We start from the raw sequence: 72,089 nt of genomic DNA, 5'->3' as shown, positions 1-72,089 counted from the left end.
GGATTAATTTTTTTTTTCTCAGAGCATTAAAAGGTTTGCAAATCACTTGAGAGATAAATAGTCTCTAGGTTGAGCATCCAGGGGAAATGTCCAAAGCCACACCACACAACTGGGCACCCCTGAGAGCAGTTGACTCTGTCATGATAGGAAGTACCATAGTGGCTGCTGGCCACATACCCAGCAACTACTGCCATCACAGCTCGTGCTTCTCTCCCCCACTTCCTTTAGTTCTAAATTCAGTTATCATGAATACATCTCTTTGGTAGAACCTGAATCGTATCCAGAACTCTAACTTCATTGAAGTCTGAAAAGTGCTAGTTTTAGCTTTCTGGGCTCAGCTGTTTAAGAAGCAAGTTGAGATGATCATTGAATAGGTAAAACTATGGGATCAGTCATAATAAGCACAACAAAATGGGCACACATTTCAAATTCATCCAAATCAGCCTATGAAATCCTAGCTTTTGGCCATTCCTAGAATGTCACTCCAATACTACATACACTAAGTTACACATTTGTTGAGGCCTCAATCCCTCTAGACATGCTAAGTTTTTCACCATCCATTTTCCTCACTCTTCCAGACCTATCTTGTACATTTCCTCAGATCCTCCTGGGCTTCATCTGCCCTCAACCCCAGACTGTTGCTTGCCCACTGTCCTGATCAGAGGAGCTCAGCAATAGTTGATTGACTCATGCCATTCCAATGGTCATGAAACTCAGAAGACTCAGCATCTCTCACCCTGGTTTTTGCAGCCTTCCCTGCAAATCCTGGGGAGAAAAAAACAGGATTTGACATGGCCTCCATACCTCTCAACACAGCAGAAACCGCAGCAGCTCCAGTAACTAAGTCGGAGTTAGTTACTAACCAAGCAGCTGTCTAGAGGGAAGATGTGCAAGTTAACACTTTGTTAGGTCAAGTAGGCATATGAAGCAGGAGATGAAAAGAAGCCAGTAGGTAGATTGTTCGCCCTTCTTTCCACCAAAGAATTTTTCTAAGATGCTGTGAATTCATGAATCTCTCTGGAGATGTTCAGTGTAACTGAGTAACCATTTAAATTTCCTATAACCAGAGCTCAATAACATGACCTTTTGTTTCCTGTCCTTCCTTTTTTGTCACACTTGCTTCTCTGGACTTGTACTCCACAATAAAGCTTGTGCTCGTAAGATTAACCTCACACTCTTAGGAATCCAAGCTAAGCTACCACCTTTGCAAAGACCACTCCCTCAATGTGGAGTGACAGTTCCTCTTCATCAGCCCACATCCAACTTCTCTTCAAAAATCTGTCTCAGGATATTCCCTTGCACAGGAGCCCATACTTCACTAACTATTTCATTACTTTCTTATCTTACCTCCTTCACCCTATGTTTTTCTCAATATTTTTGTGATCATATTAACTTGTGCTTTTCTGCACATAGTTAGCACATATTACGCATGATTTTCCCCCATCCTTGAGCTGGTCACAGCATAGGCTATTTTTTTTTTTGTCATCTATTTTCTCAGATGCACTTACGCAAAGGCTCTGCAAGAAGAGAGTGTCCAATGTAGATACAGTTATGGAAACAAGGTATCCACCCACCCTCCAGCTTCTGCCTGACTTCAGTCAGCATTTTTCTCCAAGCATGCTTTGCCTTCCGGATGCAGCTGCAGGCTTTCCAAGACCAGTCTGCTATACCTCCCTCCCAGGGTCCTGTCCCACAATCAGAAATATTCTCCTCATCCTTGTGCATAGTTCTTTTTCCACTGCTCCGCCTAAGGAAATAAGAAAGAAAGAAAGAAAAAGACTTGTTCTGGGTCCTGTTCTTGATTGCCTGGCTGATAAGTGATTTATGCCCAGTTATTAATGACTAAAAGGGTAATTCCTAAGGCAATATTCATATATTTAAGAATATCCTATGAACAGGTGCCTTAAACCAAAGTGAGTTACTCTAAAAAGTGTAATTTAATGGAGTAAAACCTTCTGAGCAAGGTAATTTTAATTAGTAATTGCACCATCAATTGTCAACATTCTAGAACTCTAGTAGATCATACTGCATACTCTTATGTACCCAAACACCAATATTTTGTTAGTGTGATATCATTATTTTAATACTTTTTAAACCTGAGACATGAATTATTTCTGCTTTGAGAAGTACCAGAGAGTTAAACCCAGCATTAAAAGAGAGGCCTTATGATCTCTCACGGCCTCTGAGCTAGAAAGCGAAGACGACTGGGACAGTAACCCAAATTTTCCCAGATTAAATTCACCCTCGTTCTACTTCCTGAAAGAAGATTTAAGAAAGAAAAAGTTTTCCCTCAATATTTAATTAAATAGGCCCTCCCTAAAAGAGAATTATAAGGAAAAAGGAGTCCGTCTTACTCTCAATATAAGACTGCCTCCAATGGTCTCAGATTGATAGCTAAAACAGTCAGTGTTTAGTGGTAGAAGCTCTTGCCTGTCTGATGGATTTGTTTTGTTTTAAGGAAGGCTATTTCACAGCAAAAGCTAAGAACCAGGCATCCAGTAAGCTGACTTCTGGGCCTTAATAACAAAAACTACAGCTGTCAATAAAAATATGGTAGTCTTTAATACAAATAAAAATTTCTAAAAGATCATCTTTGTACTATCACAAAGAGATGGAATTATTTGTAAATAAAAGTTCCAGAGGAAGACATTTGGACTTAGTTGCTTTTTGTCTCTTCACTAGTTTTCTGTCTATTGTAAATTATGGACATTGTTTCTAGTGGCTAGAAGAATTTGCCCCAAAATGAGGCTCATCATCAAAGATAACACCATTGATACACGTTGTTCTTAAGACCATATTTGCCAGTAAATCCAATTTAATTCATTTTCAATTTTCAGGATTCATTTTCTTCATTTTATAAAATGTTTACTTTATTTTATATATTTTTTATTGCTTTTTATCCAGATAATTCAAATGATAATGATAATAGATGGTTAATGTTTACATTTTCAAATTTAAGTTATAGTCAATATATGTAATATTTAGTTTAAATGATTTTTTAAACTTTTCTGAATTCTGAACAGTTTTTAAACAATGGATGTTAATATGAGTATTTATATACATCATGAGATACATATGAAAATACCGATATTGTGATTTTGCTCCAATTTTGTCATCATGACTTTCTATGGATCATCTCAATACTGCTGCATAAATGATCACCACCCTTGGTCAAATGTGTAAATGAATGTTGAGTTCACCACTTCTGGTGTCCTTTTGACTTTCCCAATGCCTTCCTTCTGCACAACAGTACCTTATTCTTCTTAGGGGTCTCTTCTGACTCTGTAACCTTGGAAACAGGACAAGCTTCAGCTATGTGCCTAGCACTGTATGACATGTTTTCTATAATCATCTATTTACTCTTCACAATAACTCAGTGTGGTCCTTGTCAAAATCCCTATTTTACAGGTGAGGAAATAGATGCTGCATGGGGTTGGAAAACGCATAAAATATCACATTACTGGGAGCCCCTCTGGGTCCCCTGGCTCCAAAGCCAGTGTCCTGTTTCTTCTACTTCGCCACATCTAGTCTCCTCTTTGTGTTATTAGCGTGTAGAAATGACTTTGCAAACCAGCACAAGACACTTTGATTTTAATAACAAAGTATTTTTCCAGTAATAAAATAATATTTTATCTTAACCAAATTGGAAACGAGATTAGATGGTTAGATGACCTTTGTAATCTCCTCAATCCCTGGCAGGTAAAGTGCAACTGTCCATAAAAGGTCAAAGAAGGCAAATGCCCAGCGCAGCAAAAGGCATATAGTCAAATAACATAGAAAAACTTTCCTTCATGGGGGAAATGAAGACTTGAAGGCATAATAAGCGTACTATGCTTTATCTAAAGCAAAAATACAAATTGAATATCTTATTCGCTCTTTGATAGAAAAACATATGTAGACATTTTTTGAACATTTATTCTCTCTAGGTGACCAGAATAATATCTATCATTTGCGAGCACTACCTACTTGTCTAAGCACTTTACATTTGTCAGCAACTTATTGAACACTGTGAACTCAGCAGGGTTCAAACCTGAGAAGCTTTTATTTTTCTCCTACTGTGGTTGTAACATGCTCTGTCGAATCTCCCATTCTCAAGACTTCATGGCTTCTCCTGCAAATGCCAATTTTCTGAACTTTTTAGTTTGGAAAATATGCAATCCAGTGCCATCCACTTCAGTTTCTTGTCCAATTCAAATGTCCATCTCCTCCCCAGGACACAGTGCAGGGAGAGGAGGCTACTCTTAACTCTTTCCCCTCCCTCTTGCATTTTCTGAGCCCTTTTCTATGTTGAGGAAGAAGAGAGAATTCTCAAAAGGCAGCAGAAATGTTTTGCTTACCAGTTGCTGTTGTGACCTCTGTCCTCCATGTAACAGGCAGTTTCTTCATTGCACAACCTCCTTTCATAGGAAATCAGCCCCTGTAGACCTCTTCCAGTCTCTCTTAGTTTCCTACATAACTCACCTTACAGGCTTTTGCTGCTGGGGGTCTCTTCTCTTAGTAAGTCACAGTCTAGGATGGACTTGCATCACAATAGTTCAAGCCTGGTACCTTTGTTCTATCTACTTGACCTACGGAAGACTCATGCATCTCTTTTCTTCCAGACAATGGGAGTGTGCCTCATTGCCCTGTTGCTCATTTTCTCTGTCCTGAGTTCTGTCCCTGTATTTTTTTCCTACTGCTGGAGTAAGCAAAAAGAATAGTACAGATCCATGACATGAGTAGGCATCCAACTGAAAAACAAGATTTCAGGCTCAACTATTGCAGGCACCCCCCGATCATTAAAAATATTTTCCTTGGAATACCCCATTGGATTATCCATAAGGAGCACTGAGAAAGAGTAAAAGGAAAAGACACAGAACCCTTTCTGAGACTGAATATTTACAATTCAATAGTCCCCTCAAGATTAGTGAGTACAGTGGTAAGCAGAGTAGCAGAACGAATTTGCCTCTTAATGATCGGTGTTTACCAATCATCTATTTGTCCCCTAATTTTCACCTATTTGTCTCTAACTTTGGAGCCAAGTAGACAACTATGAGACAACAAAAAAATTCCACTTTGTATCCTATTACACACAACTCTGAAAGACAGGCATGGTTATGCCTTAGGGAGGTAGATTGCAAATAATAATTACTGTTACTTTTTGAGGGCAGGAGAATTTCCATCACTTCACAGAGTGCTTGGCCTATATAGGGCTCAATAAATATTTACTAAATGACTACATACAGTGAATGAATAGCTCAAGGTCATGCTTAGGAAATGGTGAACTGGAGTAAAAACACTTTTCTTTTTTACCATCAATATCTCTCTAAGCAAAATGTCATCCTAACACTAATGCTGATTAAAGTCATAGTACAGTATCATATAAGAGTTCCTTCAGTCTAACTCAGTCATACCATTCAGTGAAATACTCTCATTTCTCTCCCCATATTGGAATCCAGCCCTGGTTTGGTTCCACACACATGTGAAACCAATTAGCAGGTCCTAAGCCCAGAATGAGCTTATTGTGCCTGGGTTTGACATTCTATATTTTGTAGTTGCATATGTTTGGTGAAATCTCTCCATGGCAAAATCTCTAACATTTACAAGTATCATTTTCCCCTGAGCCTATTTTCAGTTGCTTAATAAACAATAAGGATCTGTGTGCCATTTATCATCTGTTAATTGCCACAGGTTCTCAAATTCAGTCATATAAAGGATGGTTGGTTATTTTAGGGACTTCAAACAAAAATTATTGGATGGATGGATGGACGGACGGATGGATGGACGGATGGATGGATGGACGGATGGATGGTTGGATGGATGGATGGATGGATGGATGGATGGAATGGACTAAATACCTACATTTCAGGGAATTGATACCTTATGAATGCATCTTGATTAATGGAAATTTCATAAGCCATAAAAAGCATTAGAGTCTCAGAAACTTGGAGAACGATTCAAACAGCTTTAAAACAAAAAAGCTGCACCCTATATAAATACAAGGGATATGTGAACAACTCACTTAAAGTGTTTTATTTAAAAACTGGTCAGGCACAGTGGTTCATGCTTGTAATCCCAGCATTTAGGGAGGCCAACCCAGGTGGATCACCTGAGGTCAGGAGTTCGAGACCAGCCTGGCCAATATGGTGAAACCGTGTCTCTACTAAAAATTCAAAAATTAGCCTGGCATGGTGGCATGCACCTGTAGTCTCAGCTACTCGGGCGGCTGATGCAGGAGGATTGCTTGGACCTGGTAGATGGAGGTTGCAGTGAGCCAAGATCATGCCATTGCACTCCAGCCTGGGTGACAAAAGTGAGACTTTTATTTAAAAACGGATGGTTGATTCTTCCCAGTATTATTATAGAGGAAAAAAACATGGTGAATATTTGATTTTAGAGCTGGGCCAAGTTGAAGACACTAGGATTTAAGAAAACTTTGGGGAAGGGGTTGGAGAGACGTCTTGTACATCAAAGAGAAGAGTCAAGTTTTTTCTCAACATTGCCTGCACTGGCTGAATTTCAAGTAACCTTTGCCATCCTTGCTGAAGCTAAAGCAGAGGGCTAACAAGGAACAGCAGAACTCAGACTCTTCCTGGGTAAATGGACAAATTTGTTGATTATTTTCCTTGGGTTTCACCTAAAAGATCCATGGCCTGAGTCTCTGAGATGCAAAACAAATGCAAGCAGAAGGAAAATATTTTCATTAGGGTTTGGACAACAAGATTACAGGTGCCCAAAGAGGTATAGCGACCTCCAGCAATAATTTTTCAACTGATCAAGAGATTGAGCAGTGCAGGGAAACAGTTTCAGACTTGCTTTAGCAGGCTAGAGGAGCACAAAGGGGCAGTAACAACTCAGCACCACACAGTGTTCCCTTCCGAGACAGGAGAGAGGCCTTGCTTGTCTATTCTTGGCACTGACCAGACTCTCTTATAAGTTTCTGGCAACGTCCCAGAGAGAACGGTGTGTTCCCTGCTGAGTGTATAAAGGGCTTGGAAAACATGTTTGTGTGTGCAACCCTGTGGGCAGGGCCTGGCTTAGTTGCTCTGTGTCATATACTTCCTCTCTGGAATGTCAGGAGGCAGCCTTTGGCTTTTAGACCTGCTGTGCAAGTCCTCAGAAGCTAATATAGTCCCCAGGTCCAGGCTGGGTACGTTGCTGTGTTTCCATCATCATGGAAGAGATGTTTTTAGGGAACCTGTATGTTCCTGTAAACCATGGTTCTTAAAGTATTCTGTTGCAAGGAGTAAATATAGGTTGGATTTCAGCTAAACTCCTATTATGGTCACAAAGCCTTCCTTTGGAAACTTGCACCTGTTTTCCCCGGTGAGATTTGGCCAGGCATGATTACTCACCCTGTGGGAACTAAGATAACACAGATTAACACCAGGGCTCCTTGCTGCCATCTTGGAGCTAGTGACTCACTCCCTGCTCCTCAAACTCCCTTTTCAGAAGAGTGAAATTTGAGCAGAAGGAAGGATTAATCAGCTTGGCCTGAGAAGCCCCTAAGAGAGCGCCTAGGGTTTCTAGTAAACAGAAAAGGGGTCTTTAGAGAAACCGTGAGCTCCTAGAACCTCTAGGCAGGCAACCTAGGTCCACCTATCTTATATTCAAATAACAAACAACAACCAAAATATTGTACAGTTTCTTAAAAATAGACTGTAAGATTTAATCATTACTGACCTGTTCTTGTGAACAAGGTTAAGTCCATTTTAAAAATGGAGTCTCCCATGGAACTTTCTGGAATTGAATCTAGTGAAATTCCTCCATCTTCCAATATTTCAGGCACTTTAACCACTTTCTTAATACGGTCTTGCACTGTAGTTACCAAGTACACTCTCTTTCTATATCCCCATCCTCCTGTAACTCTCTCCTAAGTGTCAGGGATTTACTGGACATCCCCATCCCGCTATCCCATAAGCCCCTCAAAATCAACATGTCCAAAATTAATTTTGTCATAAGAAACAGGATAGTATAATGGTTTAAAAACAAAGCAAAACACACAGGTATTGGTATGGAAGTGACTGAGTTTGAATCCTGCCTCCACCTCTAATTACCTGTGAGATCCTAGGCAATTGCATAACCTGTCTATACTACAGTTTAATCGTCTATAAAATAAAAATAATAGTATTTTCCTCATGATAGGGTTATGGTGAGAATTAAATAAATTAAACATGTAAAGCAATTAGCATCATTATATTTTCCATATCAGGTTTGCTACAAATAAGAGTTAAAAAATGAATGAAGCAACACAGTTAATGCTTAATCTAATACTTAGTCAAGCTAATGGTAACAAAAAACTCAAAACATGAAATACAGATTTGAGAAGTCCAGATTTCAGCAGCAATTTTGATAATTAGTAACTAGACCTTGATTGAGTAACACAACTTTTCCAATCCTCACTTTCTCATAGTCAAAATAGGGATGGCACTAATAGCTACCAGCTGTGGGGTGTTGACTATGTGTTAGGCATCATTGCTGAGTACTTTATAAGCATTAAAAATAATAACACAAAAGTTTAATAATCATTTTGGAATCATCACTGATAGACGATATAACATTCATTCATTCATAAAACGGTATACACTGAGTGACTATTAAATGCTAGTAGTTGAGATACAAAGGGAACAAATGACAAACTCTTCCAACGTACAGTTCACCAAAGAAGATACACAAATAGCAAATAAGCAAGTGAAAAACTGTTTCACATCATTAGCCCTCAGAAAAATGCAAATGAAAAGTACAGAGACTTATCACTATTCACCTATCAGAATGGCTAAAATTAAAAAGACTTACATCACCAACTATTGACAAGAATGACAGCAATCGAAACTCTCATATTGCTGGTAGAAGTGAAAACATGTACATCACTTTGGAAAACAGTTTGGTACTTTCTTGTAATAGTAAAGTGGCTGACCTTGAATTTCACTTCTAGACATTTGCCCAAGGGAAATGGAAACATGCCCACAAAAAAGATTTGAGCAAGAATGTTTACAGCATATTTGTCCATTGTATTACTCAAGGCTCTCCAAAGAAACAGAACCAGTAGGTTATATATACATAGAAAGAGAGAGAAAAAATATGTTAAGAAATTGGTTCAGATGATTATAGGGACTAACAAGTTTGAAATCTGCAGGGAAAGCAGGCTGGAGACTCAGGGAAGAGTTAATGTTTCAGTCATGAATCTGAAGACAATGTGGAGGTAGAATTCCCACTTTCTCAGGGGACCTCAGTCTTTTTCTTTGTAAGGCATTCAACTGATGGGATGAGAACAAACCCCGTATTATGGAGAGTGATCTGCTTTACTCAAAATCTATTAACTTAAATGTTTATTACTTCTAAAAAATATTTCCACAACAACATCTAAACTGATGTTTGACCAAATATCTGGATACACATAGCCTAGCCAAGTTAACACACAAAACTAACCCTCACATCTACTATTACCCTAAGCTAGAAATAACCCAAATCTTCATTGCTAGGAGAATGAATAAATATTCATTTTGGTGTATTCACAGGATAGAACACGATTAAACAATAAAGAAGTATAAACTATGAATATATGCAAAATATGGATGAATCTCCAAAATATTATGTTAAGAGAATGACGCCAAACACATAAGAATATATGCTGTATAATTCTGTTTTTGTGAAGTTCAAAACCAAGTAAACCTAAGCCATGGTGATAGAAACAGTACAGTGGTTGCCTGTGGGAGATAGGAATTTCCTAGAAAGAGACAAAAGAAAACATGAAGATATTCTGGGGTAATAAATGTATTGTTTACCTTGATTAGAGTGTTGATTACAAGGGTATATACACTTGTAAACATTCATATGATTATCCATTTTAAAGTTGTGTATTTCACTATTGGTAAATTTTACCTTAGCCTTTTAAAAAACTGAAGAGATTATAGTTCCTTCTTTTAAGGAAGTTACAGCCTGGTGGTAGAGACTGGCAGACAGGCATTTACAACACAGTATAAGTGAGGTACTTAACCTAATTAGCTTATTAAAGCTTTTAAAAGGGGACGTGGGAAATTGGAGAGGTATTTTTGAAAGCACCCCAGGTATCTTAATGTGCAGACTCATCAGTTTTCCCATGAAGGCCAAGACTTTGCCATTATTCACCTTTGAATCCACAGCAGGTACAGAGTCCAGCTCAATAAATATTTGTTGAATAAATGGCAAAATTCTATGCTTCTCCTGACCAAAGAAAACCAAAAGTGAAATCCTGTGCCAGCAACCCTGCCGTCTAATTCCATTCAGCTTTTTATTTTCATAATTCGAGATCAAGAACCTGTGAGAGGATTGAGAATGAAATCCAGGGATGACAAATGTATTTCACCTTGCCTATCAACTCTAAGCAATTGGAAGTAACAGTCCTTACACTGTACTAAGAAGAACTCTGTGGCTGAGTCTGGGCTCAAAAGGAGAGAATATTTTGGTTGGTTATTATTGTCTGCCATAGGTGTAAAAAATAACACACCCCACTTTTGCCATCCCTGAAGCGCTCAAATTCAAGCACCACATATATCTAAATAAGATACAGACACAGCATATGTTGAGTGAGTCAACCTTGCTCCAGTGCAGAAAAAACAATATTTAAGAATTATTGGAGACCAAATCAAATATCCACACATTGAAAGAGGGCCTGTACTAATTTATTTAGATGCGTCCCATGTCTACAAATGGGCAGATTTCCTTCAGTGGGCTGCAACTGGAATATCACTGAATAACTATTCATACGCTCACATATTTTTGTTAGACATGTGTGTCTAACCATTTCTGGAATGTGCAGGGTCTACAAGTCAGTCACTTACAGAAATCTAGAACTCAAGCAGGGTGGGACTATAATAATAATTACAATTTATTAAAAGTTAACCAGCTGCCTGACATTGTACTAACAATTATTGCTCCTAGTTACAAAGGTGCTAACTGGGCCTCAGAAAATATTAAGTGGCAGGGAGGAATTCCAACTCTGGCGTGTCTGATTCTATGCATTAGTCTGTATGGTTACCTATTCAGCCATATTATCTCAATAATTAATTCTTTTATGATTTTCCAGAAGAGAGTAACTCTGTGACCATACTGGTGGATATGTCTGACTATGCGCAAAAGTGCATTGGACACCTGTAACCCAGATAGCATGATTAGGCTTCTCTGGCATTGCCTGGGATGGGCAGAAACATGCATGTCTCATTTTGGAGGCTTTTCTCCTGTCTCTTTGGTAATTTTTGATCCTAGCTTGGTCCTGATCTCTCACCTGTAATCTATTGCTAGAAAGACAACAAACGCTATTCTCATCAGTTGTTGAAAGTACCCAAGAATATATCAACATGTACTCTACGTAAGTACATGCTCACACTGAGATCCTAGCCACGAAGAGGCAAAACAAAAACAAAAACAAAACCACACCCGGGAATGAGGACAAGAAACAATAAGGGAAGGGAGAAAAGGAGAGAATGTGAAAGAGAGAGAAAGAAAAACAGGGAGGAAGAAAGAAAGAAAGAAGGGAAATTGAATGAATGGAATTACTAATGAAATTGTCGATTTCAGTGCTACACAGAGAGAAACTAACTGCAATGTTGTTTTTTCCTTCTAGATTATGTAACCACAGGACAGAAACCTATGGTTCCAAAATCATTTCCTGATACCCAGATCTCCTTCCAATGAAGGGAAGAGCAAAATTCTTTGAAACTGTAAGCAGGAGATTAAAGAAAAGTGCCATAGAATGCCTATTTACCTTTCTTGATCTTTTGGGTTTAATTTTCTTCAAGATGGCCTTTAGAAATGAAAGCTGTCTGTAATTCCATGGCTGTGATTCACGACAGGGAGAAAATTCTCCTACAGCGCCTCCTTCAGGCCAAACTGCCAGGAGCAATGCACCCTTAACAAAACAGCTTGGGACAGTTTGTTTCAGAGTGAGTCTGTACCACAGGAAAATCACTGCAGTTAAAATACAATAAACAGTAAAAACAAAACAAAACAAAAACAAAACGCTGGGTATTTGGCCTGTCCACATAAATGTCTTAGAAACTCTGCCATATCTGGCTGGGCACAGTGACTCATGCCTGTAATCCCAGCACTTTGGGAGGCCAAGACAGGTGGATCACAGGAGTTTGAGACCAGCCTGCTCAGCGTAGTGAAGCCCCCTGTTTACCAAAAAAATAGGAAAATTAGTTGGGCATGATGACATGTACTTGTAATCCCAGCTACTTGGGAGGCTGAGATGACAGACTCCCTTGAACCGGGGAGACAGAGGTTGCAGTGAGCCGAGATCATGCCACTGCACTCCGGCCTAAGCAACAGAGTGAGACCCCATCTCAAACAAATAAAATAAAATAAATAAAAATAAATAAATTCCCCCAAAGAGTCCTGAATGTCAAGTAGTTAATCACCATTACCTAAATAAAGAAATTGACACTTGAGTTAAGAAACTGACCCAAGTTCACACAGATATTAAATGGAACAATCAAGATTAAAACTCAACCATTGAATTGCAAAGTCCATATATTTTTCTTTGTGCCACACTGCAGTGCTAATTGGAGTAAACAGTTTTCAGTTTCTTTGTATTTTTGTATAGAATTAACCAGACGTTGCTTAGGAACAATTTGCTGTTGCCTGTGTTTTCCTCGATGGATCATCCTGAGACCTTTTGTTGTCCATCTGACTTCAGCAGTATTTGGAGTCCTGGGGTCCTTGAAGGACTGTAATGACATCAGGGCTTTAGTGAATAATTCAGCACTTGAACACTGCCATGTTGAAAAGTATAAGCAGTCCTAGACCTCCAAATTTTGCTCTGTTCTGTCATTTCCTGATGCCCTGGAAGAAACATTTCCTTCTTTTTTTAAGTGCAATTTTAAAAATCTTTAGCTTTTGATAAAAAGAAAAAGTAAGGCTATTGTCCCCTTTTTTGCTCCAGAATAAATTATTCCATATGATTGGAGTGTTTTACATGAGAAGGGAGGGTTAATTAGTGTTATTTTTACATATTTTTTTTTCGGATCTAAAGGATCAGAATTGTATTTGGGGGTGGCATGGAAGAAAAGAGTAATGATAAAGGCAATTATCTGGTCTTAAACATCATGAAGATGCTCTGAAAATGATGAATACCCTGTAAATGTTACACGGTTGTATCATAATTGTTACTGCTATAAAAATGATAGGTTGGAAAAAGTACAATTATGATGATAATAATATTCATTGATTCCCCATGGTGCTTCCCCACTCTTTGAGACATTTCATGATTTCATCCCACTCAGTTCTTCCAACCTCATCCTCTGCTTCCCACACACAACAAATGTTCATCTACGTGCATCAATTTACTCTAACTGACAGTGGTGAAAACTCAGTGTATACTCTAGCTCTCACCCTTTGTCAGGGATACTCACTTTTAAATTCCCCTCCAAACCCCAGGGCCTTACTGTTACCCAAACTATTACCTAAACCCCACCCCTCTTCAGGCCACATATCAAGTCCACCTGCCTTCCCTGGTCCATAGTGGCTTCTATCTGCCCTCAAATCCAATAGAACTTACCATTCCGACCACCGCCCAGGCTGTCACGGACTTGTTGACTTGTTACAGTGCTTTTTGTGTGTGCATCAGTCAGATCCTTAGCGGAAATGGAGGACACAATAGGGGAGACTGAAGAGAATCTAATCAAGGGCTATCTGTGGAAGTGTAGGTAGCTTAGAGGAAGCAAGCAAGGAATGAGGAAGCACCCGGACAGGGGCGCAGGCAACTCAGTGGAAGCTGTGACTACCCCTGGGTCTGAGAAAGCAAGTTGAGGAAGCAGCTACTATAACCCAGGGAGAATAGGAGTTTAAGAGTGGCTGCTGACAGGAGGTGTGGTCTTGGTAAAGGAATTCATCCACCAGCAAGTAGTGACCAAGCAGGGAGGGAGCCAGGAAGGGCCCCAATCTTCTGCTTATCTTCCCGTGGACTGAACCCTCTAGGAAGCCAGGCGACAGGGAGTTAGTTGATACAGTCTGTGAAAGTCATTCTGCCAAGACCCAGAGCAGGGTAGAGAGAGGATCCTTGTTTAGAGAATGGGCAGCTCATTTTGTATGTCTTGCTTCCTGAATCAAATTAATTGCAATCTATATTGGTTCCCACCATTTGTCAGTCAAATACTGACTTTCAGCTTCCACTACATCTGGAACAGGACAAGGAGTGAATATTTGCCTTTGTGCCTATCAGCAGGTGTCTAGGCTCCTGGATCTTGAGAAGGACCTCAGTACCTACCTTCTACATCTGAGGCTGCCTTACACATCCCAGCATGATAGCTCTGTTTTGTCCATTTTCCCCTGCTTAGTAAGCACTGAAAACTAATCCAGGCTGTCTTTAAGAAATACAGGGTGGCTATTTTATTTCCATAACTGGATTCAGCATATATTTACATAGTGGCTATCCAAAATCATAGAGGCATACCTCTGTCTGAGAAAACAGAAAAACAATTAGTAAAGAAGAAATTAAATCTCACTTAAACCACTTAGTGTAGCTTTTTTAAAAAGAAAAACAACAACAACAACAACAACAATAACTGCTGGCCAGGCGCAGTGGCTCACGCCTGTAATCCCAGCACTTTGGGAGGCCAAGATGGGTGGATCGTTTGAGGCCAGGAGTTCGAGACCAGCCTGGCCAACATGGTGAAACCCCACCTCTACTAAAAATACAAAAATTAGCCAGGCATGGTGGTGGGCGCCTGTAGTCCCAGCTACTCGGGAGGCTGAGGCAGGAGAATCGCTTGAACCCAGGAGATAGAGATTGCAATAAGCAGAGATCATGCCATGGCACTCCAGCCTGGGCAACAGAGAGAGACTCTGTCTCAAGACAAAGAAACAAACAAACAATAACAACAACAAGCCACTTTTGGGGGATGCTTTTGCCTACATTGTTTTTCACTGATGGCAGATATGATCAAACATGAACAAAGCAACTTATCACTGAAATGAAGGTTTTGAAAATCCTTTTTGATCAACCAAATGGCTTGGTTAGATAGCATCTAATTTTTTTAAAAACTGTGTAGTTTTTATCCTTATTTCTAAATAAAAGCAAATAAACCAAAACCTTGAGCTACTAAAAATGAACCTTAAAGTGACTTGGTAACAACACTCCTTCTTCTTCCCACATTTATCAGAGAACTACACAGGTAGTAATACTGAATAAGGTCCTTTTTAAAAATTTTTTCTTTACAGTCAAGGTCTCGCTCTGTTGCCCAGGTTGGAATACAGTGGTCTAATCACAGGTCAATGCAACCTTGAACTCGTGGGCTCCAGTGATTTTCCTGCCTCAGCCTCTGGAGGAACTGGAACTACAGGCGTGTGCCTCCACACCCAGCTAAGAGAATAAATTCTTGCATGTGAAAAAATAAATGAATGAAATTATTCTACCTTCTGTTCATTCATTCTGATGACCAATGACCCTCCCTGCTATGAATCTCATTGCTAATCTATGTCCCGCTACAAAATTCATCTCCTCCTTCTCTTTCCCCCATTAAAGATGGAAACAACTGAGAAATCAGTTCTGTACGTGATAAATTTTCAGGTGACTAAATTTTTCCATAGTAAAATAGATCATTGCATCTATGTTACTACTTACAAAAATACGAAGATTCAAAAATTAATTGGTTGGCATGTTTACTAATCCTCCACTCAGTGGAGAATTTCTATCCCTACTCCCTACCTCAAAAAAGCCCAAGAAGGTCAGGGACCTGTTTTGTCTTGTTCCCCCATGGATTCCCAGCTGTCGTCAAAGTCCTGACACAGTACAAGCTCACCCAACAGTTCCCAAAGTGAATAGAAATCTACAATGTATCACCTGCAGCTACAGCTTCACTCTAAGGATATACTACTCCACTGGTGGGAGTCTATCTGTACAACATAATGATTACGACAAAAACAAGGACATGAGTAGTAATAAAATGCTACTGAGTGTCATGGTCTGCTCTACATGCTTTAATCTGTTAATTAACTTAACCTTCAAAACAATCCTACAAAAGTCCTATGAAGTAGGCACCATGACTATTCTCATTTTACAAATGAGAAAACCCAGGCATAGAGCAGGTGTGTCATTTTCCATATACTATGAGTCAGATAAAGAGGGGACCCAGACAGATAGCATTGGAGCCAAACCTCTGAACGTCTAACTGTAATGCATCTACTTTATCCTCCTAAAGAAAGTAACAGGAATTCCTTCCAGATACTAGCTGCGGTGTTTGTGTTTCAAAGAAAATGAGTGAGTAGTTGAATTCATTTGTAAAAGTTTTGAAAGTGTACCAACTTAGAATTTTGTAAGTTCTTCACAATCAGATAAGTAATAAAAACATAAGGCTCAGCCGTCTTTTCCAACACTGATAACCCACTGCAAATGGTTTGTTACTTTTCTTATCCCTACAATCATCGTTCGACTACTGTGTTTTTATCAGAACCCACTGGGTTTAGAATGGAAGGACGAAGTAGAGACATAACACTCGGTGATTAAAAAATAGAACACAAGTGTGTCTAGTTCCTAAGAAGCAGAGAAAACCAGATAGGTGGTCTTTCCCTCATATCTAAGATTCTTCCTCTCATGTAAGTTTCAGAAGAGAGATAGTTTTTTCTTCAAGATAGTAGATCCTATTTACAGAAAGTTTTCTAAGAAAGTAACAAAGGCATCAGGAGGATATAATTTCCTCTGTGGCTTTGCCCAGGGTTTAGTGGACAGTGAGAATGAAGGAAAATGAAAAACCCCAGGAAGACAGATACGGTGAGAGGCAGAGGAGAATGATTCAGTACAATTTCTTTATTATTATTAAAACACCCTGTTCTTATAGCAAGAGTCTGCACTGTATTTGTGTTTTGGTCACCCTTTACTTTCTTTTGAAAACATTATTTATTTACAGGCACAATCCCTGATTCTCTTTTTCTTTCTAACTGTTGATAAAAGCAATGAAATGTATAGAGTTCTTCAGTGCCATTGCTGAAAAGTCAAAGTTGGGTTAGGGAAAAGAGTCTTATTGGTAAGTAAACAACTTACAAAGATGAAAGGAGACAGAAGAGCTTTATTTAAGTTCTCTAAATAGAAGTTCAAAGTTAAGGAAAAATCACTTTAATTCCACGAATAAAAAAATTACAAACAAGTAGCCATGTATTCTACACTAGATGAACATGAGTGTTTAAGCACAAGCAAGGTGAATAAGAAAGGTTTTCATTTCCCTCGGCAAGGAACATCTTCTCCTTTGTCCTCAGCATCAGTTTTACCTGCCCCAGTCAGTGCATCACAAGCTTTTCTGTTAGAATACTCCTTAAGATGCAGGGCAGCAAGCAATCCTCCAAGTGTTCCAGGGTATGATCTTGTTTTACTTTTTAAATTACTACTATTTTAAGATTGCAATAGTTTTGGGGGTCCAGGTGGTTTTTGGTTACACAGATAAATTCTTTAGTGGTGAATTTTGAGATTTTAGTGCACCCATCACTGGAGCAGTGTCCCAATATGTAGTCTTTTATCCCTCACCCCACTCTCAGGCTTCCCCTTGCAAGTCCCCATAGTCCATTATATCACTCTCTATGTCTTTGCATCCTCATCGCTTAGCTCACACTTATAAGTGAGAACATACAGTATTTCACTTTCCATTCCTGAGTTACTTCACTTAGAATAATGGCCTCCAGCACCATCCAAGTTGCTGCAAAAGACATCATTTCATTCTGTTCTAGGATGTGTTCTAATACCAGTTGTTGCAAGCAAACTATTTTTTGAAGGATCAAGATTTATATGAATAATTCATACAAATTCAGCATTCTATTCCATAATATAGATCTTGTTTTAGTACAAAATATCTCTACCAAAATATCTGAGTAAAACTGATACTTAAAAGAGATTACTGTATCCACCTACAACTTTTCCTACACAGCCCTGGGAGTAAGACAATCCCAGTTGAGAAGCACAGTCTCAACTGGGATTAACCAGTTAGGTGATTGCCAGTTACATTAAATGATAGCCTATTGGAATATCTGACATCATCTCTATTCAACACTCCAGCATCCAAAGTTAAATATGACGGAGAACCACACACATAAAAGAAACCTGCTCACAACTGACAGATTTGTTTGCAATTTACTTCTGCTTTAACCTCTAAAAAATGATGCTAAGAGGCAATGAGCTTATCTAAAAGTGATTAGAAATAACAAAAAAAGTGAATCAAAATTGACCTCATAAACCACAAAGCCCAGAGCTTAATTGCCTACATTTCTCTTCCTGCAATCCACTAACTAGCTAGCCTGACTAACACATTTATCTTCCCATGTTTCTCAAACTTTTACCATTTTCAAAAAGTCTCTCTATTTACTTTTTGTAGCCCACTGTCACTAGCAAAGTGCTCCTTATCTCTTAGCTACAATGCTATGAAATGTCAGTCTGCTACATAAAAAGACCAAAGTAATCAACTAAGTCCCCTCACACACTTTCTTTCCCCCATTTTCCTATGCTTCCTTTCCACATGCACTGGAGCCATTGAGTGTGCAATATTTTTCTCAAGGAGTCTGAGAAAGTGTTAATACTAACAAAGAAACCATATCAAAATGACACACTTTCTAGAAAAAAACCTTAAAAATACCCTAACAAGAGCAGGAGATCCCTCTACTTTACATAACCCCTTCACTCTTTATCTTCATGCTTAAAAGAAAAATCACACTTCATGTCAGAAACACAACTTTGAAAGACAAGCGTTAAAAATGAGTCTGCACCTGTACTCTTGCCCCGTCACTTTATATTGCAATTAGCTGTGTATATGTCTGGATCCTCTGCTAAATGGTGAGAACCTGGAGGGCAGGAGTCACATGGGACTCATCTTTGCATCTCCAGTCTCTGGCTCAATGATGTCCGTTCAAATGTCCATTCTTGACTATTAACTGGACTGATGTTTCTTTCTCATTTCTAATTTGACTCCAAGATCTCCTTGTTTTGACTATGCTCATATGCTTTCATCACTGAAATAAATTCGAGTAGCTTGGTTTGGGGGGCAGGAGTTTGCAAAACTAGCGACAGTAATTACTGCTAAGGGGTAATGGGGGAAGACACCAAGTTTAAGAGGCCAATTGCAAAGGCTACTATATGGCCATTAGAATGAGAATGTAAACATATTACTGATAAGGCACAGAATTAGATTGGTTGGAAGAAAACCTGGGTCCCATTTCAGATGAGATAAGATATGAGAAGTTTTACAAAAATATTTCAGGTACTTAGAGCACTATACGTATTAGTTATTACTGTTGTATCACTGCATTCTGAATACATCCTTGTCTTTGAAAATTCCTTAACTTTACTTCTTGTTTATTTCCCCATACCATGATATTCTAGGATTAATGACAGTGTTTGTAAAGTGTTTTGAAATCCCTGAAGTGTTATAATCAACCCAAGTACCATTTTATTTATGCAAACTGTGTCTACGCAGCAAGTCCACTTAAATACCTACGATTGGGAACTGCTGTCTCATAAGGCTTAATAAATAATTCCCTCTGGCTCTAAAAGCAAGTACTTTTTCAATGACAATGGGAGGGAAAGCAAAGGAATTGCTCTATGGCATCTGTTGTGTAACGTTCTTCTAATGGCACATCTCGATAAATGCATGAGAGTCCTTGGAGAGTTACAGCACACAGTAAAGAGAGAGTGATAAAAATCCCAGTATTTCTGAAAAGGAAGGCAAGACAAATTAAAGTTAGCAAGTCCCCACAGTTTACATCAATAAAAATCATCAAACTAACCTCTACTTTACACATAATGGCAGCTTCCTAGGGTCTCTATTGGTGAGGCAAAAATTAAACGCAATATTGAAATGGGAGCAGTGAGGCGGTGGTATACAAGGAAAGGGGAGGGGAAATAACACTCTACCATTCAGAACCCAGGAGATAAGATAAAATATGCATGTGTGAACTGCCTGGACCAATCTAAACCAAAATAGCAATTTTAAACACATTATATGCTTGGTGTGATGCATATATTCAGATATTTAATGGAAGTGAAGGATTAATGCAGCTCACTCAAGTTAGGTGACTTTAAAAAGTAACACAGCTAATAAGTAGCAGAATAAGATTACACCTAAGCCACAGACCTCCAAGCCCAGTGAACTTTGCACCCTGTGCCTGATACCTTTCATGTGTTAGAGACAGACTTTGACTTCTAAAACCAAGAACCAAGGATGTTCAGTGGGAAGGACTGGTATACATAGGTAGCGAAGTCTGAAAGTCTGCAAGTGAGAACTTGACTCTGCCAATAGCTTTCTGTAGGACCCAAGACAGGGTTTTTAAAACTCTTTCCTGCCTAATAGTCACTTCACGATATTTAAAAGTAAATGAAATAATCTACACAAAACGCTTTAATATTCCAGTAAAAATACTATATGAGTAATCCCAAATGCCATCATTTAACTCATCTAAATTAATCAGAAGAAAGGAAAGCTGCTCCCTTTATATACTTAATTCAACTTGCCCTTAAATGGAGGAATTCCCCAAAACACTCCTTAATGCCACATATTTGATGGAAATATTAACTCTCAAACTCGTATTTTATAACCCTTTGTCTCACTGCATTTGAATAGGCTATAAAGGCATTCTCAAAACCAACTGTTTTATTAGAATTTTGCGTACTTCTAGAGCAGTCTGGAAGTACTCGATAGTGAAAATTATAGGAAAGGAATCGATTATTTACCTCCAGGTCATCATTGGGGATAGCTCTTCTCCACTTTGTGTTCCATCTGATGTGTTCATAGGCATTGACTACAACTTCAATTGCTTTAGGACAAGAATGGCAGGCCTGTATCACCTGCAGAGGAAGCACAGAGTTTCATTAGCTTGATACACATATATGGTTCATTCTTTTTGCTCACAGAGGCATCAAGAGTTCACAGACCAGTGGGCATGGTAGCATGTTCCTGTAATCCCAGCTACTTGGGAGACTGAGGCAGGAGGATTGCTTGAGCCTAAGAGTTCAAAGCTATCTTGGGCATCATAGCAAGACCCTATCTGTAAGAATAAAAAAACAAAAAACAAAAAACAAAAAAAACCCAGAACCCACAGACTAATTAAGCTCCCTGTATTGCTAAAATGATTTTAAGAAGTGTCATGCCTTTAAGTATTCCAGTACACTGCCACCATGGCAGATAGGCAGATTAATAAAAATCAGATCAATTTCTTTCACCTTCCACGAGCAAGTGAAAAAGAGTCACTAACAAAGAAGATGAGAACCGAAGAATTACTTTGCCTTTGTACATAACTGAAGCAATTTTGAGACAGACTGGACACAGAATACGTTTCCAGCTGCCTGGGAAACTCTTCCAGCTCTACAGAACATTTTATCAAAAAATTCTATGTTAATCAATCAACTTAGATTCGCTGGTGACCACGAGGTAAAGTAAACTACAGAGTAACATGCAAGTTGAGCCTCGTTATCTTCCCAGTTGAATACCTGCAGAGGACTGGTGTCATGTACTAAACCACACTTATTGATGTTTTACCTTTCATCAACAAATAAAAGACGACATGAAATTCAGTTCGCTCTTAGCACACTCTGCTTAACAGTTTATTGACCAACCAAAAATACTCGAAAGCAGAGTCAAAGTGGCCAGAATTTCCTTCAGGAGACAGAAAGATTTAGGTTTAACATTTAGATCAAACTAGATGGATGTTTATACACTTAACCAACTTTTGGTGTGGCCAGGAAAAGGCCCTCCTGAGTCCTAGTTTAATCATCTTTCTTTCCATTGCCACCAGACAAGCAGCTCCAGCCACAGACCTGCTCTTCTAAATTTTCTCATCATGAGTTTCATATCAGTCCCATTTTTCCCTTGAAACTTTGGAAAACATAAATCAACTTCTCCAAGGGGTCCTCCTAAAGCCCCTTTCACTTCATGTTAGGTGAGGAGGAAGCCCATCCTTCACCATTAGAAGAGAGGCATGCCTCTGCACTTAAACAACTTTCTCCAAAGACATTTCTTCCTAATTTCCCAGACCATCTCAACCTCAACTTATTATTGTTGAGCAAAAGATCATAAAACCGACTTTCCCTCCATAGGGAAATGTGATGCTTGACAACCTTCCTCATAGGTGGTCTAGCATTGCCTTTTTCAGTGTAGGGTGGTAAAGACCTAATGTCTTGGGATCACAGATAAAACACAGACGGAAAGGCTATGATCTTAATACCCAACTAAGTAAGAGTGTGTGCATGTGTGTGTGTGAGTGTGTCTGTGTGTGTTGACAGTAAAGAGGCCAACCTGGATGGAGTCAGGGAAGGGCTAAGGGTCAGAGCTGGTAAGATGAAGCCAGCTGGCAGCACACCTGGAAGCCAGTCTGAAGAGCTTGGGATTGACTTGACAGAGAACAAGAGGCTATTATACACTCTTAACAAGAAGAGGTGATATTCAACCTATCCATTCCATTAGGAAGCCTTTATTGAGCACAGGTGTAGTACTATGACAGTAATTCTGGGACATTTATGACCTGTTTTTTGTCTTTAAGGAGTTTACAACCTAGTTGAAGAGAAAAGACACAAATAATTTCAAAGAGTTAGAGAGCAATATAAGTCAGTAAGCAATAAAAGACTAACTTAAAGATCATCAAGTGCTGCTTGAGCACCATCAGCAACGCACAGAGGAGACCAGTGCATCAAGGGCAGAGAGTGGAGGGGAGGCTGACGGGAAGTACACCAACCGGCTCCTAGGCTGGCGTCAGCGCTAGTGCTGGGAAGGAAGGGTGGCTGAAGCTGGGAGAAGGAACAAGTCTAGGGCTTAATATTAATCAGATAGGAGGAGGAAAGAATACAACTTGGAAGCCAGAGATAGAGGACAAACAGAGTTGCCACTGATTGACAGAAATGAGGAACATACTAATCTGGGATGGACAGATAATGAGGAGGAGGATCGTTCTTTTTTTTTTTTTTTTTTTTTTTTTTTTTTTTTTTTTTGAGGCAGAATTTTACTCTTTTAGCCCAGGGTGGAGTGCAATGGCACAATCTTGGCTCACTGCAACCTCCACCTCCTGGGTTCAAGCAATTCTCCTTCCTCACCTCCCAAGTAGCTGGAATTACAGATCATGCCACCACTCCCGACTAATTTTTGCATTTTTAGCAGAGACGAGGTTTCACCATGTTAGTCAGGCTGGTGTTGAACTCCTGACCTCCAGTAATCTGCCCGCCTAGGCATCCCAAAGTGCTGGGATTACAGGTGTGAGCCACCGCACCCAGCCATTCATATCAGCCAAAAATGTACACAATAGCGGCTCCCATGAGAAGGCTGATATATAGTTATTATGTGTCATCAAAGTATGTGCTGGCTAAAGCCATAAAGTTCAGTGACATTCTAAATGGGTATAAATGGAAAAGATAGAGGATCATTACCTACAGCTTCAGAAATCCTAGTAGGCATGAGAGAGGAAGAAAGGAAAATAACAGCTACCATTTTTTGAGGACTTACTATGTGCAAGAGACTGTGCTAAATCTTCATATACTTTAACTTGCTTAGCCATTCAACAATCCTATGAGATTGGTCCTATAATCATCCCCATTTCAGAGATTGAAGGCCAAAGGCTGAGAAAATTTAACCTCTGGGTCTTTTAGCTAGGAAATGGTAGAGTCAGGATTTAAACTCAAGTCTGCATGACTCCAAAGTCAAAAGAAAACCAGACACGTCAGAGTAAAAGACACCAAATGAAGAAAGCATTCAAAGTGAGGTTATCACAGGGGTCGTGAAGATCAAGAGATGAAGACAGATTAAATACTAGCAGATTGAATTAGAAGGTTAAGTCACTGGGAGTTGAGTGGACTGAAACAGGTAAGGAACAGATTATGGGGGATAAATAAAGGATAAACGAAAAGTTGTAGCTAGGGCTGGCCTGCCCTCATCTTTAAGACCCTTGGTGTCATAGCATGCAGAGTATTAGAGGCCCAATAAATAATTTTCCCTTCTTAGTGTAGGACCCATTAAAAAATGAAATGAAGATGACAATCAGAGATCAGAATATCATCTTTATTACTGATAAAATAGATTACATATGTTTAGTTAGGGGCCATACACAGATTCTAACACTCTGCCCCTAAACTGAATTTATGCCCCCAAATTGCAGGCCTCTTCCTGCCAGACAGAGTTTATTATTGGAAGCTTGCCACATGAATGAACAAAGAATTCAAAGATCCTCTAGACCCAAGGTTAAGCAAGCTAACTCAACTCCGCCTCCCAACTCATCAATCTGTTAAGTGAAGTGAGAAGGTTGGGGACAGAGATTAGTGGGGGTTTTATTTTAGTAGCATTTTCCTCATGAAAACATGAGACAAAGGAAACATGAGACAGCAGACTGGTGTGGACCCCAAAGGGAGAAACCACAGCCTCCTTTTGGCCTTCCCAGCCCAGAAAACAGAAGATGCTCAGTAAGCTTCACCTTCATGAGTCTCTGGCATCTCTATTCTCCCTTCATGGAGGAACAATTAGACAAAAAAAAAGCTATTTCTACTGTGGTGACTACTGGAGAGAGATTTAGATACCTCACCTCATCATCCAACCCCCAAATCATGGATTAATACACAATCTATTAAAAAAGAGATTCAAGGTAAGTCTCCCTGCCTCTCTTCTCATCCAAACATCATCTGTAAGTCACTTCAGCAGAAACATTCTCAAGCCACTTGCACTCTTATATATTGATATATATGTGTTCAGAAAGGTACTTAATGATCAAAGAGAACTGCCTAGCTTCATACACAGCATTGTTCAATGGCAGAAATCATCCTCACCTCCCCCAAACCCTCATGTTACCTTTCCTCCTGTAGAAAAATGTCTTTCTTGCCCTACAAGAAAACCCGATCTTGGCTCCCTGGGGTGTCACTTTCTTCTGAATTATGCTGGGAGGAAAAAAAAAATCAAATGTCCTTTTGTACCCTGGAAAGCAATTGCAGACCCTATAGTTCTTTTTTCCCCCGCTTATGTAATTTACACATTGGCTTTCAGTGAAATACACCCTCTACAAATTTGCTTTGTGTTTGGAAGAAAGCATCTTCAGCTCTGACCTTGTTCCTTGTAAATAAGGAAACTGAATTCCCCATCCACACAAGAATGAATCACTTTATCTTCTGGATAAATGAGTCAGTCACTTACTTGTCATAAAGATGACTTTCTCTTTGGAAAGTCAGACTGTGGAGTAGTTGTTCTAAATCACTTTGAAGCATGTACATAGTAAATTGAATAGTTTTGCTTTGCTTTTCCTTTGGAAGGGGTCCAGCTCTCCTACACAGTCTGTTGAGTAGCAACGAAAATGTTTGTTTGTAATACCAGCCATCTACCAGTAGCCAACTCTTATCTTAATCTCTTTAGCATACAGCCAAACTAAAGGAACTCAAAGGAACAAAATAACTGAATAAGAAAATGCTAACCATGGACAAAGTTGGTTGGAACACACAATTGTATGCCTACTTTAGAGGCTGGTGGAGCCATCAAGAAAAGCCAGCAGGGGAGATGCCTATGCTGGACCAAGAGCACATGTTGAGAGGAGGAGAAAAGAAAACACCAGGGTTGAATGCCACTACTGGAGTCCACAGCAAGTTTCAGAATACAACTCAACATTTAGTCTCTGGGCAGGGACTCACACACATACTGTCGCTCCTGGTTGGGAAGTTCGCTATAGTAAACCAGGCCCAGGAGCACCAATTCTCCTGCTCAACACATGTGTAAGAATAATAATAGTCATAGCCATCATTTGTTTAATGGTTACCATGCCCATGGCACTGTGCTAACCACTTCTCAAATACTATCTCATTTAATTCTCAAAACAACCTTACAAGAAGGCTATTACTAATCATGGATAAAGTCATAGAGTATGTTTCTCTGGCACCTTCATGCCCTGTGTCCCTGTCCATCCTTTTCCCTGGAAGGAAAGTAGTCTTTGAACGACAATATGCAGAAAATCATGCTTTGTGAAGTGAGCTGTATTACAGAGGTAGATGTTTTTGTCTTCTAGAGGTAACATCATGAAGAATGACCAGCCCTTAGCAAGATGTAAGTAAGAAAAAAAGATGGAAGTAAACAAAGATAGAGATGTTTACAGATGCAGGATAAGACTGAAGGGAGGAACTGGAAAGAGACTCTGCAAGGACTGAAAGAAGTCCAAGAGAAAGGGGAAAGAAATGTTTGGCACCATCCTCTGGGCTTTGAGCATATTTGTGATGTGCTATGAGTAGGAATAACTTCCTTCTGGGGAAGGATTCAGTCTGCATATTATTGCCAAGGCATAAATTCAGGGTATACTCATTCCACAGGGGAAGAAACTGAGGCCCAGAAACTTTCAGCAGTTTATTTAGTCACACTCTTAGGTAAGTGACAGAAATCAAGTTTGACCCCAAAGTCTGTGCTTCTCACCACCCTCACTATTTCCGCTGTGAGTCTAAGCTACCTTCATCTCTCATCTAAATTATTACAACTTTGCTGGCTCCCACTCAGAGTTATTCTCTTAAAGGCAGTCTAAAGGATCATTTTAGAATATAAATCAGATTTTTATTTTTCCCAACTCAAAATCTTTCAGTGACTTCCTCTCCCATGCGGAGTAAAACACCAAGAACATTCCCACAGCTTACAAGGCCACATATATGGTCTGCAGACAACCCACATATATACCTCTTGGATTTATCTTCCCCTTGCTCACTCCACTTCAGCCACTGTGGCTTCCTTGCTCTCCTTCAAACATGCTTAGCCCTCTCCTACCTCAGGACCCTCTCACCTGCTTTTCCTTAGGCCTGGAATGCTCTCCACACCTCCCCATCAGGTGTTTCCATGGCTTGTTCCTCCACATCCTTATTTTTTCTAATCAACTTAAAGTAGCACACATAATCTGGCATTCTCTCTTTTTTTTTTTTTACCCTGATTTTTCTCCATAGTACCTAACATATCAGAGTATATTTATTTGGTTTTGTTTTGTTTGTTTTCTGTCTCTCACTAGAAAGTATCTTTCATGAAGGCCTTTGGTTCATTGCTCTACCTCCAGCAAATAAAACAGTGCTCGACACTTTGGAGGTGTCTAGTAAATATTTGTTAAATAAACAAATGAGTGAATTTGACACTTACTCTGTGTGACTTGATGAAAATATATTAAGACTATTAGCTTTAGCTTAATCGCCTTTTAAATGTGAATAATGCCAGTGCCTACCTCAGAGTCGATTATAAAAATAAAACGAAATAATCTGTATAAAACCTATTTAGAGCTCAACACAGGACAGTTATTGTAACATTCTTCTTACTCTATTCCTCGTCTTAATTATTTATAGTTCTCTAAGAAAGTTTTGTAAAAATTCATGACATTCTGGGTTTTACATACAATTTAAAAAAAAGAATTAGTTAATCTTCCATTAACATCCTGATAACCAAGAGAAAATTCCTTACTGAGATCACAGGAATTGCTGAATCCATCAAATCTTCATTTGAAAGTTCTCTGGTTTGTCCATCTGGAATTTGTCCTGACTGAATGAACTACCCTTAAATTCTCTAGTAGAACTTTTCTTCTAACTGAGCCTCACACTGCAGGACTTCAGACGAGTCCCTGACATTTTACCCAGGTAAGAGGTAGAACTTAAGCTGTGAATTCAGAAAAACATCTGTTAATTTGCTTTCTGTGGCCTACTTAGTCAGCTGTTGTATACTTCAAACTCTTCTTCTTGTTAGTTAAATTTTTAGAGTAAGGGAGAATAGTATAGTACTATACAAATAGTATAGTACTATTTGATTTATTTTCAGATAAAATGCATTTTGGCCTCCAAATTACCAGCAAAAAAAACTATGCAAAATTCGCTCTCTTCCATATTTCTGTAGCACTCATATTCTTCTACCTTATCATTTATCACAGCCTATTAAAATTACCCCTTTATTTGTTTGTCTCATCTGCTAGATTCTAAGCTTCTTGAGGATAGGTCCCATGTCTTAGTCATATCAATACTGTTAGCAACTGGTCCCTACGAGTCTGTTTGAGATTACGACTGTTATTAAGAAAAACTGTGCAGTGTGATATCATAAGAATAGATGCTAGAACCAAAATATCTAAGGTTGAATCCTGGCACTGGCACTGTGGAAGCTCAGGTAATTTACTTAACTGTGCCTCAGTTTCCTCCTCTGTAGAATAGGGGCAATAATAATATATACCTTGTATGATTATTGTAAGAATTAAGAGATACAAAATTCTTGTAACAGTGTGCTTATTTATTATATATAATAAATATAATTTTTAGTACTTAATAAATATTAGCTTTCATTAAACTGGAAAATCGGGTGGCCCTTTCATGGCTACAAGCTAATTTCAAAGCAGACTGAGTCATCTTTAGATCAGTCATTCTGTTTAAAAGATGGCAAATGTATGCCTGTCTAACACTATTCACCTTTCTGGCAGACTTACCTCAGTCCCCCAGGAAGCCACCAGTGCATTGGTGTTCACACAAGGTATAAAAAATTATTTGCTACTCTTGTTCTCATTCTAGCTGTCACACCCAATTTCAAGCAAACCTAGACTAGGATGAGATGAGACAGCTAGGATTAGGTATGTAATGGAAGGTCAAAGAGGGTCAGAGGTAGTTAGCCCAGGACTCAAGCCTCAAACAAGCTTCAGTTACTTGGAGATTTCAGACAGGGCCGCCATTTGAATCTCCCTCAACCTCCTGACCACTGGGCAGAGCCTCACCTTGTGGAACTGGGGAGGGTATATTCGGGCGGCACCATGGTTCAACAGGAGCTGGTAACAGATTTCAGGCTGGGCAGCAGGGCGCACGGAGGTGACCTTCAGCACGTACTGGATGGCAGCACAGCCGTTGATATCCATGAGATTGGCTTCGGCGCCAGCTTCCAGCATCATGTGCATGAGCACGTGGTCACAGTTCCAGGCTGCCTTGTGGAGGGGAGATTTAAAGTCGTCATCCCGGGCATTGACTTCGGCTTTGTAGTCAAGCAGCATGCGGCAGACGAGGTGGTGCTCTGTGCTGTACTCCTGCTCCTTAAAGCGGAGGGCCCAGTAGGCGGCGATGGCCAGGGGGGTCTCCATGTGGGCATTCACACTGTCCACTATGGCCCCGTGTTCCACGTAAAAGGCCACCAGCTCTGAAAGGCCGAAGTGGGCAGCCGTGTGCAAGGGCGTCTCCTCATCTTGGTTGTTGGTCTTCATGTTCACATTCGCCCCTATAAAGGGAAATTGAGGAAGACAATTATTTAAACGGGTTTTGTCATTATTCCTAAGGTTAATTAAATAAGACTTTTCTCACTGTTTCTCTTTTAACTTCTGACTGCCATATAGTATCCCCAGCCCTCAACCCCTTTGTCCCCAGGCTCCCTTCCTGGGCCTGGTGGAAGCCATTCCCTTGAAGCAACATTGCCATCTCCTGGACAACCAGCAAAGGTACCCATGGGAGGAGAAGGAAGGATTTGTGCCAGAATGCTGGAGCCTTGCTGAATTTTGCTTCTTACTCCCAGGTGGACTTGGAAATACCAAGAGATTTCTATAACTAAGTCGTTTTTATCAATATAACAATGATATTTGCTAATATCATTAAAAGCAAATGTTATATCACAAACTTTGACTCTTTAAAAATCAACCGTTTTGAATATTCCACAAAATAATACTTCTCTTCTCTTTCATAGCAGATGAACCTAAAAGTTTGATGCAAGTAAACTTCAGTGGTATGGAAATTTCCTATCCCTTTGACTGAAATTACAGTATTAGGGCTGCCCAAGTCTGTGAGGCTTTCTTGGAACACAGTACCACCACCACCAAATATGCATGTGCGTGCACACACACACATACACACACACACGACTTTAGTCCCCAAACTAGCCTAAAGGTTATACTTTTCATCAAAAGGTGTAGAAGCTGGTATAGTAGAAATACTCACTGAAAGACAGAAAATGATTCAGAGACTGTAAAATGTTTGATTTATGGTTGACAAAGGATGTTAGAAATACGAACTTTTTGTGCTTGGAAAGCTCCTTAGAATTACTTAATCCAACCCACTTATTTAACAGATTAGAAAACTTAAGTGAATTTTGTTTTTCTAATTCGAAATGTTAAGTGTGAGAGCGGTCAACTCAAGAAGCTGAAATTTTCCTTCTCTGCCTAATTTAATGAGGTGAACCAAATGACCCCTAGGGGGCCAACTCTAATTAATCAACTCTACTGGAATTTTTTATAGCTACTTCAAGTCTGTAGAGACTTATTATTATTATTATTATTATTACTATTACTATGCTAGTAACTAGTATTTATTAAACTCTTAACCATGTGCAACATTCTGGGCTAAATGCTTTTCATATACTGCTTCATTGAATCTTCCAAGTAATCCTTTGCAGTAGGTGCAGTTTTTATCCTAATTTGACGGATGAAGAAATTTGTACTCAGAGACTTTAATAATTGGCCAAAAGTACAACCAGCTAGTTGTCACAGGTGTAACTAGCTGGGGTCAGTGTCACAGGTGGTAAAGTAATTTACCAAGACAGTTCTAGGTAAAGAAAGGCAGATTTATTAGAGAAGTATGAAAATACATTGCAAGGTTGCAACCGGCAGCACAGCAGAGAAGAGGCTGGGTAGAGGCAGGGTGCAACTGCAGCGAAGTTTTATAGGGTTGTGCTGGAGGGAGCTGCTGTGCTGAAGGAGGTCATTGTGCCCACAGAACAAGGTCATTGTGCCAGGAAGAAGTCATTGTGATTTCCCATTTCTCAGAACAATTGTTCATTGTTCTTCCCCACCTGGGGCTCTCGCCCACCAGGGACCCCTTCCTCATTGTTGAACCAAGGTTTGAAAACAGATAGCCTGGCTTGGAAATTCTTTATCACTGTTCTATTTTACCTCATATTACTTTTCTGAAGGAAAATTTTTCTGTAGTTTACTCTCTTTTACTATATGAAAACCAGAAAGTAGTAAAAAGATAACATTACATTTTGTTAGCTTTAAAAAAATCCGTTCACCATGTTCCTTTATGCCCTTATTTATGGCATCTGCTGATCATATGGAACATATTTGAGAAAACCAAAACTCCTACAAGCATGCTCAATATCCTATACAAAATCAGTTCCCAAGGAAGGTACCCAAGAGTACATTGCTCTGTAAACTCTGAGACTGTATTCGTAACTTGTAGAAGGCAGAACTGTAACCAAAGATGGTGTTTCATGAAGCCATCTGTGTTTATCAGTATTCTGCCCTAGAGAAGTTCTGGGTCAGGTCTTATTTCAGGTCAGCTCGTCTTTGCTCTAGAGTGAAATGGAATGAATGAGAATGTCTTCCCAGAAGCCATGTGCAGGGTCACTTCAGACGCTGGAGAATTTCCAGTAAGGAAGAGAATCAAAGGGTCAGGATGAAATTCTTACAGGCCAACTTGGAACAAACCACATCCTTTACTTTTTAATGCAGTTGGACATTTACAATTGATCTTTGACCTGTTGGTACAACTAGATATGCTACATGGTTTCCTTTTCTGAATAGGAGTTCCTTATTTTCATACTTGAATTATGTCGCCAGTATAACTTTTCCAGGAAATATATAAAGTACAATGATTTGACTACTTTTTTATTTTAGATTTTGTGATTTATTCAATAAATTAGAGATCAGAAACATAAATTCCTGGGAGCTTTGAATATATTTTTAATGTGAAAATACAATGTATTAGTTTCCAAGAGCTGCCCTAACAAAATACCACACACTGGGTAGCTTAAAACAATAGAAATTTATTCTCCTACACCTCTGGAGACTAGAAGTCCAAAATTAAAGTGTCTAGTGTTGGTTTCTTCCAAGGACTTTGAAGGAGAATCTGCCTCAGACCTCTCTCCTACCTTCTGTTGATGGCTGGCAGTCCTTGGCTTGTAGAACTATCACTCTAGTCTCTGCCTTCACCGTCACATGGCATTCTCTCTGTGTCTCTGTGTTGTAGGAAAATCCGGGTTCTTGTCACATGACCAGGTTAATTTGGCATGCAGACACTCTGAAGGATGAGTGGTTACAGACTTTATTCAACAAAAAGGAAAAAGACTCTCAGCAAAGTGAGAGGGGTTCCTGTTAACAGGCCCCATCTCACAGACTGAATCCCAGGTTACCACCCAGGAACAGGAGAGGCCAGGCTGCTCTCCACTGCAAACGGCAGGAACTTCCATAGCTCCATCCCATTCTCCCAGTGTGCAGGTTGGTTGGAGGGTCTCTGGGGACCCCATTATACTTGGCTGTCTCATTTGTGTCTCCACATGGTCATCTTCTTATAAGAACACCAGTCATACTGCAATACTGCAATAAGGAAAAACCTTACTCTAGTATGATTTTAACATAACTTAATTATACCTGCAGCAACCCTATTTCCAAATAAATTCACATGCTGAGGTATTGGAGATTAGAACTTGAATGTATCTTTGTGTGTGTGTGTTTTGGGGAGTGGCACACAATTTGACCCATAACACATAACATACATTACACAGTATATAAAAATAAGTATGCACAGTTTTTTAAAATTATTATAAAGCCATCACCATCTAATTACATCCTTGGTCAAGAAATCAGACACTCTTAGACCCAGAAAATCCTTCCATTTTTCAATTTTTGAATTTTGAATAAATGGAATCATAAACACAAATTCTTTTGCTTCTTTCACTCAACATTGTATTGGTGAAAATAATGTATCTTGTGAGGTTTAGTTCTCATTTGTTCATTTTATTATATCTGTCTTTTAGCACAATTTATCCATTCAACTGGAGGTGGGCATTACCCGTGTCAGGCTATCCCAAGCACTGATGCCATGGGCATTCTTGCACATTCTTGTACTCTGGTGCTCACGTGCAGGGGTTTCTCTGGGCTCTACATCTATGAGTGGAATTGCTGGGTCACTGAGTATGCATATCTTCAACTTCATTAAGTACTGTCAGATAAGCAGTTGTACCAGCTTACACTCTGATAAGCCATGCATGAGGGTTTCTTATTGTACAACAACCTTATCAACATTGGTATTTTCCGTCTATTTAATTTTAGCCAATTTGTTCGTTGTAGAGTGATATCTCATTTCATCTGAATGGTTTCCCTAATTACCAATGAAGTTAGACATGTTAATATTTTTACTGACCAACAGTGCTTTTATGTTACTCTTAGAAGCATTTCCATGTTATCGTATAGACATTTTAAACATAATATAAAATAACTACATACTCCTTAGAGTAAGTTTACCCCACTGTGTTGATTTTTTCCAAAATTTTGATCTTAAAAGTTTTAGGATTATTTCCTTGTAATAAATTCCCCAAAATAGAATTATTAAGCTGAAACATTTGAACTATGTTAAGGGTCTTTATTAATAACTACCAAAAGTTACATTTTTATCTCTCTCTGTGATGCATAAGACTACTTACTTCACTAACCAGTATATTACACATTTAAAGAGAAATTCTTGCTAGTTTGGTAGCAAAAATAAAGTCTTATTTTTTTGAAATCCAAATTCATTTGACTATTAGAGTTTAGACACTTTATCTGTAATTATTAACTAGTGGTATTTCTTTTTTAGTTAATTGTCCAAATTTAGTTCTCACATCTTTATTAGTTGAAATTGTTCTGCTTTCTTTGCACTTTTATGAGCTCTTCATCAAGATATAAGCTTATGCTCTCATAATTGCTATAAACATTGTAACCAGTTTGATTTTTCCTAAATACAGTGATGTTAACTTTCGATTGTCAAGTTTTCCCTTGTCTTTTCCTTTGTACCAGAATGTCCTACTCCTTTCATAAGTTGCATAACAATCTCAATTAATTATAATCTAGTTTTTATAAATGTTAAAAAAATGTTTAACATTTGATTCGCCTGGATTTTATTTTGGTGTACATATCAATTTAGGAAGAATTGACATTCTTACAGTAGGGAGTCCTTCCATGCAGACATACTTTCTCTAAAAAGTTTTCTTTACATTTCTATAAACTATACCCTATAAAATTTGCAGCAGTTTTCATTCTAGATGGGCAGAGTACATTGTTTCTTGGGGAGATAAAGTGACTTTTAATGGGAGAAGTTCCTTCATGAATCTTTTAATTTTTGCAAGAGGGTCTCCAGAACTAGTCTAGAATGATGGCAAATGAGACAGATAAAAATTTAAATTTTCTCTGCATGATAAAGAAGAAGGAATTTTCAGATTTCATCTGTGGGCAAAAGAAACACTGGTTTGTGTGCACTGAGAATGGGATGAAGAGCAGAGACAGGGTAAGAATTTCAGCAGAGAAGATGGAGACCTCTTCCGGTCCTGATGGTCTTGATTCCTTGAAGAGCCTTTCTGTGGTACTAAATGGGAGGACCAACTCAGATAAGCGCTTCCCATCCCTTCCAGACACTTCCTATGCTGCAGTGCATGCCATAGAAAGCAACATCTACCTTCACACATAATCTTTTAAAAATAAATATAATGCCCTGGCTAACATGTAGAGGAAAACTCATGATTGTTAAAAATAGAATAAATAAACTATAGTGATGTAGTGTGAAATTCAATATGTTAATATTTAGGAAAGATTATCCTAAGTGAGATAATGAAATATGATTTGCTCGAACCCATGCATAGAATCCAAACAGCTACATATTCAAACTGATAGAAGTGTTTTATATTGTAATTCAAACACCACGAGCATCATTGCCATCATGAATGGTATTCTAAAATAAGAAAAATTATTGGTAAAGTTCTGAATAAATCAAAGTTCAGCCTCACCTTGATTTATACCATAGCTGCATTTCTAGAAACCTCTATAGTTATTTAAAAATTCAAAATTATTTTGTGTTTATATATAAAAGAGAGAAGTCTGCTGTGTTACTGCATCTAAATATCTATGATTACATCAGCACTAAATCTAAGTCTTTAATGAATTATGAAATAGTCAAACACAGGGAAAATTCCAGAAAATATTGACACCTGTATACCATACCCATATTTGACTGAATTTAATTATTGCCATATTTGCTGTAGTTCTCTTTTGTCCTATGAATTTTACAGAAAGCCCTAGCCCTTTTCTTTCATCTCTCCTCCCATGTTTTTTTTCCTCCACAGAGATTACTACTGTTCTAAAATTGATGCTTGTCATTGCTTGGTAAATTTTTGTTCTTTTTACTATTTGTATGTGTATCCATTTAAAAAATATACTATTATTTTGTGTTTTAAAAAACTACATACATTGTGTCTCACTTTTGCAACCAGTTTTTATCCATCACAATATATCTTTGAATAGAGAACTGGTTTTTTTTTTTTTTTATTTCAACTGCTGAAGAGAATTCCCTTGTATAAACCATAATTTAGCTATTCCTTTACGAAGGTAAAGTTGTTTTAGCTTTTTCCCAATAATAAGTATCTTTCAAATTGTGCAGTAGTTACTTGAGAGGAAGAAATAGAATTACCGGGAAGCAATGTATGAACATTTTCAACCATATTAAATTATATTCATCAGTGTATATATCAATGTGTATGTCCATCAGTAGAGTTTAAAGGTTCAAAATCATTTCCAACATTTGATACTCTCAAACTTCTTAGTGTTTGCCAATTAAATGGTATTTTGATTTAATTTGCATTCTCCTGATTACCAGTAAAGTATATTCTTATATGTATACAGGCCACAGAATCTCACTTGTAAGAATTGTCTCTTCATAGCTTCTGCCCATTGTTCATTGGGTTGTGCTTTTCTTATTTATTTTTCATAATAAAGGTCATATTCAAAAAGGAAACATTTCTTTATGTATTGAAAACATAATCAGAATATATAAAGATCTACTATGAAGGAAATGATAAAATTTTTATTGAAGGCAAAAGACAATAAATGGAAAGTTTTACTAAGTTCATAAATAGAAAGACTCATTATTGTAAAGATGGCAATTCTTTCAGAATTAGTCTATAAATTCAATGCAATTTGAACATTTTTCCCCACAAAATTTGCAGGGTAAAGAGCAAAAACAACATACCAATTTTGGGAAAGTGAAGTAAAAAGAATGAGAAAGAAATTTTTTTTTTAATTAAAAAAGAATAAGATGGAAAGAAAAGACAGTGAATAAGGGTACTTACCCCACCAAATATCAAAGCAAAGTAATTAAAATACTGTGGTGCTGATGCATAAAGAGAAAACTGGACCAATGAAATAGAATGTAAAGCCTAGAAACAGACCTACCTACAGAAAACATTTGTAATGACAGGTGTGGCAGTGGATAAATAATGGACTCTTAATACAGGTATTGGAATCAAAGACAAACAAAGTTGTAAAAGCACAGATTTCATCTCTAGTGTGTGTGGATGGGAATGGGGGGTGGGGAGTGGGAGTGCGTGTTTAATTTCAGATAAATTAAAAGTAAATGAAAAGCTAAATAATAAGCTTCTAAGATAAAGATATAGAAGTAGGGATTGGAAAAGAATGAGCAATACTCTGTATTCAGTCACTATGTTTCCAGAATACCCTCTCAGCTTATTTACTTTTGATGGGTGCATTTTAAGCCAAGTCTTCTATTAGATCTGAAACAACAGAGCATTATTATTTTTTTTATTCTTCCACCAGTTGAGCTTGTTTGAATACTTTCCAATAAACATGAGTTTGTAGACAGAGTGTTAATTGTTTTCATTTTGTTCAGTCTCTTAGCTGGCTGGAAGAGGTGGAGAGATCAGCCGAACAGCTGTTAATGGTATATTTTGTTTCTGCTCCCTTTGTCCATAACTTCCTTAAAGATCCTGCAGTGCAGTACTCACCACCGTGTCAGAGGCACATGTGCCCCTGTTGGGGGACATTCTCAAAATTCAGAATTCAAATTATTCCTTAACTCAGGGCTATAGCATGTTATTGAATATAATGCCCCAGCACTGAAATTTAATATTTTATTAAAGGTTTTTCTGGGTTTAGATGTTTTCATTAATTTTACCAAAACTGAACCTACCCATTTCATCTCTAAACAAAGGCATGTTTCTTAGATGGTTTTTTTCTTCTACTCTGTTTTGATACATTGTTCATATTAAAAAAGAAAACACTTCTTTATGTATTTAAAACTATAAAACCATTTTTGCTTAAAATATTCACCACCCACCAATTATCAAGTAAGTTATAGTCAATGAAAAAAAAAATCCCCTCTCACAATTTTTAACTCCAGTCCTCAAATGCATGACTTAAAACATAATAAATCACTAATGCCTGCCTTTTTAACATCACCTTAAAAAATTACACTTTTCTTAGCAAAGGGATTAAGACAAATCAGAAAGACCATGGAGAAAATATTACCATGGTTTATTAGTAAGGATTTGAGAAGGAATTTGGTTCCATTTACTATAACTACAGGTAGAAGTTCAGAATGCTTGTTAGTTGTTTATTTTATCTGAGATGTTTGATCCTTGTTGGTTTACACTTGTTCTCATCACCTTGATCTGCACCTGTCTCAGTACAAAACCCTGCTGGGCTGGTATAGGCTTCTGTGCAAATAAAGAACAGCTCATTTGTCCTGCATTCTTTTTTGAAAATATTAATTGTGTCTGCTATTTTTTGAGCACTCACCAAGAGTTTTACATATATCATCTCGCTTATTTTTCATAGCATGAATTATTTAGAAACATCTATTATTCAAAGGTTAGATCCCTTTTATTCTATTCAGGACTTTTCATTTTCTGTGTGTTCTGGAATTATTTCTCAAGTCTGCTTCTTTTTCAAGGATGCAATTTTGTAGTGTCGAGTATGTTATGAACTGTCACCAAAGCATATTTTCAGTTGGCTGCTTTGTTCTAGTTTCAATTTTGCCCTTTCAGTCTACATTCTATGGCAAATATATTCTGTTGTGTCTTCCATAGTCTTGTCTCAAATGAAATCTTAAATGAAATACTATTTTCCTTAAGTTCTCATTTATCTAATACTCACATTCTCTAGAGTCTGGGGTTGAGAACTACCTTCTTCTAGAGCAACAGGAACCATTAATTCCTCACCTGTGCACCTCATTCTTTAAGATTTATGTCATCCAGTGAAATTACCCTTTATTTCTTCTTATCTGTAATCTTACTAACTCTCAGTGACTCTCCCATTTTCCCTGAAGGCATAGGTATCTGGCTCAAGTCTTCCTTTTATCTCTGTCCTGACGTCACCCTCAGAAACTTTTATGGATGCCCATTCAACACACTTGCACTCACAATTCTAAACCTTCTGGGGCAAACTGTATGGCAATGATAAAAAATCTCATTGGTCATTCCTGCAGTGGACTCCCTGTTAAAGATTTGTACATCATCTTGTTGGACTCAGTTTGAGTTACTGGTTCCAGTTGCCCAGTTTCATCTCTATCTTACCCTTATTTAGGTATCTAGGTCATTCGACTCTTTCTTGAGTGCCAGTATAGTTTATTTTTTTTTTCCTTAGGTTAGGATTTAACCAGAATAACCTTAATTATGCTGTTGTAAAGACACTCATATTTCAGTGGCTTAGAGCAACAGAGGTTTATTTCTCGCTGTCACATAGTGCACTGCAGTTCCAAGGGGCAATTCAGAATCAAGGCCCTCCATTTGATTTCTCAGGGCTCCGAGCTGCCTCGGTCTTATGGCTTCACCATCTCTACCTGAGGCTTGCCCCACTGTCACAATGCCATGGGGAGAAGAAGGCTTTAAAAATCCCTCATGGACTTTTCATTGTCTAAGCCTGGAAGCCACTCTCATTTCTTTTGTTCACATGTCATTAGCTAGAAGAGACATATGCCTGCTGAACTTCAAGGGGACTAGAAAATGTGGTCTTCCATGAACCTGGAGTGGAAGATAACTAGATATTGGTGATAGTTATTTCTACCATAGCTGAATTGAGTTTCTGTGGGTTTTGGTAAAACAAACAAAAAATGCTGACTAATTCAGCATCTTTACCTTCTCTTTATATTTTAGGGTAAGTGAGATCTCTCCTCCAATTTAAGACCAACACCTTCCTCTTTGCAATGGATCATACACCCAGCAGTACAATGTTGCTCTACAAGTAATTTATCTGTATTATTTACCCAACATCTCCACTTACATGGACTCTTTGCCCTCATTTTCTAAGCATACTTAAGCTTTTGCAACTCTTTTCTTCCGTTTAGCTAACCTCTAATTTCTTTCTGTTGCTTTTTGTTTGAAATCCTGGAAAGGGCAGTCTCTGTTTTCTGCATCCACTGTCTCACCATCCACACACTCCTCAGTCCAGCAAACCCTGCCTCTGTCCCCACATTCCACTGGAACTGTTCAGACCAAGATCACTAGTGGCGTGTAATTGATTATCTATAGTTTTCAACCTTCCAGTTACCACACTTCTCTACTACATCTAATGGTATTGATGACTCATTTCTCGAAATTCTTTTCTGGTTTTTTTTTTTTTTCAGTTTTCTTGGGTGTGCTTTCTTCTCCCTCTCTGAAAACAAAATCCGAGATGATTTTTCTGTTATTTCTTTCTTCCCACTCCCTAAATTTTTGCTTCACTTTGGGTGTCATCATTTGCTCCTTGCACTTCCTATTATGCACAACTTCCTTGAGCAATCAAAACTACAATTTTCTCTTTATGTGTGAAGACAGCTCCCCAAATTCTATCATCATATATATGATAAAAGACTTGTGTCTAGAATACATAAAGAGCTATTAAAACTAGACCTGGCATGGTAGCTCACATCTGTAGTCCCAGCATTTGGGGAGTCTGAGGCAGGAGGATCGCCTGAGCCCAGGAATTTGAGGTTAGAGTGAGCTATGATGGGTCCACTGCACCTCAGCCTGGGCAACAGTGAGAACCTGTCTCCAACAATAACAACAAAAAATAGAACTATTACAACTCAATAGAAAAAGCCAAATAACCCAATTTAAAAATGGACAAAGTATATAAACAGACATTTCTACAAGAACAAACCACGCAAATGATCATTAACACAGGGATAGGAAACACCTTCATTCTGGACATGGAACGCTTGAGAGGATAACTAAACATCCAGTGGAGACAGATTATATACAGTTGGATAGATGAGTCTGGAGTTCAGAGCAGAGGCTCAAGCCAGAGATACCAAGCTGGAAGTGAACACCATTTGATGACATTTGAAGTCATAGGAGCAGATGGGATCACACAGGCTTGAGTTCAGATGGAGAAAAGGGCCTCTTAGACTGAGCCTAGGACATGCAAACATTTAAACATAGAAAAGAGTAACGGATCCGGCAAATAAGACTGAACAAACACCACTGAAGGAATAGGAAAACAGCTCGGTTTTATAAATGCTTATTAAACCAAACTATTTGACACTTGGTCTGTTCTCATAACGAGTTTCTTCTTCTTTAACAGCTACTTGTATTTTTTAAGCCATATTGAAAACAGGAAGCAAATATCACAAACTATTTCCCCTGTCTCCTGAAGCAAATCTTTTTCATATCAAAGCTTACTGCCAACTCCTCAAAATATTGCTTCTCATCCTTTGGGAGACACATTTTTTTCATTGAACCCATGTTTATTTATCATTTTGTTTATTTTTAATTTACTCAACCTTAAAGAAAAGATATCTTTCTAGACGTGCTGTTGGAGAATAACCAAGATGCAGACACTGAGCTCAGTCACCCTGCATTTATTTTATTTTTTATCTCTTTAATTCCAAAAAACTATTGATTAAAATTTTGCAAAGTAACCATAGATAAGACTGAATAACTCAGACTTGGAATATGTACATTACTATATTATTTTGCACTAATCTGTTGAGCTCATGAAATCAGACCATATATTATCATTGGAGAGATATTTTCACTGAAGGAAATTAATGCTGCTATTATCATTCAACTGAAAAAGAGGTTAATCCTGAGGAAGACTGATTTTTTTCAGAGGGTACAAGTTTGGATAAAGTGATAAGGACTTCTTCCCCCACTCAGGGACAAAATTCTGTCTGTTCTGGACTCAAAGGCAAGAGGAGGCCTGGACCAGCCCTCGGGGTAGAGGTGAATGGCCCTGGCTCATGGAGGTGGACTGGAGTGAAACAGGGAGATGATATGGCATGAAGGAGAGTGGTACCAATGGGGCATTGGGTTATCAGAAGCCACTTGTATGAGAAGGAATTCATCAAGCAACAGTGAGCCTACATTTTTGAGTGGCAGTAACAGCAGCAAAAGCAAGGGTGATGATGCCCATCTCTGGAGCAGCCAGCATCTTTGATAATAAGAAAGGAGTCCTTTAGTCCAGGGGGAATACCAGGGTTTATTCTACAACCAGTGCCTTACATAAAGAGCAACTGCAGCCAGGCACAGTGGCTCATGCCTGTAGTCCCAGCACTTTGGGAGGCCAAGGTTGGGGGGATCACAAGGTCAAGAGATTGATATCATCCTGTCCAACACGGTGAAACCCCATCTCTACGAAAAATACAAAAATTAGCTGGGCTTGGTGGCACATGCCTATAGTCCCAGCTACTCGGAAGGCTGAGGCAGAAGAATTGCTTGAACACAGGATGCGGAGGTTGCAGTGAGCTGAGATCGCACCACTGCACTCCAGCCTGGTGACAGAATGAGACTTTCGAAAGGAAGAAAGAGAGAGAGAGAGAAAGAGAGAGAGAAAGAAAGAAAGAAAGAAAGAAAGAAAGAAAGAAAGAAAGAAAGAAAGAAAGAAAGAAAGAAAAGAAAAAAGAAAGAAAGAAAGAAAGAAAGGAAAAAGGAAGGAAGGAAGGAAGGAAGGAAGGAAGGAAGGAAGGAAGGAAGGAAGGAAGGAAGGAAGGAAGGAAGGAAGGAAGGAAGGAAGGAAGGAAGAGAAAAAAGAAAGGAAGAACAATTACTTGGACAGCGGTTGTCTCTGCTGGGAATTCATATCAGGAAGGAGTACCTTGAAGAAACAACATTCCCTGCTAACACAGTATGTGGAGGACCATAGCTGTTAAACACAGGGGTACCTAGGTGTGATACCGTCTACTTCACCAGCTGGTGAAACTAGGGCTATGGCTATATAAAGGTTTAAGAACAGCCCCTTAGGTGAATGGAAGAGAGAAGTTTTTTTTTCTCCAGCTCCCTTTGCATTTCTGCCTTTATCTCAGTCCATCGTCTCCTTAGGTCTCATAGAGGCCAAGTCCCCTTCACACTTTGGATGGAATTAAGCAAAAGCCTTCACAATTTTTGTCTGTTTCTTGCAGAAAGACCATTTCAGAATTATCTTCCCCTGCATAGTCAGGGTAAGGCTCCCTCTTTGCTGGGCCGGAATATTTTCATGGACTCCAGGTTGCGCTTCTTTGTACCGTCTTCATCACTGAGAAATGGGTAAGACAGGCAGTGACTAATCATCTGAGAGTGTCTCTTCAAATACCTGACAGGTTGCATGCCTGTCAGAATGATGAATTTAAGGGGAGGGAGAATTTGTGTACCCTGAAGCCAGACACTGAACATGTCAGTCAACCTCTTCCTCTAACTCTTGGGGGCGTTGTCTGTCCATTTTGTTTAAGAGGGACATCCAAATTAATTCCCTTTTATGATGTAATTAATAGAAATTTCACCATTCTTTGGTTTATAGTTTGTTCATATATTTAGTTTACATAGCTATTGCTAAAGGGCTTTGTTTGGTAAGTTTTTCTGTATTTTTATAGACGATTTAATAGTAGGCAAGGAGCAGTGTATTAGAGGTGTATATGGTCTGTGCTAATCTAGAAGGATTGTACTGTGGCAAAGTGATAGTATCAGTGAGACAGTAATTCAAGTAATCAACAAGGAAGCCCAGACTGAGTGGAGAAAGAAATGAAATTAAGAGAGGGTGAGAGACCTGTATACAAAAAGGGGCAAGGAACTGGAGTCATGAAGACATTAAAGAATTGGCGCGGTGTAACTGAGAGAGAATGATGGAAAGATAAGAAGAGAAAATACTGGAGCGACATAAAAGGGCCAAGGATGAGATCATGTGAGTGGACAGCTGACCTGGAGTGAAATGCAGGTTGTTAGAATTGTGGAGGTCCAGGAGTTGTGAGGGTGATTTTGGACTGGTAATTTATGTCAGCATCAAAATCCTTTGTGGATGATGGCAGAATTAAAGAAATGAACCAGAACTGAGAGACAGATGACCAAGTCCTCAAAAGGAAGTCACTTACATTATAGCAGATAGTAATGCCTAGGATGCCTAGGGTGCCTAGGATGGGTAGGTGAGAGTCCTAGCTTCTTATTGCTTCTGTCACAAGTTACCACAAACTGGGCAGCTGAAAACAACACAAATTGATTATTTATAGTTACGCAGGTCAGAAGTCTGACACAAGTCTCAGTGGATGTAATGGTTAATTTTATGTATCAACTTGACTGGGCCATGCTGCTTAGCTATTTGGTCAAACAATATTCTGGATGTTTCTGTGATGCTGTTTTTCTGGATGAGATTCACATGTAAATCAGCAAACTTTGAGTTAAAAACAGATTGTTCTTCTTAATGTGGGTGGGCCTCATCCACTCAGTTGAAAGTCTTAGTAGAACAAAGACTGACCTCTCATAAGCAAGGAAGGGCTCTGGCAACAGACTGTATCTCTTCCCTAGCTCTCCAGCCTACTGGTCTTCTCTTCAGATTTCAGACTTGTACCTTCACACTGCGTGAGCCAATTCCTTAAAATAAATCATTCCCTCTCTGAACATACACACACACACACACACACACACACACACACACACATACACATACATTCTATTGGCTTGATTTCTTAAAATAAAAAAAAAAATTAAAAAAAGCCCTGACAGTGGGCTAAGATCGAGGTCAAACAGAATATATAGAGGAGTCTATTTCCTCACCTTTTCCAGCTTCTAGAGGCTTCCCACATTTCGTGACCATGATCTCCTTCCTCCTTCTTCAAAGCTAACAATGGTGGGTAGAATCCCTTACACATCCTATCTCTCTGACCCTCCTTCTATAGTCACATTTCCTCTAACTATAGCCAAAAAAGGTCCTCTGATTTTAAAGAGACAGGACCAACATGGATTATCCAAGATAATCTCCCCATCTCAAAGTTATTAATTTAATCACATCCGCAAAGTGCTTTTTTGCCATATAAAGTAACATATAATCACAGGCCCCAGGGATACGGACTTAGACATCTTTGGGGGTCATTTTTTCTGCCTAACACAGTGATAGAATCTGCCCTCAGAAGAGAAGCTGGAAAGAAGACTGATGTACACAGGGCTAAATGGAGTTCTTGCTGCACCAAATATGAGTTCCCCTTCTAGCTACAGGCCCTCATTTCATTCTTCTAAGCCAGCATTACCCAAAGTGTGCTTTGTGGCATATTAGTATTGCAAGATGCATTAAAAACAAAAGCGCTGTGGTTAAATAAATGTGTAGATTCTATGTACCTTTGTATCTTTACAATTCACATTAGCATATGAAGGATTCTGAGAAGTTTATGATGAGGAAGTCTGTCCCGTTTAACATGGGTTTTCCCGGACTTATTTTTCCAGGGAATTCTCTTTTTGAAACACCTATTAACAGCTCCAGAATCATTGTTTAATACAGTGGACTTTGGGAAATGCATTTCTAGACAACACAAAGATACTTTCACAGGTCCAGGGATGGGGGAAAAGAGCCTTACATAATCCGTAAAGCCTTGCTGGAGTTCCCTAGAATCAACTTGAATTATCCATAGCCCCATTTAGTAGGTGAGGGATAAGATTCGAAGAAGTTAAATTTTGCCCTCATGAGTGGAAGAGTCAAGGTCTGAACCCAGTGTGTCTTACTCCAGAACCTTCAGTTTTAAGCACTGTACTTGAGTTCCTTTTTTCATATTAAGCCATGTCCAAGCCTCCTAACCAGCCCTTGGTTGAACACCACCCCTGGTCTAATAGGCTACAGCATGGAAGGATCAAGTATTACAGAAGATAGCACCTGTGCTTCCCCTACATCAGGGGCTGTGAGCAAGGCAGTTATAGAAGAAGCTGAGGGAATGGCAGGTTTGCTGACTGACATATACAGTCTACAGTGGAGATGAGATTCACAGAATAAGGCAACAACAGCAAAGTCCCCTAAGGCAGTCCCAAGACTAAGTTACATTACCAGCAGGACTCTAAGTAGCAAAGGGAAGGCAGCACCACCTAGTGGACAAAACGAGAGCTCTGCAGTGAGGTCACTGCGGTCAAAACCTGATTTCACTATTAAGCAATTTGTCTCAAGCTCAGTGTTTTAATCCGCAAATTAGGATAACAGTCTTAACATCATAGGATAGTTGTGAGGATTAGTGAAAGCATAGACAAAGTGCCAAGCGTGCAAAATAAATGCCATATCCAGCTGTTATTATTATCTTTTCTTTTCTTTTCTTTTCTTTTTTTGAGACGGAGTTTTGCTCTTGTTGCCCAGGCTGGAGCGCAATGGCGCAATCTCGGTTCACGGCAACCTCGGCCTCCCGGGTTCAAGCGATTCTCCTGCCTCAGCCTCCCTAGAAGCTGTGATTACAGGGTTATTATTAATTATTAAGTCCAAGCCGATCTTTCTTCATGGCTCTTCCTCCTGGCCCCACCCAGGTTAATTCAACTATGCTTGCAAGAAGTGCGTGTACTTCCTCCTCTTACCACCCAGGGCTTTGGTTGGTGTGGCCCTCTTAATTGAAGAGTGTTGCTGAGGGCTGCGAGAATTCTGAGGCCGCAAGAAAACAAAGCAAAAGGGGCTGGAGTGATTTGCTTTCAGCGGACTCCCTAACTGGGCCTTCCCTGCAGCGTTCACTTCTTTGTAGCTCTTGGTGGGGGCTGGCTGCCAGCAAAATGTTTTGTCTTGAAAAAGAGAGGGGTCCACTGTTATTCTGTCTCCATTAGCTTTCTAATTAGTAAAAACTTCAAGAAGCTGGCATGTGCTTGATTCTTAGCATCCAATTCTGAGCTTTCATCATTTCCCCTATTTGTATGTTTTCTTGGTTAGCTTAATGGAAAAACCTTCTAAAATTCTTTAGATTATCTTCCATAAGTTATTACTTACAGAGATGACAAAGAAAACACTTGCATTTCTGTTTTTAAGTCTGATATCTTTTGCTAAATGGGTATTTTAAATGTTCAGAAGATAATAAGATCCAGGCTCCCCTAAGTAAGAAACAAATTAAAGAAAAAGTGCTGATAGAAAATAAATAAAGAAGTACAGGCCCAAGGAAATTTCATTCTTTAATTTCCGGTTTCAGATGCTTCCAGTTATAAAACAAAGATAATACACCCAGACTGAAAACTCAGAACAGAAGACACATATGGTTTTTGATTGTAGAATTTAAAGAGAGTCGGTCAGAGAAGGAAACCTATAATGCTAACAGGTGGGAAAGAAGGCTGTGATTACTACTTCTCCTCTGAAAATGCACTTGGGAATCACCTGGCTGCAGTAAGCAACCCAAACTTGAAAAAAATTGACCTAAAATTGTCGTATAGGTGAGACCAAAACAATTAGTGTTTGGAGAAAAAAAGAAAAATGCTAACATCTAAGGTTAGTGACAGGGATATTTAACATACACCTAGTTATTTCTATTATTTTAAACCTTGCTATATTACATTGTTGGAGGTAGAAATTAGAAATTGATCAAAGTGTTGCTTTTAATTAAAGAGTTTAATTTTAAGGAAAATGAATTAATGGATTTTCAATATATCTTTTTCAACCACTTATCTACACCTTTGTTGGAGCAAGTCCAGAAACCAAAATAAAGGCATGATACTTAAAAGGAAAGGATCAGTTTCTGTGTTGAGAATGTGCTTTGCAACTCCAATTCTTCATGTGAGAAAACGATAGAATGGGGATAAACAATTGCCTTGGTGGGACTCATTTCAGAAGAAACATCGACAGTTTTTCATGTCTTTTAATTAAACACACTTCGAATATACCCAGCTGCCTTTTCTATTTTTTTAAGAAAAGCCTTTTAAAAATCTTAGGATAGTTAATTTTTTTAAGCTAATAGAATTCTGATATAGCATTTAAGTTTCTCTTTTAGATAGTGTCAGCTTAGCACAGTCTTTTCTCCTAATTTTTTAATTAGCCAAATGTCCCAGAAGGATAAGCATTATACAATTTCCAGCAAGACACAGTGGGAGCATCACAGACCCAAAACAAATAAAATTTGATCGGCTCGAATCTGACAAGCTTTGTGAACTGAGGCCTGATTCAACTTATCTGAGTCTGTGATTCCTCATTTTTCAAATAAGGAGAACAATGTGCAACCTCACATGGTTGTTGCAAGGATTAAATGAAACATTTTATTTTCAAGTACCTGACATAGCCACATCATAGATGCTTAATACACGTTATTTTCCTTTCAATTTTCCCCTTCATATGCATATATACCGGCAACATTAATTTCCTTTATATGTAGCCCCGATGCTGTTAACTTTATTAAGCTAGATTTTCCATTAAGCATTTATCCTTATTCATTAGCTAGGAGGACTGACGCACAAAGATATTAAATTATTTACTCAAGTTTAATGAATGAAATTGAAAACCCTTTTCCTCTGCTTAACATGAATGTGCCCTTTTCAGTATGCAGAGCTTTGTTGCATTTATTCAGAAGCTATTGCTAAGTGCTTAGTTTGGAACATAGGATTAATGAGCCCGGAGACATGGCGTTGGTCACCATGGCAACCAAACTAGCTTTGCTGTGTTCCAAGCTCAAACAACGGATGTGGGATGCTTAACTCTGGCCTGCGGTATATAGCTGGGTGTTCTTTTTCATATGTCTGACTCCCCATTGCTCCTTCCAATTACTCCCTAATTCTCGTGGAAAGATAAACAAAAAGAACACCCCTACTTCTTTAGGGCTTTGCTTTTTCAGCTATACCACCTAATCTCCTTCCCTAATATAATTATCTTCCCATCTGTTTCTTAAGATTTTGGCACCTACCTCACATTACTCCTCTCCTCAAAAATTCCTGACGTTATTCTGGGGGTCTTTAATACTGCCTGAATGACCCACCCAATCTCCTGGTCTCCCCGTTTCTGAATTTCATTCCCTTCAGTGACTTTCTTCTACTCTGACTTGATGACTCCAACCCACAGTCAAACCTGGACTGAGTCATTACCTGAAATTTATCTGTCTCCAGAAATCACTGATTCACATATGCAATCCTCTGCCCACAATCTTCTATCTATGCATCTTGCTTGTTCAGTGTCCACTATAACCATTCTTGGACTCCATCAGATCCCTCTCTGTGTTCTCTTTGTCCATTAAATGTTCCTTTCTTCTCTCCTTCTCTATCCAGCTTAGTTCCATATTTTATCATTTTAATAACTCTTTTGCTGAAACTTTAAATTCCCTTCATCTCTTCATAGCATCTACCTGGGGCCATTATGAGTGACCCTAACCCTGCGTGAGCCCAATTATCTGCTGTCTCAGCGTCTGCACCCAAGCAGCTGAGTGCTGTGTGGCAAAAAACACCTGTGCCACCTGTGCAAGACCAGTACCATCATAAAGTCAAACATCAGAACTCAGCTGGACCCTCCAGACTGCTCAGAAACCCAGTGTTTCTCTGTTTTACTTAGTTTCCCATTCTCTGTAATTCCCTATAATAATTATTCTCTATAATTACAGAAAATATAATATATTCTCTGTAACAATTATTTCAAACCTCTTTTTGCCTTGAATCTTTTATACTTCTTCTCTTTTCACTCTCAACTCTCTTCACTTCTTACTTTACATAAAAAATGCCCTTCGAAGGGAAGCTTCCTTAAAGCCTTCCCACCACACATATCAACTCTCATTCTCTCCTTTTCTGCTTCTGGCTATGATAGAACAAAGTTTTTCCTCTCCAAAGTCAATCCCTTTACCTGCTCTGGATCTCATTTCCCAAACTTCTCAGAATCCTCACACCAAAAATTATCCCTCCTCTCTTCTTTGTCTTCAATCTATGCCCTACTGGTGGATTTTTCCATCAGTTTTTTAAATGCTCAGGTTTCTACCATCTAAAAAAAAAAAAAAAGTTCAAACCCATTTTCCTCTTCATCTACTTCTCGTCTTCTCTTCACAAATACTCCTTAAAAGGCTTGTTCACACTTTCAGACACCCTCCTTTTTAGTTCTCAATCGCCCCTGCTCTGATTTCTGCATCCATCGCTCAACTGATTGGTATAATCTTCAGTTCCATCCATGTCACTAAATCCAATAGCAGCTGTTTAACTCTCAACTTACTGGATCTCTCCATAGTATTTAACACTTCTGACTTCTCCCTCCTTCCTGACATACTCTCTTCATATGGGAAAGAAGCAATGTGTACAACTGAGCATGATTTTACCGGTAATGATCATGAAATTGCTCTGGTTCAATCGCACTCTTTTCGCTAGTGCTAGAACTTGTTGTCAATTAAGCATTCAATAAATTTTTAACAATCAACACCCAATATGTACTATGCACTGGGCTCTGCCAAGCAAAATGGTCTCTGCTTTCATGAAACTTATGGTTTAGTGAAGGAGGCAGATACTAATCAAAGAATTCAACAAATAAAATATAAGTACCACAAAGGAAAGCTACAATGAGATATGAGAATACAGAACATAGCATAGTGTCCTAATTGAGTTTAAAGGAATGAAGGAAGACTGATCCTCAGAAGTGAAGTCTGAACTAACACCTTGCATAGGAGTTGAAGTTTGCTCAGCAAAGAAGAGGGACAGGGCATTCTAGATAGCAGATATGCTATATTTGCATCCCCAGCCTTTTCCCCTAACTTAGCACCTGGAATAATGGCAATTAGGTCTTGATTCTCTAGGAAAAAAAAAACACAGATTTTTCTTCAGAGAATCTGACTAATTCATAAGAGACTATGTCAGAGATTCCTCAGATGAAACGTCCAGCCAGATACTGTACAGCAAAAAAAAAAAAAAAAAAAAAAAAAAAAAAACCACTCTCCCTAGATAATTAGATTCTGAATCAGCTTTTAGTGACTCGATCTTAAATATAGGCAGACAGCCAAAGATAATAAGACATCTAAGGAAAACCTCTAATATACTTGACGGAGGCAATAAAAACAGAGAAAAACAACCTAGAAAAGATCTCCCAGAAAGCAGAGAGTAAAGAAACGTAAAATGGGAGAGATGATACAAGACAATTTAGAGAAACAGTCCAGGAGGGTCAATATCCAAATAATAGTAATTCAAGAAAGATAGCATATAGAAAGCAGAAGAAAAGAACTCATGCAGGAAACAACTCAGGAACATTTCTCAGAACTGATAGACAAGCATTGTGGAATTGAATGGACTCAGTACAAAGGATGAAGATAAACCTACCAAGGCAGTTCATTGTGAAATTTTAGAACATCAAAGACCAAAAAAAAAAAAATCTAAATTCCCCAGAGAGGAAGATAATAAGTCCCATAAAAAAACAAAGAAGTAAATGGCTTTCAATTTTCCAGCTGCAGTACTGGAAACTAGAAGGCAATGGGGCAATGCCTTCACCATGCTAAAAGAAAATGTTTATGAATCTAGAACTCTACGCTAAGTCGTGGGGTAGAATTCATGCACCCTTTCTCAGAAAGCTACCAGAGGATTTATCTAACCCAAACAGGCAAGACACCAAGATTTAGGAAGACTTGTGGTCCAGGAAACAGGGGAGAGGAAAAGGGTGTTCCTGGGATGGTAGGGAATGGGGATCCCAGGATGACAGCGGTTCACCAGATGCACATCAACCTGAACCTAGGTGGAGCAGGTCTGAAGACTCCAGAAGGAACTTTTTCAAGAAAATTAAATTGATAAAATACCCACTAAGTTTAAATATTTCAGAAAAGATTAAAACTATTGTCTGACCAGGCACAATGCCTCACACCTATAATTCCAGCACTTTGTAGACATAAGCAGGAGGATCACTTGAGGCCAGGAGTTGGAGACTAGCCTCATCAAAATAGCAAGACCCTGTCTCTACTAAAAATAATCTTTTAAAAATTAGCCAGGCACGGCCCATATGCCTGTAGTCTCAGCTACTTGGGAGGCTGAGGTGGGGGGATTGCTTGAGCCTGGGAAGTCAAACCTGCAGTGAGCCATGGTCATGCTACTGCATTCTAGCTTGGGTGACAGAGTGAAACCCTGTCTCTAAAAATAAATAAAATAAAATAAAATAAAATAAAACTATTGGCAAAAGCTTTGAGGTTAAATAGCAATGAGTATGTAGAAAATTAAGCCAAAGAATGAAATAAGACAATTTTCTACAGAGATAACAAACATTGCACAAAAAAAGAAGCTATCATAGTTGACCACAAGCCTCATAGTTATAATGTAACTCCATCATAAGGGACAGGGAATGAAGAAGTACTTGGGGAGAGGGACACGGAGAGCGGAAAAGGAGCCAGATCCTCATTTTCCATTAGAATCAATCAATAGATTCACATAAAGCTGCTTCTATTGCTACTTATTCTTTTCCACTTTTATGGATAAATAAGTGGTATTTATTTAGTAGTTTGGAGTGAAATATCAAACTAATCAGCTCAAGGAAGTAAAAGTGGTTGCCTCTGAAGAAGGAATAATCTAGTACTACATATTTCATAATAAACCTTGAATATGGTATCTTCTTAATGTCTTTTAAACAATGTTCATATTTCTTCCACCTCTTTTGCTAAATATATTTTCTAGGCCCCTTAAATTTCTTGTGATATTATAAATATATCCTTTCTTACATTACAATTTCTAGCTGCTTATTTCTGGTATACAGAAATGTAATTGATTTTTATATATTGATCTTAAATGCACTACCTCTGCAACTCAATTACTAGTTGTAACCATTTAATTGTAGATTTTCTTGGATTTTCTATGTAGACAAACATCCTGTTTTAAATAATGGCCATTTTGCTTCCTCTTTTCAATCGTCATACATTATTTAGTTTTCTCTTCTCTTTGTGCCAGTTAGGACCTCCAGGACAGGGCTGAAGAGACTGTAATGAGAGCAGAAAAGTTGTTTCATTCCTGATTCTAAAGAGATGCTTCTACAATCTCAGCACTAAATAGACTATCAACTTGAAAGCACTGCTTAAGGTTGTGTTCCCCGAAGTGTGGTATGATTTTTCGTGGAACATTCTTTACGGGACTGGAGTAACTGCTGACTGACCAGGTGTGAGACAGGGACTGCAAACTCATTTCAAGTTAACTCACTCAGAGCAGAATGATTGGAGGCAAATCTTCTGGAAAAAGCAGTGACCAGAAGACGCAGCTTTTTAGAGTCATTTTCTGCCATCCGAGAACAGAGGGTCTCTGAGCAGACAGAGGTCAAGAATTTAATTGCCTTTTATTTACTGTTACTGTTACCCTCAATGTATGTCAAGGGATTTTGGGTTTCGATTTTTTATAGTAATATCAGATTTCCTTTAAAATTGAATTTAATAAGTAATATCAATTTGATGAGAACATTAAATTCATATTGTACAGGTGGTACTCACAATACAGCAGATGTGGCAAAAATCCTGAGGGTGGTTTGCAAATGACTGGTCAGATTTATGCTATTACAATGTATAACTTAGAAGATGAAAAGATGGAAGGCGATGAGGTGGTAAAAGCAATGTCTGTCCAGCAGGCATATCTATTTCGGATTAAAATGAAGGCCAGTGACATCTTGCCTTACCAAGTTACACTTCATTGACCAGGGAATTTCCTAACATGTGGGTGAGTTGTGTCACTGTCACATAAAGTAGCAGGGAACAGTCTTTTAAAAGGCATGGTCCCCTTTACATTGCCCCCATGCTACATTCTGCTAAGGAACATTTGAATTTTTATGGCTTTCCTGCAGTAACAAATTTTTCTCCTACTGTCAGGATTTGCTTCATGCAGAGTAAAGCAGGCAGCTTTCATTTTCCTCTTACGAATGGAATAGGTAGAAATAATATGCTGCTTGGCAGCCACCTAAACCTGCCCTGACTCTCTTTATTCATAGGGAAATGCAGGATTCAAGGAGAGGACGTTTTTCACCAAGGTAAATAAGCCTTCTCAACTGATGAACACTATTATACTAACACCAAAGGAAACAAAGGCCAGGAGACGGGGGCATTAAGTAGAAAGGCAAACAGAAAAATAGCAGACAAAATCCAGCATGGGGACAAAGCAGGCTCTGCAACACTGAAAAAACAGGGAAAAATCCTTTAAGAGAAAATTGGATGCAATTTTTTGGCCTCAATTAGCCTTTTCCACAAAGAGCACTTTTCCACAAAGAGCCCATTAAATAGCAAATGAAATTACATCGGTTTTCAGTTGCCATGGCATTGGTTCTTCCTCTAATGGACTTCTCTGGTCCTGAGCTTAATGTTAGCCTGACTTATTTTCCTTGTCTGTATGTTGTCTCAATTTCCTCTGTCCTGCTACAAAATGATGTATTTGAGTTCTCCCCAGAGTACCTATGATATAATCTAAGAGAGAGAAAATTTAGCCTTTGGCTATATCTCTAGAGACTGAGAGGGTAAAACTGATGAAGAGCAGCATTTCATTAACCATGAACCACGCAGTTTTCATTTATTAGGTGGCAGTGGGTCCCCATCCATGCACTCAGGGCTTCTGGAGCCATTCCCAGATCTGTCAGTAACTTCAGTAACTATTTATTGAGCACTTTCTATGTGCCAAGCACTGTCCAAGAAGCTGAGGCATAAAAATGCAAAGGAAAGAAGACAAGATGCTCACAGTCTTTTAGTTTCCAGGTTAGAAGACCCACCTGCAAAACACTTACTTTTTCCTTCTATTTCCTCATCCATAAGATGGGTTGAAATTGTCCCCAATGATCTGATACACAGGTTTGTTTTCTTATTTATATGCCTGCCAGCTGCCACACTTTAAAAAATTATTCTAACAGCAAGGATCTGAAATAATACATTAGCCTTTTTGAAATTGCTTAGCTACAGTTAAGCATTAGCTATGATATCAAGTTTGACTCTGACATTTTAAATATTATTTTGATATGCATAGTCACATACAATGTTTTAAAAAATACATCTATACAGTCCATACTGTCCTATAAGCTGCTTTTTACAACCTTCCCATGTGAACGGACATTCTTTTAAACATCGTTTTAAATATCTGCACAGCGTGGTGGTAACAACATGACATTTTCTATTAGATATGTAAGTGTTTTTCAGTTTTTCAGTAATATAAATGACTCTCTGAGGGCAAATAGGACTCAAGCAATTTTTTGAGACTCTAAATACATTTAAAAATTAAAAGTGCCTATCTATATATTTTCAATTGCGGTACATTTTAAATGATTTTCTTAACCAATCAAAACTTCTAAGACAAAAATGTAAGGTAAAATAAGTAAAATGTACTCTAACTGCATTATTCTGAAAACTTACAGAAGTAGGAGAAAGTCTCTAATTTCTAGTGTACTGCAGGTCACGTGACCATGCACAATTCTAAGTTACATGATCAGTGTCTCTTTTTCTTTCTCCTCAGTTATCTCTTTGACTTTAGGTATAACCTAGTTCAGAAATAACATCTAAAGTCTGAATTTGAGGTCCTAAGTAAATGATAGCCCTGGGTAAAAAGGTCCCCTGCCTAGAATTGGTCCCTAATCCTAGAGGTGAAATTTCTATGTTAAAAGAAAGTTTTCAGCTTTTTATATGTGTTATCAATTTGCCACCCAGGCTTGTACCTATTTCCTTTCTATTAAGAGTGTGTGAGAGCACTTCCCTATGTGTTTGTCACATATGTATTATCTTTCATATGCTTATTAATGTAATAAACAACAACAAAATATCTCATTGTTATTTTAATTGACATGTTACTGATTACCAATAAATGCTGTCATTATGTCATACATTTATTTGCTATTTATATGATTATTCCTTTTTTTCCCTTAAATATTCCTGTTCTTGGTCCTTTTGTTCTTTTTCTTTTTTTTTTTTTACCTCTTTCTCTCTTCTTTTATTTTTTAGTTGTTAGCCTCGTTACTTTAATTGAAAAACTTCTGTATATAGTAAGCCCTTTGTCATATAGTCTCAAATATTTTTCCCACTTTTATGATTGCCTTTTAATTTTATGATGTTTGCCCTACTGAAGTTGAACATTTTTGCTTTCTCTAATTTATCTTTATTTTCTTTGTGAATTCAGCCTTTGATGACATGGCTTGAAAGAGTAAGTGGATCTTTAATGGACTTCCATTCTCTCTCCTTGACTGTTGTAAGCCTAACTCATTAGTGTCAGCCTACAAGCATTGCCCAAGCTTCCCCCTACCTCTTTCTTCCTTCTCATCTCTAGGTAGTCTCCCTCTGTTGACAGGAACAAAAGAGATGGGGAATAACTGTACCAGCTGGGAAAGGTGACGCCTCTAGGGAGTGAAAGGTTTGGCCACTCTGTCAGTTTGTGGTTGATGAAGTCACATGAAAAGGTGACAATATAAAAAGTTAACAAAGTTTCAGTTATGTGGAATGAATAAGTTCTAAAGATCTAATGTACAGCAGGATGACTATAGTTAGTAACACTGCATCATTTACTGGAAATCTATTGAAAGTAGATATTAAATGTGATTATTGCAAAGTAAGACAAAAAATGTTTTAATTAAAAAGTTAATAAATTAATACATAATTTCCAAAATTCCTAAAACTCTTAAAAATAAAAGCTTGCATGTTTAAACTAATTAAATTTTAAAATCAATAAAGATAAAAACTAAATCGAAACATAAATGAATGAGTAAATGTGAAGAGTGGTGATGGCCACACATAGAAAATGTGGGTAAGCTCCAAATGATGCCTAACCTTGTCCCTGTAGCTTCCTTCCTAAGGGGGAGGTTGCAAAAGCAAACGTAAGAAGAGCATGATTGCTGGAGGGAGGTCACAGACCAGTATTATCTACAGTTGGAGATCAGAGAAAAACCTTGTGTGCCAAAGGAAATGATTCATAGGAAGAAAACAGTTGAAGATGCATGAGACAGGAAAACTGAAAGCTTCCAGTCTTTCAGAAGTTGAGATGAGATGAAATCCAGAGAATATGGGATACACCCTCATTTTTAACAGGTGAACCAAAGAAGAAAGAGAATAAGCTGGGCTGAATTTTTTCTTCCCCTTCATTTCCACAGGTTGAAAAGATCATGGTTTTGTTTCTTTTTGTTTGTTTGTTTGTTTTTTTTTTGAGACAGATCTTGCTGTGTCACACAGGCTGGTGTGCAGTGGTCCAATGATAGCTCACAGCAGCCAGCCTCAAACTCCTGATCTCAAGCAATTCTCCTGCCTCAGTCTCCTGAGTAGCTAGAACTACAGATGCACCACCATGCCTGGTTAATTTATTTTTCCTTTAGTAAAGATGTGGTCTCATTATGTTGCCCAGTCTGATCTCAAACTCCTGGCCTCAAATGGTCCTCCTGCCTCACCCTCCCCAAAGTTCTGGGATTACAAGCATAAGCCACGGCTCCTAGCCGCACGGCATCTTTTATAAGTCCAGTAATCCTACTACATTTCTTTAGTAAGCTTTTTCTCCCGTTTTTTTTTTTCCTCCAGAACTTCCCATTCCTTCTCCATTCTTGTGAAAATGTCCACACTTCCTGCTCTCCTCTCATTTTTTGGCTGATGACTGCCTGACACATTGTTGAGGGGAAAAGCCATCAGAACTCCCTCATCTTAGCGTCATCAAATCTACAAACATTCTGGCATTTAAAACCATCTTTTACTTTGTCCCACTTCTTAAAAATGAGGATGTTCACAGCTACTCGGGAGGCTGAGGCAGGAGAATGGCGTGAACCAGGGAGGCAGAGCTTGCAGTGAGCTGAGATCGCGCCACTGCACTCCAGCCTGGGCGACAACGTGAGACCATGTCTCAAAAAAAAAAAAAAAAAAGAAAGAAAAAGAAAAGAAAAGAGGATGTATCCCATAGTCTCTGGATTTAATCTCACCTGAACTTCTGAAAGACTTTCAGTTACCTTGTCTTGTGCATCTTCAACTGTTTTCTTTCTATGGATCATTTCCTTTGGCACACAAGCTTTTTCTTTGATCTCCAACTGTAGGTAATACTTTCCTGTGACCTCCCTCCAGCCCCTCCAGCAATCATGCTCTTTTTATGTTCACTTCTGCAGCCTCACTTCTTTTCAACAACTGTTTACCTGTGACATCTCTGGTTTCTAACCACCCATTTGCACTTTATACCATTCAAATCTGACTTTTAACACTGTTTCACCGAAACTATTTTTGTCAGTGATAACTCTGTCACCTAATCTAATGAACATCTAATTAACCCTGTGTAGCTATCACTATAGCTGGCCACTCTCTGCTTCTGGAACCTACTACCTCTTTCTTAGTCCTTGTGTTGCCAAAATACTCTTGGTTTTCTCCAACTTTACTTATCAGTATATCGTACTCTCCTTTATTGGCTTCTCACTATCCTTCTAACATTGAAATGTTAGAATTCATTGGGCCTTATTCATAGATTCACTTTTCTCTGTGTATATACTCTTTATCCAGGTGATTCCATTGATTTCCTTGGCTTCAAATACAATCAATAGGCTGACAATTCTGAAATTATAGCTTTAGTCCAGGGCTCTGTTCTGAAATCTATACTTTTATATAAAGTGCATCCTTGACATTTTCACTGAAGTCTCAAAGAGAGATGAAAACTCTCATACTTAAAACAGATCTAGGAGGACTTACTCTATCTGATTTCAAGACTTGATACAAACCTATGGCAACCAAGTCAGTGGAGCATTGGGAAAATGAAAAGATATATAGGTCAATGGAATAGGCTGGAGTCCAGAAAGAAACCCAAACATATATTGCCAATTGATTTTTGACAGAAACACTAAGGCAATTCAATGGCGAAAGAATATTCTTTTCAACAAACAGTGCTGAAACAATTGGGCATCCATATCAAAAAAGACAAACCTAACCCATAACTTATACCATATTTAAAAAATTAACTCAAAATGAATCCTAGACCTAAAAGTAAAATCTGAAATGACAAAACCTCTAGAAATAAACATAGGAAACAAATTTTGTTGCTAGAAGGAAAAAATTTATAAATTGAATTTATCAGAATTAAATACTTCTCTTTGAAAGATACTGTTAGGAAAATGAAAAGCCACAGAATGAAGAAAAGTATGTGCAAACCGTGTATCTGATAGCACTAGTATTCAGAATATATATAAAGAACTCTCTCAAATCAATAAGAATACAGGCAACCCATTTTTTTAAAGGAGTAAAATTTACAGACATTTACCAAAGTAAATAATATACAGATGGCAAATCAATACATGAAAACATGTTCAACATCCTTAGGCATCAGGGAAATTCAAATTAAAACAATGAGATACCATTACAAACATATTAGAAGAGCTAACATTCTAATGATCTACCCCCAGTAGAGGGACATTTAGAATGTTAGCTAATATGTTAGTCATTCTAATATGTTTGTAATTATTGCAAACTGATGTTGCCCACGCTGACCTCAAACTCATAGACTCAAGCAGATCTCCCATCTTGGCCTCCCAAAACACTGACACTATAGGTGTGAGCCACCATGCCCAACCTAATTTGTTTTTTATCTCACATTATCAAGTTCTGCCAAGCAATTGGAATTCTCATACAGTGCTGACAGAAATACAAAATGATAGAACTACTTTGGAAAACAGTGTTGCAGTCTTGTAAATTAACCACATAGCCATCATCCCACTCCTAGGTATTTACATAAGAGAAATAAAAACATCCACATAAAAACCTGCATGCAAATGTTTATGTCAGCTTTTCTTTCAAAATTGACAAAAACTAAGGACATTCCAAATGTCCCTCTACTGGGGGTAGATCAATTTTGTTATGTGTATACAATGGAATACTACTCAGCAATAAAAAGGTCGAATTTATTGGTCCATGCAACCACATGGATGGATCTCAAATGCATTATGCTAAGTGGGAGAAACCAGATTCAAAAGCCTACATATTTTATAATTTAATGTATATGACATTCTGAAAACAGGCAAAATTATAGGGACGGAAAACATCAGTGGGTTGTCAGTAGATGTAGAAGGGGAGAGGACTAACTACAAAGGGTGTCAGGAAACTTTTTAAGATGATTGGCATGATGGTTTCACAAAAATAGTATTTCTCAAAATGTTAAATTGTACTGTTAATTTTGCTGCATGGTAATTATACATCCATAAACTGACTTTTTTAAAAATGGATTTAATTATTATCCCTACATAGGTGCTTCTTCCTCAAGTTTCTTTATCTCAAAAAATGGCATCACTATCTGCTTATTTTCTAAAATCTGAAACCTGGCAATGATACTTGGGACTTCCTTTTTCCCTCACACCCCACCCACATCCAATCCATCTCCAAATCCCAACAATTCTACTTCCAAAATGTATTGCAAACCCATCTCCTAAACTCCCTATCTAAACTTGCCCCTAGTGCAAGCCACCATCTTCTCTCACCTAGACTATTAAAATAGCTTCCCTACTGGTCTCCCTGCTTCCATTCTTGTCCACCTCCAATCTGTTTTCTGCCGAACTCCAGAATAATGACTTTAAAGGAAAATGAAATCATGTCACTGTCTTACTGAAAACTTTCCTGTGGCTCTATTTCAGAGCCCTACACTTTCACCTTCGAAGGCCCTGCAGGATCTAACACATCCAATGTCATCTTGTGACTCTCTCCTCTACCCTCTTGTCCTTCCCACCCTACCCCACACCCATGATACTCTGATCGTAGTAGCCCTCTTCTATCCATTTAATATTCCAAGTTTTATTGCTCTCTTAGCAACTTTGCTCAAGTTGTTTCCTATAGCTAGACCCCTCTTCCTCTCGGCTTTCTTTTTTAATAGCTGTCTCCTTCCCATTTGATTTTTGTTTGTTTGTTTTTGCTTTTTGTTTTTTTGTTTTGAGACAGGGTTTCACTCTGTCAGTCAGGCTGGAGTGCAGTGGCATAATCACAAGTCACTGCAGCCTTGACCTCTTGGGATGGAGTGACCCTCCTGCCTCAGTCTCCTGAGTAGCTGGGACCATAGGTGCATGCCACCATGCCTGGCTAATTTTTTTTACTTTTTGTAGAGATGGGGTCTCCCTATGTTGCCCAGACTGGTCTCGAACTCCTGGGCTCAAGTGATCCTCCCACCTTAGCCTCCAAAGATTCTGGTACCACAAGCATGAGCCACTGCACCTGGCCCTCCTTTATTCTTAAAGTTTCAGCCTACCTAGCATAATATCCTTAGAGAAGCCTTTACACATTTTATAGTAATTCACTTCTGACATTCTCATTCATAACTCTGTTTTCTCCTTCACACTTTCCCAATTTATAATTATATATTTATGAATTTATTTTGTTAATATTTACCTCCCCTGTTAGAATATACTTTCTTTGAGGGCAGGTGTATTTTCTCTTTTTCATTTACTTAGTGCATTACCTGATGCATAATGGGAGCTAAATAAATATTTGTTAAGTAAATGAATGAACTTCCTGCTATTAAATAATAATAATAAGATTCCAATGTGATCATCACTAAATTACCTGGATCAACAGAACTATGTATTTTTAGGGCCCTCTGTACTAGGTGTAATTGCATCTTTATGCTTACTACATCACATGGTCACAAAGTCTTGAAACCATGAGTATACAAGCAGACAACAATGTTGGCCACCCAGAAAGGCTTACCTTTCCAAACCAATTGCTTGGCACAGAGAATGGAACTTGGAGTTGTACAAAAGTGCAAAGCTGTATGTCCACTTAAGGAGTAGCAATTGAGCTTTGCCCCACGATCACAGAGGATCTTAACACAATCCGCATTGGCCATTTCACAAGCCACGTGAAGAGGGGTTTTCCCATTGGGTCTACAGTTGATTGTAGCATTGTGGTCCAGTAGCACCAGAAGGCATTCCACATGACCAAACAAGACGGAGAGATGCAGGCCTGTGGCCCAGGAAGACTTCAATTTATAGCTAGGCAACCAATAACCTGAAGAAAAAAAAAAAAAAAAGAAAAAAGGAAAGAAAGTTTAACTTCTTGACCTAGGCTTTCTCCCTGTTTTATGCGGATTTTTACAAGGTATTTTATTTTGGTCACATTTACAAAAGTGGAGTGGAGAGGGGATGACAGAGGTTTTAAATTAACAGCTAGTGGGTCTGCAGGCATTTTGCTTAATAGGGTATTCTGATGTTCATCAGGGGAACAGGCTTTCTCAAGCTCTCACTGTCTCTACTATTTCTTATTACTGTGTCTTGTTCCTTTATTTACTTTACCTTTCTAGGTCTTACAAGCATTTAATTTTGGGATTTTCATTTAGGTAATTGTATTTTATTTTGCATGGTGAGTTACTTGAGATGCTTCAAGGATATTTTTTTAAAGCTGTCAATCATTGAGAGTTTGTCTTGAATGATTCCAAGGCTATTAGTTGCAAGCTTATAATTTTTATTCTATCCAAAATCTGTTTTCCTATAGTTGTTGTCAATCAAATATATGAATGTGTTTAATCTTTTTTAAAAATTATCACTCCAAAATTTTATTTGCCTGCCTGTTGATTTATGCAATATCTCTTTCCAAAGACGAATTTAAGGCAACTCTCAACTTTCACACACCTTAAGATTTTTAAAACGATTTAGAAAATAAGGGCAAAATAAAAAAGTAGGAAAATTAAAATGTCAAAAGTAAGATAAATACATACACAAAACATAAACTCTATCCTGTACACTAGAATGGCATTGCAAATTTGCCTTTGAATTTCCTAGCAGCCAAAATAAACAGGAAAATAAGATATGTTGCATAATTAATGATGTCTACAGCCCTACATAAATGAATTGGGCAGGAGAAGTGTAGATGCGCCTAGAACTGAGATCTTTGATAATTTTTCCCATTGGTTTTTGGAAATGTGCATTCTCTCTCTCAGCCTCTCTCTCTCTCTTCTCCCTCTGATCTCTGACTTCTATATGCTGAGCTGGTCTTTTTTCTATAAGTCTCCAACTATTGCCACGTTTGACAAGCTATAACTATGATGACTTTATAAACTTCCTTTCTATGTCAATGTCAATAGCCATAGCATTTAAGCTTTTATGAGTGGAGAATGGAAAATAGGTACAGAAAGAAATACTGAGGGCAAGAAGATGAAGAGATAGTTATTCAACAGCCACAGCATAGAAGTTACTTTAGGTCTGAAACAACAAAATAGATTTTAACATGAGTAAATCAAAAGTTTGCTTATAGGTTATAAAAATTCCACTTATAAGTACAAGGTAAGCAGAATATGATTTAATGGTCATTTATTTGAGAAACAACCTAGGGATTTGAGCTGTAATCTCAAAATAAGCCAACAGTGGGATGGTGCTGCCAAAAAACTAATACAATCTGAAACTACATCAATAAAAGTGTAGTGCCCAGAACAAGAGAAACAAACATTGTATTGTTCACTGATTAGATAAGACCAGAAGAAATCTAGAATATTACGATTACTTCTGGGCATTGCCCCTTACAAGAAATGATGAACTACTAGAGGGTGCTCTGAAGATGATGACCACATTAAAAGTGGGCCTGGTGATCAGGTATTAAATTTCTCTCATTTAAGTGAAAAACACTAGAGACATGCCACTCCTGTGTATTTGCTATAAGCATAAACACCCATGTGAAACATCCTAAAGGACCACTGTATTGCACAACTTCACAAAGAACACCATTTGTATTGTACTCTGTGAAACATGCTCCCGGACTTAGGAATCTTGACAACCTGGTCTACATATAAGAACATGCACTACACTACAGAATTCTTTGAATGGTTAAACAACCTCCATGTCAATTGATAGGAGACTTCTTAAATAAATTATGATACATCCATCCAATCAAATATTATACAACCATTAAAAAAAATGGGGCAGTTCTGTATAGACTGAAATGGAAAGATCTCAAGATATATTACTGAGTGAGACAAGCAGGGAGCCAAACAGTATACAGACTATGCTATCATATGCAATTATATTTGTAAACACCGAGAACAAGAAACTGGTTATAGTGGTGGCCTCCAAGAAGAACTGGAGGGTTAGTGGATCAGGACAGACATGCACTTGTTCTTGAATACCCCCTTAGCAACTTTTAAATGTAGTATCCTGTGCATGTATTGCTTTTTAACAAAAATAAATAAAATTAAAATAAGCAATTGTCTCTCTGTCCGGAGGGGAAAGAATTATTTAATTTGAATAAGCTCTTTACAAGGTTGTGCACAGTGATTAATCCCACAGGAATGAATGAACTCAACCGGAAGTTTGTCTTTCTGCAATGTATCCTCCAACATAGCTTCACACACACACACACACACACACACACACACACACACACACACACACACACAACTTTAATCCCTTTTTTACTCCATTCAGAATTCAAGAGCCATCTTGCTTTCTCTCCCTCCCACCTTTCCCTTTATCCAAATCTACTCTTTAAAAAGAAATCCAGTTATTTCACATTAAGGTCTAATGGACTGAGGATTGTTTAAAGTGTGATCACTCTCAGGATTATCTGAATTTATGGAAAAATCTATATTCAGCTAATAGAATTAAATTCTAAGATATCAATTTGAGATTCCAGACACTGGGAAGAGATGGTGTTGGATTATACGGACTTTCCGTGGCAGAACTAAGTAATGTCATAGATGGTCTGAGCTGGGGAGTATCAACTCCACGCCTCGTGTGTATGTGTATGCAAACTGATATGCACACACTATGTATGTGCATATAGATTCATTTATACATTTCTACTGAGTTAAGTATGTTGAACCTCTGTTCCAAGCAGAGTTCTTAAGCTGTATGTTATGCAGCTTGCTTTTGATGATGAATGAATCATATTAACATCAATACTTAATCAGTCATTTTAATACTCAAATTTCCTCAAAAAGCAATTGACAAAAACAGTCTTTTCTAACTGCCTAAGAAGTTGGTTCCAGGTCTGAAAACCAGGGTGTGTTTTGCCTGCTGATTAACAGCAAAAATTAGGCAGCTCTCTGTGACAACTGATTGGAAACTTGCGCCTGCTTCTGCAATGGGAAGAAAAATGATCCCAGAAAGGAAGCAGCAGAGAGCTGATTAAGAAAACACCATTTTGATGTAAAATCAAAGAAACACAGAATGTCAGCACTGGAGGGAAGATTATCCAGTCCAAGCCTTTTCATTTTCCAGATGAGAAAACTGCCACTTTTTCATCCTGCTAGAGCCATGAGTTGCCTGCCTCAATCCAAACTCATAGACTCAGAATACCCGCAATGCAGAATTTCTATCTGTCTTTGTCTTTGTGGAAGCAGAATAGAATTACCTCCAAGCCTGCTTCACAAATCACAAGGAAAGGAAGAAGATCCACAATTCATCTGTAATATTTCACATCTCTGATGTGGAAATGCATTTGCTAGTTGAATTTTTTTCCTCCTCCTAACTTGCCAGTAGCACCTAAAGAATCTCTCCTGCCCATGTATTAAGTGAATCAGTCATCCTTGGCCTCTCAGTCAGTTTTTTCTGCATCTCCTGTAATCGTAAACATTAACTGGTCAATCAGGCTCACAGACTACCAAGTCCTGGAAATCAGCCAGCTCCCAGAATGGAGTTGTGGCTACAACTCACCTCTCCTAAGATAGGAGTGTGTGTAGGTAGGTGGCAACAAGACACCTTGGCTGCTGCCCCTGGGGAGCTGAAGTGGAGAAATGGGAAGAGGACAGATTGCAGGCTATGGTTTAGGGTGTACTGAAGTGTATCTGGAGGCTGTGTTGCAAAACTTTGGTAGTAATGTGGGGGGAGGGATTGTTGAATAATTCAGCCCCGAGCATGTCAGGAAAGCCTGCTGCTTTGAGCAGAGAAAAGAGCAGCCCCTGGCAAAAGGGACATGAACGTACAATCATAACTTTAAAATGAGGTGGGGCCTACAGGTCGTTGTGTAGTAAGTGTGGAAGTAAAACACACTTACTGTCATGGAGGGCCAAACCACAGGTAAAACTATCTTCAAAAACCACAGATGAGGCTGTGCCTGTTCACAATCTTGTGCTGATGCTGATATGTCAAGAGATCAGAATTCGTCCCCCAAAATATAACCACCAATGATCACAGCATGCTAGAAACACTATTAACTGATCAGGCAGATTCATTTTTTACACACTCCCTTCTTCCCACAGCAAAATTTTCCCAGGACTTCGAAACCTAGAATGTGATTTATTCCTAGTATTTGTCTTTCAAAGCCCCTCTCTGTTCACCTCTGCAGATTTCAGGTTGCCCTTTTACTATGTGTTTAGACTGCACAAAGGACAGAGGTGAGGCAGAACCAGGAAACCGAGCCCATGGGAGCTGGGGATGGGAGGTGAAGCAGCGGCTGCCTCCCTCTAATGTAAACCACTCACACACTACCCCATGTCTACAGTCTGTGTGAGTGACAGCTCCTTGCAGAAGAGTTCTGTTTGAGTAAGAAGCTCACTAAAAAGAAAAGAAAAATACAGATTATTTCCCCTATGTACAAACCCCACAGGAACTCCCCAATACAGGCCATGCTCATGTGGCTTTGACCATGATACATAATCTGTTTACACAGCTTCACCTGCATAATATGATTAATTATCTGTATGCAGGAATCTGAACTTAGAGAGGGTCTTGTCAAAGTTTCCATTTTACAAATGAAGATAATTAGTCTGGAAGAGGTTAAGTAGTATAAAGTGTCCATGTTCATATAACAAGTACTGACAGAATCAACTCGAACTCTCAAACTCCATTGCCCCCAAATCTTCAAATAGCCATCTATGATCCAAAGGCTTCATGCAGTTTACCTCCAAACTGATATCACTTGTAGCTAAAAGTTCTAAAGGAATTTTAGAAGTTTTATCCCTGGAAAAAAAAATATGCAGACTAATCCTGTGTGTGTGTGTGTGTGTGTGTGTGCTTAATTTAAATCTGAAACCAAAGAGATATGCCCCAATAGCTGGGTAGAAAGCTGCCTAGAAATATAGCAAGGAGCAAAGTGTTTGGGCCTTCTTTTGGAAGAGGGGCTTCGTTCTGCTCCAGCGTTTGGAGAGGATGTACACATTTCTGGTAAACCTTCAGCTAAGCCTGGGCTCTGCAACAGTTATCAGCTATAATGTTATCTGAGTCAAAAGAACCCCACACACGAGAAGCCTCTGTTATTACAGCCAAAGGTTACACACACTGCTCGTGGCTGGATTAGCAGACATTTGCTCTGCCTGTGTCCACGTATTTACACAGTCCTGAAGGATTACAGACTGAAGCACAATTCTTGGCTATTTTTTAATAGCTAATATTTTCCAGATAACTCAAAGTTCCCCTGGGAAGCAGGGGGAAAAAGCAAGTTTGAAGTGTAAAATGTAAAAGAAAAAAGTTTGAACATCGAAGAAAGGAAAAGAACCCTAGGATGGAAATGGGAAAGCAGGAGAGTGAATTTCTGGCAAAGAGGAAAATTAGGTGATAAAGAAATTATTCATTCGGAGAGTGGAATTAAGAGCTTTCACAATATTTGGATATAAGTTACTACTTAGCAAAGTAGATAGAGTACCTGCCAGAAAGTTTTCAAGTGAAATCATTCATTGGTTATTTTAATTACAAATATGACCACCAACCAAGGAATCAGTGGCTATGGGCCATAAACGAAGTACTTAAAGTGCATTACCCTGATTAATAAAAGGACTCCGATGAACCTTGCTGACTAGGGAGTTTCCTACCAAAGAGATAAGTATGAAATTCTGCCCGTATCATTTATGAGCCAAAGCTCATACATCTGAAGGAAGATCAAGCTGTGTAGTTGGTAAAGTCTTTGACAACAGTTTTATGGACAGTCCTTCATGTTTCCAGTATGGAGTTCACCAGTGAAAACCAATAGAAGGGACCTTTGTGTTTTCTTTAAAGATTTATTTTATGCTTGGCTCATAATAAATTTTATATCACTGACATCCCTTGACTTTCAATGACTTATCGCATTTGGTAGTTAGAAAGTTGTTCTTTACGTTTTCTTTGTATCATTTTTATTTTAAAGTGATCACCTGGTAAATGCAATTTTTGCTTACTTGTTTTTGCTTTTAAGACCCATTCTCGGCCGGGCGCGGTGGCTCAAGCCTGTAATCCCAGCACTTTGGGAGGCCGAGACGGCCGGATCACGAGGTCAGGAGATCGAGACCATCCTGGCTGACACGGTGAAACCCCGTCTCCACTTTAAAAATACAAAAAACTAGCCGGGCGAGGTGGCGGGCGCCTGTAGTCCCAGCTACTCGGGAGGCTGAGGCAGGAGAATGGCGTGAACCCGGGAGGCGGAGCTTGCAGTGAGCTGAGATCCGGCCACTGCACTCCAGCCTGGGCGGCACAGCGAGACTCCGTCTCAAAAAAAAAAAAAAAAAAAAAAAAAAAAAAAAAGACCCATTCTCTCCGCCATTCCCAGGGAGGTCTCTCAAATGCCAACCAGTACATTTTAAATGTTTGCTTTACAAAATGTGAGGAAATTTTCTTTAAATTAATAAAACATGATTTCATCTGAAGATTTTATTATGAAGCTTAAAATAACTTAGAAAAGTAAAGTGAGAACTCTCTGACTTTAAGTATCATGATTAGGTGCTGGAGAAAGATAGGATCCACAGTTTGAACATGAACTTGTTTTCTGTCAAACTAGAAAGAGAAGATACTCAATGAGATGGGACCAGTGCTACAGAGGAAAGCAGAAATGAGCTTCCAGACTTATTTGTACTCCAATAGCTTTATTCGGTCTTCCTCACAAAATCCACATTTCATATTTGCTTATGAGCTCAACTTTTGATTACTGGTGTGCCAACTAGATTGTAAATTTGGGGAGCACTATTTAGATTTTAGGTGATTTATTTGCCAGCAGAGTTCTGAGTTCCCTTTTCAAAAATTATACACTGACTTTCATATAGGCTTAGATGGACTATATTTCGGGATAAAATTTAGTTAATTTTTAAATCGTATAAAAATGCTGTATGTTCTAAATAAATAAGAATGGTTTAGAATTGATTGTACTACTTTTCATTTTCTATAGGACTATCAAATGTTGAATATAGAATTTTAGTATTGATTACGCAAGGAAATTTAAGAGTAGCATGAGATTTGTTATAGGTTTTGCACATTGTCTTTCTTATTAAGCCAAATATAACTGAAACCTGAAGATTCCCACACTTTAAAAGTAAACAGGAATGTTCTGTTTCCTCATCTGGATGTTGGCTACGTAGGTTTGTTATTTTGTGAAAAGTAATCAAGTCGCACACTTATTCATGCACTTCTGTGTAGAGCTTTTCAAAAGTGCTTAAAAAACAATCAAAGAGCAGTATGTAGCAGTTCAACAAGCGTCCAATGTCCAAAACTTCTCCTTTGATTTAATAAAGTCTCACAAACTTTAATCCAGCCACACACCCTTTAAGACCACATAGAAATAGGTCCTATTCCTTTGAACTATTTAGAAAACAACTAACTAACCACTGTAGACTGCTCAGCTCCATGCTGTTGCCTGACAATGACTTTATGACTTAAGAAATTGATATAACCACTTAGATCTCTAGCAGCTAGGATTCTATTTATCTTTTCCATTTCTAACTTTCCATTCCTAAGTTTAAAAGGATCGATGATAAGGCTGGAAGCATGTGAAAAAAATTTGAAGAAACTTTTAAGAAAGATGAGGTCTTAACCTGGATTTAAGACTAAAGAGACAGGTCCTTATGCCCATACTCATATTAAACAGAGTAGTGTGTTTCTTTCTACACATGAATGCACAGACACAAATTTCCTGCATAAACCCTAAAAGTAAGACCACAAATTTTACTAGTTCTGTGCAAACATCCACCTGGCATACATAAGAATGGAACTGTTCTTTTCCTTTTCCAGAGGGTGTAATTTGCTATCTCCTTAATTGAAAGCCACATCCCACAGTCCTAACACTACGAAAACACCTCAATTCGTGTGAATGAAAATTTAGCTCTATGAGGACTGTAGGAGTCAGCTCACATTGACAAGAATAATTTAAAATGTATTTTCTTTTCCTTCAAGGGTGATGACACCGGTGGAAGCAGGAGAACCAACCCCCCCACTCCCCTCCACTTCCCTAGAGCCTGCACCTAAAACTTCATTTCTTATATCCTCAGAAACTTTGCACAATCTGTGCAACTTGACTTGCTCAGGAGATGAGAGTAGACAGTCTTTGCAATTCACAGTCAAATAACTTACCCACTGACTTGAACCTGAGTTATTTCGCCCTAGGCAGAATTATAAGCTTTTAAAAACATCTTTAAAATTAGTTTAGCATTCAGACACTCTATCACTGAACAAAGTTATAAGATGAAAGCAATCTAATTACATAGTATATACAAATTTTCTTTCTAACAGAGACCCCATAAACTTTTTAAAAAATATAACCCTTCTTTGTCTTCCCATCAATATATTAATGCCACTAATGTGAAAATATTATAAAGCCTTCGAGTAAAAGTCTTAAACACAGTAAGTAGCTTCAACTCTTCTATACTTCCCTCAGAACTGACAGAGGACAGTAATTAATGAAGAAATATATAATGTACCATTAGCATTTGTATTTGGAAATGGATTATAATGATCATTTATATATGACCCGAAATCATCTTTAAACATGAAAATAATGACTGTCTCTAAATGCTATACACAAGACCTTAGCATCTATATTGTATTAAACATTAGTGATGTTGAGCAGCGTGTTTGCAGTATGCTCACCAGATGATCTAACTGCTCACGTTCCCCTCCATTAGCCAGTTGATTTGGGAAATCAGAATCAGTGGAACTCTAATTTATTTCTGATTTATTAAGCATGGGTTCCAGAAAATTTCTTGCTAAAAAAAAAGTTCTAATTTTTGTTTTCCTTAGGTCTTTATAAGGCAGGTACTCTGTATTAAGCATATCTACAATTTTGAACAATTATTGTAGTCCAGGAAAAAAGTTAACTTTTTGGTTTTGCTGAATTCAGCTTTTGTGCCTGAACTGAAAACTCATTAAAATGATGAAGACCATAAAGGTGCCTATGACACTGCTTTATCCATTTATTAACCCTCCAAATGCTGGGGAGAGTCCTCTTTTTTATCCACATGGACATAGAGAGGATATATCTTTAAGTGGCTGTTAATGGAGAATTAGCAGCCTGTTCTTAAACCAGGTACATTGTCTAAGATAGGGTTTCAACAATCTGCTTAGCCATAATCTAGAAATGTTTTCTTCCTTCTATATCATCATAGTCAGAAGAAAAGTTAAAAACAGGGAGTGCGTTGCTAAAAATGATTGTCTGGGATTCCAAGTCCTAGGCCCAAGGGTGGGAAAACAAAAGGAGAGACACAACTTATACATATATATCAGTCCACCATGTGTTTTAGTTTAAAAAGAAAGAAAATACCAATTTAGAAATATTTTTAAAATGAATACTTAAAGAAACAATACAAGCTACTGTTTAGAGTGGATAACTGACACTGCATTTAAAAAAAAAAAAAACATTTTCTACCAGTTTTACAATAACACCTATATGTTTTTACCTTGTTTATAAGATGCCAAAACCATATTCTCATCTTCGACTTCAAAAACAGTGTCCACATCTATTTGCCTTTGGATTAAAATAGCCTTCAATTTTCCGAAGTCATTGGACTTTAGAGCCTCAAGGAAATTTCTCTTAACTAACTTGGCAGCTCCAGATTTAGTAACAGGGGCAGTGGTGCCGTCCATCCTTCCTCTCCTTCTGGAAGCTTTGTTGTGATTTATCAAGAGAACAGCACCAAGCAAACAGGCGCAGGCTGGAGAGTCCACAAACTGTCGGCTAATTTTATCCCAAAGTTATGCTGATCCGTTCTATTTATATAGGGATCATTTCAAACTTCAAAATATCCTTCTTGGCTGTCACTACATTTTCAGGTCCTTTAAACTGGTTATATATTAACTGATCCATTCAGTAATATATAGTGTCAATATGAAGGAAAGCCCCCATGATACATTTCCAAGCACGAAATGTCACAATTATTTCTTATATGATCAAAGTAATAACATAAGATTTAAAAGCTCTTAATGCTCTTTTTTTCCCCCTCAATAAAAACATCTGGTGCCTAGCTGGAGATCCAGTGTCTTGCTCTGACTAACCAATGAAAATCTGTTACAGTTGGTGATACATGTGCTTCTAAAAACCTGTAATAATTTTACAGTATGAGCTTGTAAAATCAACCACGGTCATACATATTTGAAGACAAACAGGAGGTTTTCGAGCGACCTAGACTTGAAAAATTTTAATATCATGAAAAGCTGGGTGCAGAAGGATGGTCGGGGGCAGAGACTATTTTAGGTAAAAAAGAAACTGAAGAGATAAAACAGCTAAATGCAACATGTGAATGAACTTTATTGAATCCTGTTTTTTAATCAGCTAGAAAAGACAGTATTGGGACAATTGTGGAACTATAAACGTGGACTAGATATTACTTGACAATATAGAAGTGTAATGATAAATGTGTTGTGGTTATGTCAAAAAATATTCTTACCCTTAAGTGATACACTAAGGGATAAATTGTCATGATGTCTAAAACTTCTTTAAAAGTAGCTCGGAAATGCAGATAGATGTGTGTGTATATCTATATTCTATTTACACATGCGTGTGTATGTATATATGTATATGTATACGTATATATGTATATGTACTAAATATATATGTACTAAATATACATATATACGTATACATATACACACGCATGTGTAATATATATACACACGTGTATATATACATATACATATATATACAAGTATGTATAAATAGAAGCAGAGAATAGCAAGTGTGGCAAAAACTTAAAGAGTTGGTGAATCTAATAAGGGATATATTGGTGTCCATTACACTATTCTTTCAGCTTTTCTGTAAGTTTGAAATTTTTCAAATAAAAAGTTGGAGAGAAAAGTATATACTTAATTTTTCTTACATAAAATCATTAAAAATTAGGAAAACTATAATGGCAAGTACTAAAGAGAATGCAAATAAATTGCATTTTATGTTGTTTGTGGAAGTCAAAACTAGTGCAAACTTTCTGCAGAATAAGAACATGACTTTTAAAAAAACTTACAATGATACTATTTGATTCTTAGAATTTACTTAAGTATGTAAATGATGTTTTTTTAACTTGTTTTATTGATGTGTAAGTCAAGAAATTGACAAGTTATAGGTATACAGCTTGTCAAATTTTGAGTGAACACACTCATGTAATCAACAATGAGGTTAAATCATAGACTAGTTCAAGTTTACCTGTAATCAACAATGAGGTTAAATCATAGACTAGTTCAAGTTTACCTGAAGCCCCTTTTATGTCCTCTTCTAATCAAAACACCTGCCTCACAGAGATAAC

The 72,089-nt window shown here is 38.2% G+C and overlaps 1 protein-coding gene across 1 annotated transcript; it reads right to left on the bottom strand.

Moving 5' to 3' along the window:
• Positions 1-17,003: 17,003 nt before the first annotated feature.
• Positions 17,004-70,819, bottom strand: ASB4 (ankyrin repeat and SOCS box containing 4). Its single transcript, XM_050782933.1, has 5 exons — positions 70,254-70,819; positions 60,404-60,703; positions 28,651-29,141; positions 20,663-20,776; positions 17,004-19,645 (listed from the first exon to the last, which is right to left on the bottom strand). Exons 1-5 carry the CDS (start codon positions 70,438-70,440, stop codon positions 19,457-19,459), a joined length of 1,281 nt encoding a protein of 426 aa, XP_050638890.1. The 5' UTR covers positions 70,441-70,819; the 3' UTR covers positions 17,004-19,456.
• Between the last annotated feature and the right edge of the window lie 1,270 nt (positions 70,820-72,089).

This window comes from Macaca thibetana, chromosome 3 (assembly GCF_024542745.1).
Source record: "Macaca thibetana thibetana isolate TM-01 chromosome 3, ASM2454274v1, whole genome shotgun sequence".
Lineage (NCBI taxonomy): Eukaryota > Metazoa > Chordata > Mammalia > Primates > Cercopithecidae > Macaca > Macaca thibetana.
This window is presented reverse-complemented; position numbering and strand designations above follow the sequence as displayed.

Bases quoted from the DNA above. Each gene is read 5' to 3' on its own strand.
- ASB4 (XM_050782933.1), bottom strand. From the start codon at position 70,440: ATGGACGGCACCACTGCCCCTGTTACTAAATCTGGAGCTGCCAAGTTA. The intron at 20,777-28,650 runs GTGAGGCTCTGC...CTTCCTCTGCAG, and splicing joins ACCCTCCCCAGTTCCACAAG to GTGATACAGGCCTGCCATTC. The intron at 19,646-20,662 runs GTAAATAATCGA...CTTCCTTTTCAG, and splicing joins TCCCCAATGATGACCTGGAG to AAATACTGGGATTTTTATCA.